At 41.2% G+C, this 69,627-nt stretch overlaps 1 protein-coding gene across 1 annotated transcript; it reads left to right on the forward strand.

Annotated features, from left to right (window-relative positions):
- Window positions 1–23,775: 23,775 nt before the first annotated feature.
- ENPEP (glutamyl aminopeptidase (aminopeptidase A)) lies at window positions 23,776–60,485 on the forward strand. The gene is made up of 20 exons (XM_010586252.1): window positions 23,776–24,628; window positions 29,393–29,534; window positions 32,112–32,243; window positions 36,402–36,522; window positions 38,679–38,833; window positions 39,464–39,577; window positions 41,250–41,384; window positions 45,632–45,697; window positions 47,096–47,161; window positions 48,452–48,603; window positions 52,377–52,456; window positions 54,121–54,248; window positions 54,363–54,418; window positions 55,219–55,369; window positions 56,125–56,198; window positions 56,300–56,401; window positions 56,511–56,681; window positions 58,625–58,765; window positions 59,593–59,671; window positions 59,922–60,485. Exons 1-20 carry the CDS (start codon window positions 24,015–24,017, stop codon window positions 60,069–60,071), a joined length of 2,829 nt encoding a protein of 942 aa, XP_010584554.1. The 5' UTR covers window positions 23,776–24,014; the 3' UTR covers window positions 60,072–60,485.
- Window positions 60,486–69,627: the final 9,142 nt, after the last annotated feature.

A 69,627-nucleotide genomic window follows, 5' to 3' on the forward strand; every position in this document is an offset into this window, starting at 1 on the left:
AATCTCTGCAGGAAACCAGCTGAGATCTAGCATGGCCAGCTCCAAACCAGATGGACCAAATCCATCTGGATTTGTTCTGACTTCTTAAGAGCCCTTAGGGTATAGCTCCATCATGTTCCCCCAGGTTTGAGGTCATGGTCCCTCAAAGCCAGCTTTGGACCAGCGCTGCTTCATTTGATCTCTGTTGAGGCTAAGCCAATAAACCTAACTGGACCTGACCTGCTTTGCACAGTTTGACTGCAGGTTTGTATCCAGTTTATCAGTCAGGAATTTAACAGCTCTAATGGAGAGCTGAGTGTCCTGGTGCTAAATCCTGTCAGGTACTCAGCACCTCCTCTCTCAGACACTGTTTGGCCCCCTTTCTCAGCCCCAAGTGTTTGGCCCTTTAAAGAACAGGACAATGTCCCGTTTATCTTGTTCTTCTAGCTTTAACTCCTGTATTAATGCTGTACTTGTTACTTGGCCAGCCAAATGAGACTGTGACTATTATAAGTCAACAGCTCGGAAGCCTGGGGTTTAATACTTCATATAAATTCTGGCACCACTCAATTTCCTCAACAACATGTTCTCAGAGTTGACTGAAATTCCAGGGGGGAAAGAAGTGTATCCATACATTAATGGGATATGGGAAATGCCAGCTAGCTTTACCTCTGACAAAGTTTCTTTAACCAGATGTATAATTTTTCTCATTAGCAAACTGAAGAGGTATGCGTTTTCTGTTACAGATGCAAATGTAACATTTGTACGGATCAGTAAATACTTTTCCACTGCAATGTAAACAGGCTTGACAGTTTGAATCTGCCACGAATTTCAGTGGTAATTATGCAAATGTCATACAATACCAAAGGAAAGCAGTTTCTTAAATATTCATGTGGGAATACTTCTGTTGCAATAATTATAGCAAGATACATAAGATTCAAAGTGTACTGACCATAAAATGTCTATGACAGCTCTATTCTGCATAAGCAGTAAGGAAAAACTCAGTGCCATTCTTCATAGTTGTGGCCACAATAATTATTACGAATAATTCTTATTAATCTGCCTCCAGGGGTATGGCTGTGTAGTCCATCCACAAGAGCTCCAACAGCTAAGTATGTACTGCCATGTAGTCTGCCAGAATATACCACTATGTCACCACCACCGTACGACATACAAGGTTGCTTGAGGACATGCTTGATCTCATAATCTGAAGGAAAAGGCATAATCTGTGATAACAGCATCTTGCTTTTTCTGGGCCTTTCAGAGTTCTCAGGAAAATTCTCATCTCATTTGTATGGATGCAGATTAACAACACTTACTGTCTGCGAGGGAAATTAGTATCTAAAGGCCCGTTCACTATGGAGAGTGACAAACTCCATACAGTCCGAGTGTTAGAAATGTAACATTTCTGTTATTGTCATAGTAGACCTTTTAGACTCAGTCTTTTAGATGGTCATATCTTACGTGACCACCAGGTGTAGATTGGTATTGGGCACAGCATTAACCACTTCTGCCTCTGCACTGTTGGGAAACCAACTGTCAGACCATCTTCAACTGGCAATATCTGGGGATACATAAGAACTTCGCTCAGGCCCTTGTGACAAAGGACCCTTGGCAGAATGAAGGATTCCTGTCATTTCAATAATTTAAAAAAAATAGCTTCTGGACTGGTCACAATTTTTGTTTTGAGGAAGGCCTGTTTCCAAGTAGTAAAGTATTCCCTGTGTCACAGCAAGAAATCAAACACACAAACAGAGCCATCTCTACTATCCTGAGACGATGGTCTGAGGTAGTGATGAACCCCTTTCTTCTCAAATAACTTGAACTGGGTCATCGTTATTAGCAAGAATGAGAAGAATTGTGGATCTTGCCCCCAGCCTGAAGGCTAACAGAACTCGTTAGGAATACACCAAAGTTAGCTGGCCTATGACTAACACCCACTGAATTTTTCTGATTAGGAGTGTATTAGAAAAGGCCTGTTTGTAAAATTTGTTGCAAGAATGGAATGTTTTGATAATTATTCAAACCTTTGAATCTTTTAAAAGCCTCATTAGACTTTAATAAAGTCTTCTGGTTTATGGGCCAGAGGTTAAGAGATATAATAAGGAAAAGATCTCACTAAGATAAAATTAATTAGAATCACAGAAGAGGAGGAAACAAGGTAAAAAAGGAGGGATGAGGTTAAAACAGTCCCTTCTTCCCAGTTCAGGAAGACTTTATAGAGCCTTAAAGATAAAACACCATTTGTTATCCACATCCTTCTTTGTTCCAGTCCTGTGAGGAGATGTTAAGGCAATATTAGATCTTGCTTCCCAGCACCTCTTTCCACACACAACAGAAGAAAATTCCTTACATTGCATCTGAATTTAAGACTAGTGACGTGAGGAAAAGAATTAAGTCTTTAAATGGTGTTAAAATTCCTCTTTATAAGAGAAACATGTAAGTTTCAGACACACAAGGTGTCCCCAGTTGAAGCAGCTTTAGTATTTGTGATACAAACCTCTCTGAACAAGGGTTTCTCGACTATTTCTCTTAAAGTTAATGTGACTGTTGTCACTGAATTTTTGGCAATCTCAGAAAAAAAACCAGCAACAATATTCCATTAGTTTTTGGTTCCTCTTCAATGTTTAGAGGACTTTGGTTCTTTCCCAGCAAGGTCACAGTACTGCTTGTTTCAATGAGATCCCACTATGAGCCCATTACATCTGGGGTACCTACTAAAGATGTGGAAGCTGAGCAGCCACTAATAACTCCTTTGAAGATAAGGAGAATATTTTTCACCAAGGTCCCTGGAAACACAAACAAGAATATTTACCGGCAATTTGTTCTCTGACCCTTTCATACCCCTGTGATCAGGATTCCAGCTTTTTAGATTAACCCACAACTGATGATAAGAAGCCTTGCCTCTGCACAAGGCCGTTACCACAAGGAAGTGGCTGTATACTATGAGTGATGTGAATGCAGCTCGTACGAGCCCTTAGACTGCAAAATCAGAGATCAGGAAGAAGAAAGTGGATTGACAAAGAAACAGACCCTTGCCTCAGAATACTTCCTGCAGTTCTCCTCTTTTATCTAAATCGGTCTTCACCAGGGAAAGTTGGTTAAAGGTTGTCATGCTAGGGGAAGAGTAAAAAAATGTCACATAGATGGTATAATCTTTACTGCATTAATCCTGTTAATGATTATCTCCCTGCCAACTGATGTCAGCAGGAAATTAAAGAACAGATGAAATCACTAATTTTGATCTGATCTCACCATTCCCTCTGTATTTCTTAGTGTTGCAATAGTAGAGGCTATTCCTGAGCTGAACTTTCTGAACTTAGGTTAAAGTTTTTATGGCTGCCTTTAAGTTTTGTAAGACTAACCTCTATCAGCAATAATACCAATCTTTAATGCAAGGATATCCAAGGAGCAGGACTTACTCTGACTAAATTAAACATTATTACATCCTTTAAACCTAGACTACATCTCTTTAAAGTATGGAAGAAGTAAATGGAATTTTCTGATACAAATCTGTACTATATGAATATTACTTAGTTTAGACAGTACAGAAAAATTGATGCTCTGAGTATATAACTTACTTTGCAACATGTAGGAAATATCCTCTGCATCTGCAAATATCTCTGTATTTATTGTGCTGTAAGAGTGTCTAAAGAATCTAACAATAAGTATCAGAGCTTTAGCATGGCAACAATGGTACAATTTCAAGCTTCTGCCTCCAGAAGATTTTCTTGTACCCTTGCATTTGGATTCAGAGCTAACATGTCCCTCAGCTAGTCGACAGCATAGGAGAGAGGGCAGTGTTCAAGAGGCACATAAAATACAGACACGGGTAAGGGGTGCCCTGATCTCTTGAGGGAGCCCCCCCTTTCACCTTTTACAAAGGAGCACATTCAATGCTAGTCCACAGCAGTACTAATAATCAGCAGCTCTCAGCTTTGTTAGCAGGAAGCAAACAGCCCCTGTACCTCTCTGGCGTTCACCTCTGCTCAGACATCTTCCTCAGCTTTGGACAGTGACCTGCACCAGCAAGGAGTCTGCCCCAGCCCCATATCAGCCACAACAAGCAAACAGTACCCGGTGCTCATCTTCTCCCCAAAATCAGATTGCCAGCTGCAGCACATGAAACCATATCATCCCACCGTAAGTGGGATGTCCTCCAGTTAAGTCCTGCTCCAGCCAAAGGAGACCTGACAGCTGAATGAAAAAGGAAGATTTCTTGTGATTCTGCTGCATCACATTATGACACTTTGGAAATGAAAAGAGGAAGGCACTGCAGTTAAATGAGTAATTAAGAATTTAAATAATAGAGACCATCATATGAAAATAGATATTGTCAATACACAGATATCTAGCTAAGAACTTACTATTCAAAATCCAAGAATTGAAAGGCGAGGGCTATGTAAAGCTAACATAATTTTTCCTTAGATATGGACCAGGAGGCACAGTCTTGCAATAATTTTCCCAGTGACTAAGGCACAAGTGTCATATCCCAGCACAGTTCCAAGGTAGCTGAGCACTAATAACAGTGATCGAGTCTTTGCTGTCAAATGCATCGCAAAGAGAGGACCTGGTAATAAATTAGCAGAGCAGTTTAAATGAAGAGACATGCTCTCGTGCACACAGAAGCTCATGTGTGCAAACGTGGAATAAATAGCATTTTCTTTGTTCAAACAAGCTTGCATACACCATGCAATTAACTGCACTTATTTGCTACCAAAAAAGTGTATAGGAAGAGCAATATCTTAACCAATTGTCAGTCGTATCAGCCTGATTACTGGTATCCAAGCCACAAATCTACAACATGACAAAACATCACATTACTTCAGTCACACTTGTAGGTCCCAGTCCAGTTTCTCCATGTATGTTTATCCATGGAAACTTTAGACATTATTGAAGCCCTGAAAGGTTGAGGTGTTCTGCAATTTGTCCAAGCTCAAAGGAGATCTATGACTGAGCAGCTCATATAACCAAGACCTTTTGTGGGTTCATCTATCACTTTAGCCTTAAGAATGGACAATGCTCTCCATAACCATCGGATTTTCCCAGTCACTGGGACTTTCTGTAAGTTCAGCAATAGAGGGTATCAATTATGTGTTAAGGTGCATAAGGTTGATATCTAAATCTTGAGGCCATCGAGATATTGCCATTTATTAGGTAAAGATTTTGAACATAGGCGTGCCTAATATAGTGGTGCTGTAACACATTTGTTACTGCAGTATCTAAGAGACTAAGATGGCAGTCATTAAGTTTGCATGTTTATATATTATAACTTTCACATAGAAGTCAGAAACCTATAAGCATGCTTTCAGGCAAAGTGGAGCAAACTTGAGGTATACTGGGATGTCAAAGCTGCTGCTTCCAGAGGGTAGGTGGTAAATAGAACTTTCTGCGGGAGGCAGATGAGGATCCCATTAAATCAGAACAGTTTCAGTGAAGAATGTACACCTCTTCTTTTGAAATCAAGTATCTGTGTTAGCTTCTGTTCTCATTGACAGTTCTGCAATTCAACAGGAACTTCAGGCTTAGTGTTTACATCAGTCTTCTACTTCCTTGGTATCTCAAGTGGTGTAACAGGGACAGAATCTGACCTGTCTTTACTGCAGTCATGAGTCTGAGAAAATGCTCACATGTAAATGCCTGTGAAGTAATCATATGCAAGCCATACAGGTGCCTTTTGATCAAAAATAATTGGCATTGGTAGATTTCATAGCATATAACACATTTATCTATTTTGCAGTGCTGCTGTGCTTTAGAAGAAAGGGAATTAGTCTCAGGAAAGATCATTAAAATCTTGCAATCAGATAACTAATTAAATGGAAGCTTCATTTTCTTTCCTGCAAACATCTTCAAGGTTAGAATGAGAGGAAGGCACAGGTAGAAAATGATGGCTTCTGTCCACACTGTAAGAAAAGGACTTTGCCTCCAGGAACATATGGCAGGCATCTCCTGATACCAACACTTTCAGAATAACAAATCCTGCTCCCACTGATGTGACAGAACCCCACTGTTGTTAAAACTTTTTGCTCAGAAGCCCTGAAACCAAAGCAGAGCATCAGCATTTGACTGCCAATACATCCCTGCCCTTTCAGTAGGAGAGGAACAGATGCTGAAACAAAAACATTCATTGCAGACAACGAAACTGGGCCTGATTATTGCAGCTTATAAAATAGTTCTGATGAGGAAAAATAAAAAGTGGGAAAGAAGGGAGAACGAGCACTAAAGACTTTAGAAGGGACTGTATAAACATCTGACTGCATAGATTACGTATAATCCAAAAAACACTTTGGAAGTTTGGAGTCCAGTACTGGAACAAGGGAAATTTTAGTGACATGAATAATAAAATGGGAACAAAGAGTCTGAAGAATGCAAAAAGTGAAGGAAGTCTAGTGTCCTTGGAAACCAGCTATTGCACTTACTTAATTTCTAATAGTGGGAGCGATCTGAGCAGCCAGGCTCCTTTGGAAGAGGAAATGGAAAACACGTCCAATTTTTTTGTTAAGGTTAGAGCTGACCTAGCTTGTATTTGTGCTCGCTGTAAGTACTAGTACTGTCTATTAAGCAGCAGCAGACAGATATCAAAGGCCAAGCTATTCCCAGCTGCCATGTGAGCGAGGAAGTGAGAATGCACAGGAAGACTCTTACCTCCCTTGCCGTTTCTGTTCCAATGTCAATTTAGCTAGTCCCATCACTGAACTCTTTGGAACACCCTTTGGAACATGCAGGATCTGTTTTCTTCCTCTTCCTGCAGCTGCTGCATTTGAGTGTCAGAAACACAGCCCCCACAGAGCTCCTTCGAAAGCAACGATCCATGCAGTCCTTGCTTCCTGCAGGTACCAAGAGCTGAACAATTCCCTCCTCTCCAGGCCATGTTGCTAATACAGTGCATGCCATTTGGATTCCCCCAAAGGTGTGTCCCACATGTGGAATATAACAGGTATACAGTCCAACAGCACCTGTGCATATTTTCTTCCTGTGGCCCTGAAGTCTTAACACACTCTAGAAATTAAGTTTTTTCGTCCCCAGGGCAGGTGTCTTAAGTCACTATTTATGTGGCGCACTCACAGAAGCTCTGTGGTGCCTGTGTCTTCCACATGCTTTCAACATCCTTGCAAATTCCAGGGCTCCCTGACGAGGCATACCCTGCGAGCAGCTATTCTTTTCAGCCAGCTCAGACACTTCTGCAGCCCAAAGAAATTGCAACGTGCATTCACACACTCTTTCAGATCCACTGATAGTCTTGATTTCTCGGCTGTTGTACCTACTTATCCTGCAGTACCAAAGCAAAAGCATACTTTGTGGTCATTTCTAGATATTCAAAGACCGCAAGGCTCCTAAGAAGGAATCCTGAATTCTTATACCCACTCTGACACATCTCTCTCAGCTTCATTGCTGTGCCACACAGGATAATCAAGGTAGTTAATTTGAAACAGGAACAATACAGCACATTAGGTAGGTGACTCTGCCTACCAGGTCATTCAGAACTGGCTTGAGCACCTCTGTTCAGTGCTGTATAGTCCAACCCACCACAAATTATCACTAAAGTGGGAAAGTTAGGTTTCCAATTCACTGTGTCATTACAAAGTTGAATCCTTTTGTAATGCTGTTCCACATATACAGTAGCCATGCAGAAATTACTACGACTATCATATTTTTCAAATAGTTATCAAAGTCATTTGCGCATCATGCCTTTCACTAGCCTTGCTTTTTCTTATCTCTGGTGCGCATCTCATCTGTAACTTAGATCCTGGCAGGTGCTGCCTGGCTAAAGGTACTATGAGTTTCTTAAGGGAGTCTCCTGCTAAGCACTTTCCTACTTGCTGCTAAACAAGCAATTTCTTTTTTTCCTTCCTTATTTTGAAGTCATTGCTGCTGATCGTGGTAATCAACATTTTGGCAAAGCTTCCCTTTTTATTCCTCATCAAAAAAAGTCCTTGTCAAAGTCATTGTTCAAGATCTCTTGGCACTGTTAGAAAGATGGAATCTCACCCCCACTCCCCTACCCCAACACACACTAGCCATTTCAATACTTTACAAGAAACAAAAGCCATTTTTGCACCTCTGTGTCAGGCCTGAGTGCCCTAACAGGCCTTTATGGCCCTGACTAGCCTCACCTGGGACCCACACCCCTACCTATTGAGGCCCTATTTAGGATCAGATTGGGCTTTTACTCCCTTCTTCAAGCTCTGTCACAGCCTGTGCCTGGCCAAGGACTCTCACACTGTAGACTGACTTCCCAACTAGACCCCAGCCTTGCCTCATCACAGTAGTCACCCATGTGGTGACTTAGCACTCTGTCAGAAATCTCACTTTTAAGGGTGGGCACTTTCCTCAAGGGATCCTGAGGTTTTGGTGCTACGATCAGGAAGCCTGAGGCTTTTGCTTGAGGAAAGACAGCTTCTTCCTTGACACCAAAAGCACCCTACTCTGAAGTCCAAAATTTGAGCCAAGGAAATAATTAGTGTTTGAGGAAAAACTGTCACTCCTGAAACATGCCAATTATCTGTTTTGTGGCCATACAAAGTTTTGCAAACCTTCTAGTGGAGATGGAGTAGGGAGGGAGAAAGGATATCAATCTTAAAATCTAAGATGCTTCCGGGTTGAAGAAATATTTTCAGCAATATTTACCTGTAGTCAAAATCCAAGGCTATGCTATTATGTTCCATTTTATGGTATAATGTAACATTTTATTGTTTTGTCTTCAGTTAACACTACTTAAGAATTTGGAGCTGTCATTGGTTTGCTTGTTTTTAAGTACCTTGCATAAAAATATGAAATCTCAGCAGAAGCCTTCATATGCTGAGCTATAAGCTACCAGTAATGGGGGTGACATCTCATGATGCTGCCACACATACGCTGTGGAAAGAAGTATTAATTCAAAAGTTACATCATTGTACCAATTTTACAAGTGGCTCCAAGGATGTTGGCTCCTCTGTTTATAATGTTAATGGGAGCTCTTGTACACTTCTTTCTGACAGAAAGTGAGGCAGTGAAGGGGCTGGGCAGAAGTTAAATACTAATCCAGAAACTTTCTGATCATGGAAACTGAAGTCTTGTAACAGCTGTCTTGTACCTAGACATAGTAATAACAGGAGAATATCTTATAGGACCACTGGGTTTGATTTTTATTAAGAGGTTACTGTATTCAGGTCTCCTGAATTGTGAAAGTTTCTTTGATAACTGTCAACATACTTATGGTAAACTGATTTCTTCTTTTTGCACTGAAACTTCCAGAACATGAAAAGTAAGCACTGTACTAATCATCATTAGCATAACTTGAGAAAAAATGGTATGTCAGGTAACTTCAATATTCTTTAAAGCAGTGCAAGACAAGAGGTCTCATGTTGCTCCTATGAAATGCACATTGCCTTTGTTCACGGCACTTTCCTTCTACTCATTGCTCAGATTATACTCTTATTCAGTTTCATGTCAGTTGGTCAATGTGAACATGAATCTTTCTTCATTAGACATCCTTCTTCCCCCAGTAAAAATTTAATCTACTTATGAAATTTCTGATTTGCTAACCCAGAGTTCCAGCATGCTTTTCCAGCTTGGAGCCCCACATTTCATGCCAGGACAAGCTGTACTACCTGCCGTGTAGTCTGATATGAAAAGCCTGCAGGCTTTTGCTGATAACTCTTCCCTAAAGAATATGAGTTTTACCATTTTACTGTACACCATGCAAGAACTGCCACTAAAGATAGTACTTTAGCCCTGTGCATGCAGAAAGGCTTCTAAGCATCTCCACTAAACACCTCTCTTCTGCAAGCGCTCCCTCCTGAAAGCTCTTTGAGAGAAACGTTAGCGTTGCCTACTGGAAAATACCAAGACAGACAAAATTAAGACCTTGACAAGAAGTACTATACAGGTATATTGTTGACCAGGACTCAAAGATTGAACAAAGACAGTCATGGCATAACAGAGTTGAGGAGGACAACTTCAGAAGAGATGAGAAAGCAACTGAGGCGAGTGTACCTCTCACTGCTTTGAAAAAATGACCACAACAGGAATAGTGTCAGCAAAGTGTGAACTGGGACCTCACAGTCATATTCTAGAAAGTACAGCACTTCTCTTGGATCAGAATAAGCATGAAGGATGTGAACAGCTAAACTTTTGGGTGCCTGTATATTGTCTTGCAAATGAATCCTGTGTATGTCAGTACTTCGGGCATTTTAATAGAGTAGGTTCCTTTTTCGTTCCAGAGAAGTAACTTGGAGCTATCGAGCACAGCCAGTGGCACAGTTTAAGTTATGTAGCAATGAAATGTTGGAGTCTGGCTCTAAAAACAGCTAAGTTGTAAAAAGAAGTAGCACAGTTCACTTCATAAAAAGTACATTTCAGAACCAGAATGACCACGTACACCTTAAGTATTAGCAATATTAAAATTCTAACTTCAGAATGGAATGGCAGGGAAATGTTATCATTTTGCTGTTTACATGAATAAAGAGAGGTCATACAGATGCAGCAAGAGCCTGTCACTTCCTTTTTAACAAAAACAATCACTGAAAGATGCACCTAAAGAACAGAAGTTAGCAGTCATGTGCTGGGTAATCTCCCAAACAAAATAACATTTGAAAGTTAGGGCCTTGTTCATACAAGGTTATTATGCTGAAGGTCACTTTTAAAAATCTTTCTGTGGTAATAAACATTCATATCAGTCTATTTTTTATACTTGTACCACTTTCCATATGTGAGAACACTAATGCTATTTCTGTGTAATTTGACAACCATTAAAGCCACTCCTGATGAAAGAATAAAGTCCAACTACATGTAATAAGACAGAACCATTTCTAGCATTTCAAAATATACTGGTGAATCCTGAGTAAACTATTAACCTGTTTAACTAGAAGACTAATTGCAGTACTATAGTACAAGAATCCCTCTGAAAATGAATACTTGGTTTCCATTTAAGTAACGTGCTGCTCTTAGAGTCAACAGCTGTGGCTCCCTATACTCAAAATACTGCAAATCTATCAGCACAAGTCTAAAACAGGACACTACCTTGACACCATTTGCATAATCAGGCATATCGGTTCAGGTTCCCTCACTGCCACCTTCATACAGATGCAAAAAGTCATCTGTTTCATACTTCTGGGCCTTGAAGAGAACAGGAGTGTTAAATCCAGATGTTCTCAGGGCAGCATGCATGGGAAGGAGCACAGCCTGGCTCTTCCACTCCAGCCTGAGTGGCTGGCCAACAGGGGAGTGGATTATCTTCACAGAGAAGCTAGTGTGAAAAAAGGGAAACAATACTAAATCAGGAGGAAATAATTTTATTCTCCACACCTGTTCTTCATTGGTATGTGAGTGAAACATCTGTTCCTATTTATCAATGAGCAATGAAGTTGCCCCAGAGTAAGACAATGGAAGCTTATCTATATGAGAACAGCCACCTTTTTAAAATAGGCAGCTCAGGAAAACAGCAAGGGTTTCCACTTGCTGGAACAGGAAAATAAATCATAATCTGATACAAAAATCCCTCAGAGTCATATTTCTACCACTGCTGGGTCACTTAGCTCACAACTTTTGGAATTTGATCATCTAAAGAACTGGAGATAATCAGACAGCTTTGGGGACAGGCATAAACACAGGTCTGGTCCTGGCTGCTCTTATGTTGATGGGAGGTGGACATGAGAGGCTGTGTGTGTAAAGTTAGCACAAGGGAATTGAATGTGAAGTGTTATACATCTGTCATTGAATCACATAGGTGCCAAAAATAAACCAACCAAAACCAACCAGGTTGCCTCATTAACTGCCCATCCAGGGAAATATTTTTACATATATCCATTCTCCACAGCAGGTACACAGAAGTCTCACTTGGCCATCAGGCCTCACCTTAGGAAGCAAGTTCCTTTAGCCACGACCTCCTTTGACCACTCTCTTCCCAGCCCTTTTATTCAGAGCAGTTGAGGCAGTTTCCTCTGCTTCCTGGTCATTGCCTGGCTTCACCTCTTGCTTTCTGGGTGAGGTCGTAAATCCCAGCAGATCAAGGGATTTGGAACTGTATTTAAGAGACTAGTTCATGCTGTTCCCAGAGAGGAGGCGGCTTTAGTGATTTGCTGCATAAAAGCACTTTCTTTCCCTTGTTACAATGATTTCTGACACTCCTAAAGCTGCAAACGTGCTGGAAAACACCCGAGAAACTGAGTTTTAGAATTTTCCCCTGGCAAAAGGCATTGATGGGTGAAGGTCTTTACTGACCCCAAAAGAGAAATGCAAAGCATTTGAGGAGACACTGTATTTAGCATTGCAGAAATGAATCAGAGACAGTAGAAATGATGGTCTGTCTGAATTGAGCTAGTTCCCAAGGACTTGGCTAGCAGAGAGTATGAACAGACAGTATCCCTCGTTGGCACAGACAGTATCTCACTTAGCTACCCAGAGGGACTGTGATACAGGGCTGAATGTGGGATCAGCACCGCTCAGGAGAATCGCTCTAATCCCTGCTATGCTGGGTGTTCTGCCCTGGGTGAGGCTGCGGGATTAGTGCTGAATTTTATTTCCTGGTGGAATGACAGAGCCAGATATCAGAGTCCTCCTCTGAGCCCTGCACTTACAGTCATCAGATAAAAAGCACTAACAGCCATAGAGAGAATTGGCTTGGATACCGCTGCTGGTCACATGCATGACCTGAAGCAACGTAACAACTTTCCTCTCTGCAGGACTTTTTCAGTATATCACAGGAGACACAAGGTCCTGAGTCTTACTGTACTGCAGGGAAGGGCTGGCACAACGTGACCACAGACACCCAGCTCAGTGTGGTGATGGCAATAATCCAAATGATCAGACAAGCATAACCAGAACTCATCTTTCTGTTAAAATGAGGCTGTATTTCTGCCTGCAAGTCTAGATACATATATTCAGGGGTATAACACCATTTTTGATAGGATTCCAGGAGCACAAAGCTGCAGCATGTAATACATGTAAGCTTTTGGGATAACCTTGGAAAGCAGGTGCTGACTTTTTTTATTTTTTTAATACTTATCTTCTTTCTTGCTTTTTCTTCACAAAAACATTAAATTAAATTACAATTTGGGGTTTGTTTTTTTGGTTTTGGGGGTTTTTGGGGGTGGTGGGTTTTTTTAAGATTTAGAGTTAAATTAGATGCTTAAGTTCTCTAGGAAGCACTTGAAAAACTGGGCCTCTTGTTTAAATGCTTCATGTGAATCTGGGAGTCTCAGCTGAGTGTGTGCCAAAATATTGCCACAGGACAATAGGGAACAGCTTGTGCAGCATGTTAAACTGTAGTGAGTCTGTCTGAAGGCAAGGCTATGAACTCTGCTTTCTCTCCAGCACCAAATGTGCAGCTACCTCTTAGAGGAAGGTAAGAGTTAAGAAAACCGAACCCCACCTTTGCAAAGAAGAAAAAGGCCTTTCTGTTTCTCTATCTAGAACATTAGGGGTTTTTACCTGGTATTGTTAAACCAGCACTGTTAATATGTTCCACATAGTCAGAAGCATTCCTTTGCAATCTAGGCAAAATATACCCAGAATATCAACAATTCAGGTATCTGTCCTGGTCTGGGATAATGGACAATTAAAATAGTAAGCAGAAAGGACTGGGGGATGGAAATAGGTTTCAATGTCCTTTTATATTAACAACTTTGTAGTTGACTACAAAGACAGCATTGTTGTGAGCCTCTCCATAACCTGTGATTAGCTTCAGCTCCTTTTCCCACTTTTTCCCTCCGATGGACCATGTCTGAAGATTTGAGCATCTCTGCCAATAACAGAGGTATTACAGACCAACTAGATGGAAAGAAGGTGGCATAGCTTTTGGAAAAAAACTGCTGACTCTCCAACTGGAGTGGACAGACTCAGATCTTGTACAGAGATGCGCTTATGTCATAGTCAACTTGAGGCATAAATTTTTATATAAACTTAAGAAAATTATTGAAGTTCTGTCTCTGAGAGAGCTTTTTCTTGCTTTGTATCACTGTAGTAGTGTATCTTTCTCAAAAAAAATGTTATTTCCATTCTAAAAATCACATGGAACTTAAAGGTGTGAGGAGTTAAGCAGATTGCACCTTGCTTTATTGTTACCCCAAGTATATGCTTCAGAAACAACTTTCTTTTCCTGGAAAAGTAAGGTATGATCATTGTAAAACTGTGCTGAACAGTTTGTCCTTTGACTTTTTAATCTTTAGACTCATACATCAGAATTGAAAAACACTGTTGATTGCACCAGAGATATGAGTTCCGATAATTCAGCTGGCGATTGCTTTGTCTGAGAGTCCAGTAAATGCTCTTCTCGGCTAAGCAGATATTTTAATGGAATTATTTGGTTTAAAAGAACTTCGTTTAAAGTCCTGTATCATTACAAGAAACAAACCAACAGAATGAGAGCCTGTCATGTAATATGAATTACACATGTTGGATTACAAATAATCAAGATGAATAGCACATACCTACCTGCCTACATGGCTATGCCGATATAATTGTCCTATCACTTCATTTCATTCTCTCTTTCCATTTTTTAGTGCCCTACTTTTTTCTTGTGTCTAATACCAGCAGATGCACTCTCTGGGCAAGGACCAAGACTCTACTCCATCTAAAACCATTAAGCTGCTCTTGAATGTAAGTATATAAATAGAAAAAAGTTCTGTGAGGAAGCATCAAACATCCTATGTCTAAATATTCCCCTCACATATACTAATAAATGTAGGCCTGCACTTCTCTGCTCTACTTCCTGGTCTCTCTTGCAGTGAATGGAAACATTATTACTGACTTCAGAAGGAACCAGAAATAGCCTGAAAACAGCATATGCAGGTAGTAGTATGTGTTTCTAAAAGACATTAGGACAGAGGCTGAAAAGTTGTCTTTTATACCCATTTTCATTTATTAGGTTTGTTGGTATTTTTTTGTGGCTTCTATTGCCAGAAGGTCTTGGAAGGAAGTTCTTACGGTTTGAGGAAAAGGAAAAGAAAAAAAAGTGAATTAAAGTAAGAAGTGAAAGAAGGCCATGCAGGAAATACCTGGCTGTACAACAATATCCCATCCTGTAGCTTATCCTGTAAAACACCAGTGCTTAAACTTCTCCATGGACAGCAAAGGCAGTGATCCTAAAAACTTCAAAGTGAATTAGTGCATAACATCCAATCTCATTTGAGATCTGATTCTCAGTGGGGAAGGTCTTGGACAAGGGGTTAAAATCTTGACTTGGATCCAGATAACCCAAGACATTATTTGATTATTTCCCAACTCTAAGCTTCTTTGGCTCCATTTGGTATTGGATATAAAGGACGCTATACCTTAGCTGGTTTTAAAAGGAAGAGGAAATATTGCTTTGATCACCAGTAAGATCTGAAATTCCTGGGTTTCTTTGATTTTGCTTGTGCTGCTTTTTCTTCAGTGCAATCTTTACCAAGTGCTAAATTTTTTTGCTGGTCTGTTCATTTATGCTTTTGGCAATGTGTAGTGCTGCATATGAGCTCAAAATAACATGTTATATGCCTGAGTAATAAAGATGTCCTCATCCTTGTGTAGAAACACCTACTATTTTGGTTGCTGCTGCTCATAATAAAAATTAATTTAGATGTGAGGACTTACTGTTGGTCAGTAAAATTCCTCAACTCCCAGATCAGCTTAGGTTTGCTAAAATAGAACAAAATAATTTATAGTATTCTTTCTGTGTGAAAACATTTGACTAATTGTTGCTCTGAAGGACGTGACTCCCAAATAACATCAAATAAACACTAGTTGTGTCAGAGCCCTCCTTCTAATGTGACACCTCCTTTCAGGCAAACTTGCTGACTGGTATGCCAGCGCACATACCTCAGCACCCCTCACATACATGCCTGTTTGTGAAAGAGTGTGCACGGTGAGTGATTTAGGAACTTGCCTGGGAATCAGTCAACTGATCCCTGTCTAGCTCCTGCTCTACCCAATCACTGCAGCAGCTGTTGGCAGTGGCTGTGGGGAGGTAAGGGCTGATGAAAACAGAGCTAGTCTTTGAAAGCGAGAGATATTCCATGCAGGGCAAAACAGATGAAGTAAATGCAGTTGAAGTCCCAACGACATAGCTTGTTCTACTTCCATTTTGCAGGCAAATAGATTTAACTGGGGGGGAGGAAGGGAAGGAAGCCAGATCTATAATTGTCAGCTCTCTCTCATCTCCCAATCTCTTGATTCATTTTCAAATGCCTTAATGTAACTACAATCCTGTTTACAAACGGGGAGGGAGGGAGGATTTTTTTAATATATAATAGTAAATGAAACAGTTTATGCTGCTGCAATTTTTTTCTTTTTTATCAACCCCATCACCCTGGCCAAGAAAATGAAACAGGTAACAGAGTTGGAAGTAACCTAAATAAATGTTGACAGACAATTCCCCTGAGATTACATCTCCAAATGAGCAAAAATGTTTAACTGTTTTCTCCTCTTCTATTAACTTGGCTTCATTTATGAGACTTTTCTGGTACTAAAATCATGCAAGCAATTATTTTTCTGTGACTTGCACCTTCAGCAGCAAAAGACTGCATAAGTTTACATAGCAGAACAGATCAGAAATCTTCTCAGTCCACTGTTGTGCTTCTCAGTGGCTTGCGTCCGATGTTTCATACACAGCACCTATGGCCCCTCACTACGAATGCCACTATGAATGAGATGTATGTGAGATCAACATGAAAGGTTTTCTTCTAGTCTGTGTAAAATTTACTGCCTTTGAAAGCTCTATGAATTTCCTTGCTATTATATTATGGCTTAGGTAAACTATCTTAATCTAAGCTACCCATTATTTTTACAGTGTTGTCATATCCTATCGCTTTTTTTTCAGATTCTCAAGCACTTTGCTATTGACTGTTAGGGAATTGCTCCCAGTGCACACAGTTGCAAGAGAGCAAGATTCAGTGTCTTAATCTCTTTTAGTGATTAAAAGGATGATTGATCCTTCCATTCTGTTTGTCTTGCCAGTTAGTTTGATGCCTTCTTTTTTTTCCACTATATCTTTTCTGGTAAGATGAGAAACCCACAATTTACTGTAAGTGAAAACATGCCTTCAACTGAAAATACTGTTTTCCACCATAATCTCCATTACCTGCAAAATGAAGTTAATATCATACTTGGATTTAGTACTATCACTGCATGCTGAGCAGACATCATTACTGGGCTGACTAATGCTTCGTTTCCATTTATTTGGCCTCTGAACTTCCCCCTGCTTTTAAAGGAGAAAGCAGTACAAATAAACCTGCCCTGAAGCTTAACAGTTTCAGGCTGGGGCCAGTCAAGGTAGGAAGGAAATTTTACACCTCTCCTCCATCAAAATGCTTTTCTTCTCATGCCCTGCTATCTAGACATAGAAACGGATCAATACAACTGCATATTGAATGACACAGCAGTGCTCAAGGGCAGAGGTGGCACCTCAGGGAACTGTAACTCATATCAGACAGATTAAAAGTAGTGCTCTGAATTGCAAGTGGAGAGAGGTGGTCTTCTAAGGTATCACCCTCACTCACAAAAAAAAAGTGAAGAGTGAAAAGCAAGTTTTTCATTCTAAGAGGAGAAAATGCTTCCAGAAGTTCTCAGGGAATTTCCCACTGAATTTCTAAACTGCAGTATTTGGTTTTCCTGTGGGCCTGCTGGTGTCCCAATATGTAGAATCATAGAATCATAGAATCATTTAGGTTGGAAAAGACCTTCAAGATCATCGAGTCCAACCATCATCCATGCCCATTAAACCATGTCCTGAAGTGCCTTCTCTACGCGCTTTTTGAATACCTCCAGAGACCGTGACTCAACCACTTCCCTGGGCAGCCTGTTCCAATGCCTGACAACCCTCTCAGTAAAGAAATTTTTCCTAATATCCATCCTAAACCTCCCTTGCCGCAATTTGAGGCCATTTCCTCTCATCCTATCTCCAGCAACCTGACAGAAGAGACCAGCACCCACCTCACTACAACCTCCTTTCAGGTAGTTGTAGAGAGCAGTAAGGTCTCCCCTCAGCCTCCTCTTCTCCAGACTAAACAGCCCCAGTTCCCTCAACTGCTCCTCACAGGACTTGTGCTCCAGGCCCCTCACCAACTTGGTTGCCCTTCTCTGGACACGCTCCAGCACCTCAATGTCTTTCCTGTAGTGAGGGGCCCAAAACTGAACACAGTACTCGAGGTGCGGCCTCACCAGCGATGAGTACAGGGGGACGATCACCTCCCTGCTCCTGCTGGCCACACTATTTCTGATACAGGCCAGGATGCCGTTGGCCTTCTTGGCCACCTGGGCACACTGCTGGCTCATATTCAGCTGGCTGTCAACCAGCACCCCCAGGTCTTTCTCTGCCGGGCAGCTTTCCAGCTGCTCTTCCCCAAGCCTGTAGCACTGCATGGGGTTGCTGTGACCCAAGTGCAGGACCCGGCACTTGGCCTTGTTGAACTTCATGCAATTGGCCTCAGCCCATCAATCCAGCCTGTCTGGATCTCTCTGTAGAGCCTTCCTACCCTCGAACAGATCAACCGTGCATCCCAACTTGGTGTTGTCTGCGAACCTGCTGAGGGTGTACTTGATCTCCTCATCCAGATCATTGATAAAGATATTAAGCAGAACCAGCCCCAATACTGAGCCCTGGGGAACACCACTTGTGACCTGCCACCAACTGGATTTAACCCCATTCACCACAACCCTTTGGGCTCATCCAGCCAGCCAGTTTTTCACCCAGTGAAGAGTACACTTGTCTAAGCCAGAAGAAGCCAGCTTCTCAAGGAGTATGCTGTGAAAGATGGTGTCAAAGGCCTTGCTGAAGTCGAGGTAGACAACATCCACAGCCTTTCCCTCGTCCACTATGTGGGTCACCTGGTCATAGAAGGAGATCAGGTTGGTCAAGCAGGACCTGACTTTCTTAAACCCATGCTGACTGGGCCTGATCCCCTGGTTGTCCTGCACATGCCATGTGAGCATTCTCAAGACGAACTGTCCCATAATCTTCCCCAGTACTGAGGTCAAGCTGACAGGCCTGTCCTTCCCTGGATCCTCCCTTCGACCCTTCTTCTATCCTAGAGGTTACACTGTAAAAGCTTGTTGCTTTTCTCACTTTTGCTTAGGAAGTTTTTAAACACAATGTATATTGAGCGAGTTTGACAAAATGTCCATATAAGTTAAATTGTATTTTGTTGATGCAGTAGAACTCTCCTCAGGCATGTTTTTAAAGACAAAAAGGAAATTTCATATTGGAAGCTAGACTTTGAAGTGCAGAGCCATAAACTGTAACTATTGTAATGACCAGTGTTGACAAGAAATAGGATACTAAAATGTAAAAATAATAAAATACATTAGAATTGGAAAGTTGGAACTGTATTCACCAGCATCCAGACTATTCTGGTTTTGTATCAAACGTTAATAATTAGAATGATGGAACCCAAGCAAGCTCATCTTGGTAGCAATGCAGCGGCAGATTAAATGATAAGATAAGATAAGATATGACTTGATACAGTATAGCAAAGCAAATGGACTTGCTTTGTTTGCACAAATAGTATGAGATTACATTCACATTTTGAGGCACGGAATCTACATCCAGGAATTTGAAACAGGAAAAAAAAGAAAGGAAGGAAATAAAGTCTCTGCTAAGGGTAACTCAGAGTACTTCCTTGTGAAGAAGCTTTGAGGTAACTACCTTCAGCCTTGACGCTAGTGATGAACAAAACATCCAGCACTGACCTGCTGGGGGAGCACAGCAGAACCCAGAATAAGTGGTGGGACTGCACTGCACTTCAACCAGCATGTTATATACAGAGCTCATCAGTCTGCCGCAGGAAATAACGCAGTCCTCCCAGGGCACAGCAGCCAACAGTGCCCCACAGCTGGGGCCAGATTTCAAAGATCTAAATGGGGAAACAATTATGACTGAAGAAATCCTGACTGTCTCTCTCAAATCAGTCTAATACATTTGCATTTCCAAACAACACAAACCCAAAAGGACTTGGTTTGTAGTTAAAAACTGTCAAAGAAAAGATTGTGAGTGGAACAAGGACCAGTGCAAGCCAGTAATTAGTGAGACTCGTGAACTCTAGGGGATTAATGATTGCTAGAGGGTGTTCAAAGCCAAAGATAGAGACAAAATCAGTCATTACAGACATAGGAAAACACTGGACAAAGGAATTAGTTCTGACACAGTTCATTTGTGACCTGGTGGAACACCACAATCAGTTTCACATTTCTCAAATTAATGTCCTAAACTTTTTTTTGGTAGAGGGCCACAGGGAGAAGTCTTCAATTGCAGTTCTGCCAGAAAGCAGTCACTAAAGCAGATTGCTTCATGCCTTCTTTTTTTTTTTTTTTGCAACAACAAATCTAACAAGGAGTGTTAGTTTAGCATAAAAAGAGCCAAATTCCTCCTGATGGAGGCCGAGAGGCTCAATTTATTATCCCTAAATCTCATAGTAGGGGCAGCTCAGAGAACAGAAGGAAATCAGAGGTCCTTAGACCCTGCTGCCCTCATGTTGCCTTAATGTCCCTGGACACAGGGAGCCAAAGACCACGTTGGCATAGGCCCAGTAAGTGTTTCATGTTATTCCAAGGATGGACTTGGCTCAGAGGAATTTCATTTGTTGAATTGCATGGAGGGTTTTTTTTTTCTTTTTTTTTTTAATAGACTTCATTTATTTCCATGTCTTTGATGCTTTCCAGAGCAGCTCTTTATTAATTGTCAGCTTCAGTTAAGGATTTCCTGGGACTATGTGACTTCTCCCCAAATGCCTACAGCAGGTCTGTGCTAGCACTGATCCTGGCTGTCACTTGCAGAAATTTTATTCCATTTTCTGAACTTAAAATTGGAAATTATATGGGAAATGAATGGCTGGCAGTTCAGGGATAAAAATTAGGATTCATTATATTCCTTGTAGTTGTCTGAAAAGATATCTGGATATTACTCCTACAGGCACATGCATGTCCCCACCAGCAATGTCATAACAGAACAGGGTGACTTCATATGCCCCTCCATTTTAGGTAGCCAAAGGGGCAGGGTTAAGCTAGTGTGGTAATTCTGGTGCAGACAGAACTAAATCCTAACTTAAGGTGAAATTGCTTCAATTAAAAATCAACACCAAACAAATGATAGCAGGTGTTAGCATTGTCCAGGTGACTGATAAGATTGTTTTAATCTCTTTTCAGTTTTCTAGAAACTAAACTAAAGCAATTTAAACCCCTCCAAGCTTGGTCAGCACTTGCCTGCAGTCATGCTTGTGGTTTATGCTAGAGCAGGTTGGGGTGAGCTTTCTTCCACTTTCCGTATGGGGATTCATCATCTTATGCCCATGGGGAGAGGGTAGACAAAGCATATATACCTTGTTGATGAAAGCCATAGTGCTTTCCTCTCTGGGGAGGCAGACCGTGTTCCCTGCCCCTTTCTACCTGCATACAGCCAAGCAGGGAGAGTACTGGCATTGCCTTTGGGAGCTCTGCCCTCCTTTATTGCTCCTGTGTAGAGGAATTAACAATTTGAGCCCTGTCTTGTCCTTGGACATGTATATTGGGTCACTGGCAGCTAGGGACCTTCTTAGTGCTGCTAGCTGACCCCAGTGGTGTCAGCTAGGAACAATGCATATTTCTGATATGGGAGGGATAAGTCTGCTCATAACTACCACTATCAGAAATATATTATAGCTATTTTTGGCAGCAACTAGGCTTGAAACTCAGTTTTTATAAAGAGAAGATCCATGCTAGAGCTTGCATATAACTGCACTACTGCTCTTGACTAGCAGAAGACACCAATAATCTCTGCTACTTGTTGAGCTGATTCATTTGTTGCTCCTCATTAGCTTGTAATGGCTTTTACTGCTAGTGTTGTTTTTAAGGCTTAGGATAAGAAATACATATATTTTTGCTGTTTAGGACCACCTCATCCACATATGTTTTCTAGTTCTTCCTGAAGGATGTAGTTGTTACCAGTAAAGAAATCTGCAAGTCTCTTCATAATTAGAGTAAATAATCTGCTCTGAAGTCTATAAGCTCAAAGACCATTTTTCACCTTCAGATTAAAAATGTAACAGAAAAACCTCATCGCTAAGGAGAATGAAAATGGGAGTGATGTAAAAAGCATGCCTGAAATCAAGATATATTTACTATCTCATCACTTATGGCCTGCTCTGGCTTCAGATGTCTTATTTAAAATCTACTCTCGCTCTTTTTCCTTGTCCTGTTCAATAAAAACAAAAGAGCTGAAATGATTTTAAATGTTAAGACCATGATCTTCAATGCTGGCTCTGTTGCTAGAAGTTAAATTCTTATCCAATCCATTAAAAGGCACTGGTTTTCCATGTCATATCTAGTTTTGATCACAGCAGAGAAATGGGAAACAATAAAAAGAGACATAATGTGAAACAGATTTTTAGCTTTCTGCTTAATTTTTTTTCTACATTGGTTTTTCACTTTGAAAATATCTGAGTAAGAGTTAACTTGATGCTCTGCGAAAAAGAACTTTTCTTTTCTCAATTCCTGTTGGAAAACCTTGCCGTTAAAACAAGATGCTATATAAATAGTAGTGTGCTGTAAAGATGCTGATGCAGACTGGGTGGCTAAAGTTCCCCGTGGTGGCTGGCGATATTTCAAAGGGAGACGTACAAACCTTGTGAGCAGATCCATTTCTAAATAGACTGTCCTGGAAAAGCTCCCTCTTTGATTCAGTGCATCTCACTCAGAACATGTGTTAACTGATTCTAGGGCATAAGTCAACCCATCCAGGTGAAACTTCATCCACCACAAGAAAAAAAAAAAAAAAAAAAAAAAAAAAAAAGAAGAGGCTAAGTCATCAGAGAGTTGTAACTGATGTGAAGAGTGATGTTAATCTGTCACCTGATAAACTAAAACAGGAGGCATGAAGCCAAACTGATGTGCCTGATTAAAAATCCAATCCACTCAAGTGGGATCCGTAAGTAGAGAAAAAGGGTTAAGAGATACAGGGACTGAGGTTTCTGTTCTACAGTGTTCCTTCAGTTCAGCATCAAACAAGGTCAAGACTACTGCTGTACTCAGTTTCATACTGCATTAGCAACATCTCGCTTGCAGGCTAGCAAGGTCTTACTTACACCAAGCTCCCCCAAGCAGAATCAGACTCTATTAAATTAATTTGTTTTGATGAAGTGCCACATCGTGATGACATACAGTAAATGCTAAATTAGATCTTTAGTACATAAATCATATAACTGCATATTTAGAAGTGTCCCTTGCAGCAAGGGTTCACAGGCAGTGCTGTAACTGTGCTGACCAACACGGCAATGTTATCCCAGGCTACCAGCTTGCATGCATGGTTATGAGCAATCTCCTGGAAAACTGGCCTTATGAGGGGGAGAGGAATTGGACATGGTTTAAAGTTCGAAGTCAGTCATCAAAATTTATTGCTCCATTGTGCATTCTTCTGCCCGTGACTGCCTCAAATTACTCAGCAAAGGTAAATGAGCCTGGAAAAGAGGGGAAAGAGTTGAAAAGGCCTTGAAAGATGTATATGATTTTTGCTGGATTTTTGAGACTTTGGAGATGTCATTTCACAAACTATAGGGTGGAAGTTCAAGGAAACCTTTGCTAGTAAGAGGAAAAAGTAAAAAAACCCCAAACCTCAAAAACCTAAACAAGACACAGCAGGGGAAGAAAAGGAAGAGGTAGTGGCAAAGGTTGAGGGTTTGGAGCAGTTACATCTCTATCTGCAAACTCTTTCTGACCACTGCTGACAGGGCTTTGGCATCTGATCATCTCCTAACTGCTGATTAACATAGCACTGTTTTATATTTAACTCAGGCTAGAGCAGGAGGGGCTGGGGGTGGGGTTGCGCTGCTTATAAGGGGAGCACGGCAGGAACAATGTTCTTCTGTGTCAGTTCCCTCCGTCTCCCAGCCCAGCTGCACTCCTTTTGATCATTCACATTTCCTCCAAATGCATGTTGTCTTTAATTAATTGACTGTCTCGTGGAAAGCGAGGTGGGGGAGACGGGCAGAGAACAGCTATAGCTGCACAATTAAAATACAAACCGTCTGCTGAGTTTACTGAATGCAAGTGCTGAAGTGACTAACAAGCTTTTTTACAGTTAATGTTTTGCTCTGAGAACAGACCCAGGAGCAGAGATGGAGGGCATGGATTTTGAGGATGAGAAGTCCAAGAGGTACTGCATGAAGACAAAGCACGTGGCTGTCATCTGTGGTGTTGTGGTCATTGTAGGTCTTGCAGTGGGGCTTGGCGTGGGATTGAGCAGACCTAAATCTCAGCAACCTTCAGGGGGAACAGATCAGCCAACAAACCCTCCTCCCCCAGTGGATTTGGGTCCCTGTCCTCCTAAAAATGATGGGACTGGAGACTGGAGACATTTTAGGCTACCCACTTATATCAAGCCTGTGCACTATGATCTGGAAATGAAGCCTGAAATGGAGACAGACATTTACACTGGGACAGTCAGTATTTCTATTGCTTTGGAAAAATCTACCAGCTACCTATGGCTCCACCTGCGAGAGACCAAGATTACAGAAATGCCTACACTCCGGAAATCCTCAGGACAGCAGATTGCTCTGAACGACTGCTTTGGGTACAAGCCACAAGAGTACATAGTGATGAAGGCAGAAGCAGAACTCTCTGTCACTGATGAAAGTGATCCCTATATACTCACTCTGAAGTTTCAAGGCTGGCTGAATGGTTCCCTGGTTGGGTTTTATAGGACCACCTACACTGAGAATGGACAGATCAAGTAAAGCAGTTTTTCTTTTATTTATTAAACCTTCTTCTCTATTTCTACTTGCTCAGGCCTGCTTTATTTCTGTTTCAGGTTCTCAGTCTTGTTTCTCACCAACTTGCTGACATTCTGGGCTGTTCTTTAATTTTCTCATTCCCCTAAGGAAGATGCTGTATTCAAAATCCTTTGGCTGTTGACAAGTGAATGTGGGCAGGAGAGATGAGGGGTTTGTTATTATTATTCTGAAAAACTTTTTCAAATTCTACTGATCCCAGGTTATCTTTGAGCTTTATGAATGGCTCCCTCAGAGAGCTGAAGGGATCGAGGCCTGTTTTTATCTCTGTAGTACAATAAATAGCATACAGCTCTCACCACTCTCTTCTGTCACTCCCCAAGGTAACAGTTTTGGTGTAAAATGCTCTTATGATAGTTTTCCTGACATGATGCCTCCTTGATGTTGTAAGCCTGAGGAATATCCAAACCAGCACTTCCCTGTCCCTCCTGCAGCTGGTTTAAATTATGGGTAGGAAGTCCAAACAATGAAGTTATCTTTGACTTGGGTTTTTTGTGCTACAGCTCTTCCTTTTTAATATATCACTAGTTATTGAAAGATTACAAAGCCTCTGCCAGTTCAATTAACCCATTCCACTTCCCAGGTTTGCACTACTTCAAGGTGGAAGCTTTTGAAAAAGCCATTGCCCACTGCTCAGAAGCATTTCTTTGCAGTTAACCTATGGAGAGGACACTCATCTGTTTTCCAATATTTACATTTCTGAAGTGACTCATTCCAGCCTTTACAGCTAGAAGATAAACTTGGCTAGACTTTTCCAAGGCCCTGTAGCAGGAGCATGGAGACAAACACTAGTATGTTTTCACGGCACTTGTTTGCCCTCCTGGGACAATGGTGTCATGAATGAGAGTCGTATCAGCTCCATTCAACTGCTGACAGGCAATGCCAGGAGTAGCAGCAGTGACAGGCACCAGCAGCAGCAAATCTAAGAGGCAGAGGAAAAAGCAAGCATTGATTTTTCATACTTAAACATAGTTACCTGATCTGGGAAGAAGCCATGTAGAGAACAGCTTTAACCCCAGCCAGCTCTTTCCCTCTTGTTTTCCTCCATCTACCATCTCAGTATTGCTCTGACTTGGAAGGTGCTTTGGTTTGACACTTTGAGCATCTGACATCCCCACAGCAGTTTTAAAGTGTAACCTGTTAACATGTCTCTAAGTTGAGGTGTGTTACTTCCTTTTTATTGGCGAAGGCTACCTAGATATTAAATTAACAGATCTGTCACAACACCAGAACAGCAGGACCAGAATGCAGGTCTCCTGAGTCACAGAGCAGGAAAGGTGAGTGCCCATCCCTCAGATCCAGACAAGGACCAAGCATCTGACATCAGGAAAGAAGGAGAACTTCATAAGCTAAAGAAAGCATAAAATGTGAGCTCACTTTAAGAAGGTTCTTACTTCTTGATTTGGATGCTGGAAGGTATAATTGCAAGGATGGTCCCAGCCAGCAGTCTGAAAACACTCAATACAGAGAGGAACTTGAGTGTGTAAATTTGTTTGTTAGGCTTGAGAAGGGCTCTAATAAGAATGAGTGAATGGTGATTTCTGAAATGCTTTTCATGTGTTTAGGTCTGGGCAGATTGTTTGTGGGGGTGGAAGAGGCGATGTACATGATAGTGATACGTACAGCTTTGACATGAAAACCACCACCAGCCAAGTGGTGCTGCAACCGCCAGCCAAGTTGCTGCTATGTGGCATGAGGGTAGATGATAGGATGGGGTGAGGAAGGATGACAAGGGAAGGGTTTTATTCCTTATTAAAACTGCATTTTGCCCTGGCTTTCTACTCAAAAACAATGCTGACCAGAATTATCTTTTTTATTTCACCTTTGCCTGAGGCAGACATCACCCTTGGAAAATTTCAACCCAAATAGTTCCTTTTTTTGTCATGTTGTAAGTAAGTACAAATCGGATCAGGAAATAGCAAAAGTCAAGCAAGTCAATTAATAGCAGAAGAAGGGGGCTGAGGTGAAAATGAGAGCCAACATGTAATTAACCTACTCCCCCATCCCTTCTGGGCAGTGTTAGAAGCAGTGGGACTTTTTGAGAAAATTAGTAACGCTGGAAAGTCAGCTTCCAGGGCTGAGCTTCTCCCCAGCTGTCTATCTGTGAAGGCAAAGGTTTGCCAAAGCATTGCTATAATGCCTTTTGTTTACAAACTGGGCACATGTCCAGGGTCTGCTGTTGCTTAGATTGAAATCTCCCACTACATTTTGTAGAAAACAGGTAGACACGTGCTGAACATGCCTGCAAGTCTGGGATCCATGGGAGGCTTAGGGAGAAGAACACCTCATTTGCATGTGAGGGTGTGGAGCAGGAAAGCAGGAACTTTGAGAACGCAGATTTTATACATAGACCTGCCTAGATCCTCCTGTGGGTGCCTGAATCCAGCTGTAAGCACCGAGGTACTTTGGTAAAGCTATTTCTCTGTCTGTGCATTTCATTTCCCCATTTATGAAAGGGGAATAGCAGTCCTTCCCTACTTTGCATGATGCAGTGAGCATAAATATGTTACAACTGTGTTATTTTCAGGTATTAGGGAAAGGAGCACAACAAGAGTCCTTGCGTGCTGTAATGGGTTCTTTTAACTCATTAGTGCCTCTCAAGGAGTGTGCTAAAACCCACTTTTATTTTCTCCTTAATATTACAGATGATAAAAACATGTCACAGCAGCTGTTTTTGATTTTGCTGATTACTGTTAGTGACAAGGTATAGCTTCCCTTTTATAGGAATTCTCTCTGTCCTCTGTAAGAGGAGAACAAGAAGCTTATAAAAGATACTTGGCTGGGCACATCTCTAACAGGGAAACTGGCATTTAGGATTTTATTGATTTGGGAAAGGCAAAAATATTCTTTAGTGTACAGAAGTAGCACTGCTGGATTTCTTCCTCAAGGAGAAAATTTTCTCAGAAGAAGCAATGGATCTGAATTTAGGGAAAGACTAGGAGAAAAATGCTTTAATTAGCTCAAGGGGAGGGGTTTTTCCACTAACCCCCTGTGCTTTGGGAAAAAATAAAAGGGAGGGCGGGAAATTCATCATGGTTCTAAATGCAGTGCTGTTTTATTTTGGGAACAACAGCTGGATGCAGCTCCAGCCAGATCTTCAATTCGATGATATTTACAATTGTCACCTCTAGTTCATATTTAAAGATCTGGACATTAACAGCAAAGAGAAGGGCAGAAGCCACCACGCAGTGAAGAAAATCTTATCTAAAAACTACATTATACAGTTTGAAAGGAAATTACAACATTTCATGTTTCTAGTGCCACTTCTATGCATGCCATAGCCTGGAGCTCTCATCATCTACCCCATAGGAATGGTAGTGCTAAAGTTTTGCACTGCTGATGTCTATATGCATCCACAAATATATGAGGATAGATGGATTATCACCTTATAAAACAACAGAAATATCACAGTGTTATCAGTCTGTAGGAACAAGATACAAATGTGTCAAAATATATAGCCATTTTTTTAAGCAATAGCTGTGAAGCATTGCCCTGGGGACTTGAAGTTAACTTAATTGTGAAATAGCTTTCAAATCCTACAAAAAGTAAAGAGCAACATCAAACAATTTACCAAGCAAAAGAAACTCTGTTGAGCCTGAAGTTATGTTAAGGTGAGTGTTCATTATGCTGTCTACCCATGAACTTTTGAGTTACTATTCCAATGAACATGAATGGTAAGAACCCAGACATATTACCTCCAATCAGGCTTGTAAATGACCCTTGCTGCTACAAGTTCCTAATGACCAGTTTAGTATTTAACCGTCACAGGGAAATGCCAAGGGCAAGAGAAACATTGAAAAATTGGTTGTCAAGTGAGCTTGTAGGATTGCTGCAGATCTGTAATTTATGATGTACAGTCTTAATTACTTTTTGGAAAGAAAAACTAGCTTAATATAGTTGGAGCAGAAGCAAGCACGATATGAACGTTCACAACCTTCACCTTATTTTTTTACATGACCCCTATTGTCTAGCTCCTCCAGCTGTTTTTGCATAACTCACATGACTTTCTAAATCCTCCAACACAGCTACCATAGCATCAGTTACGTACTAGGATATTCACCTGAACTTCCCATGCTTTCTCCAGCAGTTTCATTAATGGAGTCAGGAGAGCATAACAGCACCAGCAGAAAACTGTACATGGTAACTGCACAAAAAGAAACACACAAGCAGGATGAGATTTTACGGGCACTTACAAAATTCCGAGGTGTCTTCTCAGGAGATGTTGAAGACTCCAATCCCAAGATATGCTCTAGTGGGTAAACAACACATGGAGTGACTTAAGTAAGCGTCCCCATATCAGGATCTTAATTTCCTTTCAGATGATACCATCAGTAGTTTATTTTAGGCACATAAATCAATGGGAAAGCTCATCAGGAAGGTGAGCAAAACTTTTGCCATCCATTAGGGGTCATTCCTATCATATTGGCTGTCTCCTAAAAATGTTTGATGATAAGCAATTTGCTTTAGCTTTTGCTGTGAAACCTAGAGGATGCTGATGGCAAACTTGGAGGTATATGTGTTAAAAATACCTGTATGATGTCAGCCTGTGCATTTCTGATGTCACCTACTTTTGTAAATGGACAAGTACACACAAATATTTGTAGTTGACTTTAGTTTGTGAAACTGCTAAAAAGTTATGCTTAGAAATTGCAGACAAGGTTTAAAAGATATATAATGAAGGCTTGCCAATGTGTTGTTTGTTTAAGGAGCATTGCAGCTACTGATCATGAGCCAACAGATGCACGGAAATCATTTCCTTGCTTTGACGAGCCCAACAAAAAGGCGACTTACAACATATCTATTGTACATCAAGATGCGTACCAAGCACTTTCAAACATGCCAGTACAGGTATGTACTTCCCAACTCTGCTGCCTAAGTGGAATGGCTCTGTAAAGCCACTGGAAGGGTAGCATGGATCGCAAGTTCCCTGTACGTTCACAGACTCTACCACACAGACACTGTAAAGTTAATGGTTAATAAGTATTCCATAAAACAGGACTGGTTGGCTGGTTAGGACTCCCAGTGGTCCACCAGCACAAAACATGGCAATAGAGAGCCAAATCCAAAGCAGAAATGAAACATCTCTTCTGTCTTTAGGTAGCTGGTCCTCTATTCAAATATTCTAGATGAGCATCCCCTACTAACTATAAATAGGTATATGCAGGTTCTTCAGCGAAACCAGGTAGACTCTGAGAAGAAATTCTCTGGAAGACAACTGCTTCCCAGATGGGAAGTCTAAAATAATCACTGAAACTACATAATGGTCCAAAGCAAGGGTCTGCTGATCACAATCTAATGGCAAAGGATCCTGCTAGCAAGAAAGCCTAGGATTATTATTTTTAATAATACAGGATCTGAAAACCCATCTGTCAGCTCATGGGTGTGGACACTTGTCAGTTCACCATGAGTGTAATTTCCTAAATAATCTATTTCTGGATCTGGTGGGTCAAATTCCAAGTTTTGTACAAAATTCAATAGCATCAATTAACTACCTCTGGGCCCTCTGGAAGAAGATTGAATGGCTTTCAGCTGAGAGAGATTCTAATGAATAGTTTAACTGAATATGTAGTCCAATGTATAATTTCTAATGAATATGTTCTGAAGGGGGAGATAAAGTGCCAAGTTTAAAAAAAAAAAATAAAAAAGAAAAAAAGAGCTTCCAGCCTCCAGGCTGTTGACATTTGCATCTTCCCAATCACTCCCCCACCCAGAAAACAAAGGTCTGCTTTACTGTGTACTGTTTTATTTAAAGAGTCCCCCAAACCTTAACTATCCCCTAGCAATGCATCTGAAAGAACTATTACCAATCCAATACAGCTGCCTCCCAGACTCTTTGCAAATTTAAAGCTCTAACCCATTGTTATTAAAAATACTTCTATGATACCTAAAAGAGCACCAGGCAGTTTGATGAAAAACACGGGAAAGGAGAGTGTTTGCCATACCTTTCTTCACAGACCTCAAATAAGAGAGGGTACTGGCAAGAAAGATGAGGGGATGAGACTAGATCTTGCCAAGATTTAGTGGGTTTGGGGATTTACTTTACACCTTTACATGTGGACCTTGCCTCTAGTATGAACAGACAAAAATAAGCTTTCAAAGAGCTAGCTACTGCTTGTTAATTAATTTGCTAAAATCCAAGTACAGTCAGGGAAATGTAGGTTATACTGGGTTCATACTCAGGTTTGACTAATGGATGATAGCAGGGCACTTTTTCATCTGGTGCACTCACAAGGTCAGTAGCTCTGTTCTTAGTAGTGAAAGATCTTTGGGAAATCTTTTCAACAGATGGAAATGTAATAGTTTGTAAATGCAAAGCACGTTGTGTGTTACATTTACATGTCCTGTAGTAGTTTTGGTGGTGTGGAACTTTATAATCTACACAGCAAAATCAGAATCTTGTACATTTCGTTTGCATTTTTCACTGGAGTGAATTTTTTTAAACTTTTTTTCCACTGAAGTCCTGACTTTGTTGAAAGAAAAAGATATCAAAATAGAGTCAAAATGAGTCAAATAATGGAAAAGTAGTTTGCAATTATCTCTATGAAAAAGGGTTTGTGAATATCCATGAAAAGTGTTTTTTGCTCATGGAATCATATTACCTGTAAGATTCATTTTTTGTGCTTTATTTATATTGTATTTATAACAAACAAATCTTATGAAGTATTATATCTCTAGAAGAAGGTTAATGTCTTTTACATGCTGTTTGCTTTTGTCCTATTTAAGTTAGTCATCCAGTCAGAAGCACAAAATAATTATCAGACAGGCAATAGCAGATAATAGCAGAAATAAGTATTTAGAGGATGAATCACACACAACAGGTTGCAGGTCTGGTCATATAGTTCAGCTGAGAGTTAAGGACATTTGGGAAAATCAGGAATGGTTTTTAACTGATTTACAAAATAAAAACTATAAGCAGTACTAAACCTTATGTAGGATTAAACAATCCACGAATTAGCAATGCTAATTTGTATCTGAATGAGTTCAGGACAGATTCATTAGACTGGTTCTAAGTAGCATCCCAGCAATCTCTGGCTCCTACATGACACATGTACTTAAGAGAGGAGAGAATCCAGTCTCTTCTCTGATCTGTCCAAAGTGATGTTATTTAGTGCAACTATTTCAAGAACAAAACACACTAGCATACACTGGAAAACTCCTGTTGGCAAAATTCCTGTGCATGTGAATGATTTCAAATCCTTGATTAAAATTAGAACCAGGTAGACTTATTTAGTGCAGAAAAACAAAGTCCCATTTTGTGTATTGCAGAAAAAACGTGTTGTCTGTTCTCATGCCATTGGCAATGGGTTGCCAAAAAAGGTGATTTATCATTCCTATGTAGTTGCAGCCTTCATAGAAATATTGTACTCTGTTCTGCATATGTTTGCAATTCCAAAAATCAAATTAATTATTTTTCCATTTCTGCAGAAAACTGTACAGCTGGGCAGTGGCTGGACTCGGACAACTTTTGAGAAGTCAGTTCCCATGAGCACTTACTTGGTATGCTTTGCAGTGCACCAGTTCCAGTGGACAGAGAGAATATCCGCTAGTGGAAAACCTGTAAGTTCTGTTGCAGCCTGAACATGGTTCAGATGACAGATGTACTGTGATTTGCATTTAAAAAAAAAAGAAACATCTCTTTTTATAATACAAACAGGAACATAATTTTCCTTTTCCTATAGCCTATTTGATGCAGCCTGTTTTATCAGATTGGGTGTTCACAGTGGTCCCTCTGACCTTGGCTACATACAGTGTTCTGCAGTCCTTCCCTGTCTCCCATCTTGGTGAGATCCCAGTCAGTACCTCCCATACAGGCACATGGGTGAGGAAGGAGCACTATTTCTCCAACCTCATCCCTGAGTTGAAGCCCAGAGTCTGAGGGAATGTACAAATCCAGGAGTACAAGAGATTCACAGGCCATGGATACAACTACTTTACAGTTTTCTGTGGGTTAAAAGGTGTGAATCTATGCACTTGATGTCTTCCTATTTATAGTCATGGAGACATAGGACTACAATGCTACGTGCCATTATGTATTGGCTCTAATATTATTTATTTTACAACAGTGGCTAAAGGGAACTGCCCAGTGTAAGTTCTTTACAAATAAGTATAGAAGTGATAGTGCCTGCCTAAACAGCTGAATATTTGGTAGATGCCCTAATGAAGTACATATGTTTGAATCTGAATCCATAAAATTAAAATAGCTCCTTTATTTAGATGCAACAGGCAGTCCAATCCAGTTCTCACTTAGATTCAAATCTCCTGAAGGTGCAGCTGATCAGGCATAAAGACATCACAAGACATTATGTTGAATCACAACCTGAAAGCTTAAATACAATTTGCCCCTCAATATATACTCCCCATTTATCCTAAACCTAGTCTGGGATGCTCAACCCACTGTTAATTATTTATTTCATGCAAGACAAAGGGTGATTCCAGGGCTGTATGCTCTTGCTGCTTCCCCTTCTTTTCCTCTTAGGGGTGTAACACATGGTCTTGAGGTTCAGCCGAGCTGGCAGCCCTTTTCTACTCTTCTGGAGGCAGTGATGCCAATGGACAGGGAATCTAGAGCAAAGCCCCAGCCAGACCACTGTTCCCCTAGCAAGTAAGCTCTTCCTGAGTTTCTCTATCCGAAAAAGCTCAGCAAATCCTTCCCTACTTAAGGCTGTCCACTGATGTGAAAATCTGCCTCGTATAAATATCCAAAGTGCTGATCCAGTTCTTAGCAAAGACTTCCTGGCACAGTGCTGCGCTAAGGCATCCCTCCTCTACACCCTCTCTAGCATCATGCTGTACACATATATTACTTCTTGACAGATAACTAAGGCTAAATTACACTTACCCAAGCAATTGGAGCCTGGTTTAAGATAGTGATGCAATATTCTTAGATCCCTATTGTTTGGCTAAGTAATTTGCAAAACAGGAGAATGTTTTAAGCCAGCCAGCCACACAATTTTGTTAACCAGATGCTCTTCAGTGCAGCTGTCCCATTCACTACCAGGGACAGGACTTTGGTTATTCGGCCTTGATAGATATTCTGTAAAGTTTAGTTATTTTAAGAATCAGAATTTGTGCAGCTTTTGTAGAACATAGTGCGGTAGGCAAAAATAAGTGCTGAAGACATATGTAAAACTCTTTATTTTCTAGATGCAAAAGTTAACATTCTCTGCTTATCCATGCCATGCTCCAGAATATGGCTCTGACGTCAATATTTGGGTTATTTCCGCAAGCAAAACAGTAAAGCCCACAATGTTCCTGACTGGTTGTAGCTTTTCTAAATAGAAGGGAGTGTTCACTGAAACATGGTAATTAAAGTGTGTGTGTGTGTAGAAGCAGAGGTATTCATGTCAGTACAGAGGTTGCCTGAAGAAACATCTTCTAATTCAGGCCTTGGTTACTACATATTTTATTAATGCTATTCACTAAACAATGTCTGAGGACTTGCCTGCACTAGAAAACTTGGGTTTTAAGTGAAGTTAAAATCCTAACCGTTTCCTTTCTCTTAGCGTGGATATGTATGTAAAATATATGTGTAAGATTGTTTTTTAATTAAGGGAGCCACATAAACTCCATCACTAAAAATTACCTTTTCCCCAGGAAAACCAGGCTATCTTTAGAGTTTTCAGTCAGATATTTAGAAAGTCCTTCTCCTAATCAAACAGCTCATTTCCAAAAACTTTGCAGCACAGCTGAGCAATGAGGTATTTAGATTCACTGACTGCTGAAAAGAACATTCTATAGTTTGCTGTATAAATTGCTAGCAATAAATCCCTCATCCAACACAAAGTATACATGTGATCCATATATTGCTTTCATAAACAGCAACAGCGTACAGCTCACATGACACAGAAAATTATTTTAAAACTCTGTTGTTTGCTCTGCAAGCTGCTGCCTTAACAAAGACATTAATGGAATCAATGGTGGGAAATGTGCCTACAGCTGGAAACGATGCTCCTGAGCTGATTACCTGTCAGGTGCCAAATGCCTGGTTTGGAAAATCACAGAGGAGATTATACAAATGAAACCCAAAGTCAGTTCTAGTGCATGCTGAAGGTTTTGGAAACCATTAATATGGATCAGCTAGGGGACCAAAGACTGCTAAATTGGGTAAAGAGCTTACTGAAGTGGAAATTGCAGATAGTAATTGCAAACTGATCCTGAGGGAAATCCCCTGGCTGGAATGGATTCCTGATTGAATTTCATAAGCTTTTTTTGGTTTTGTTTTTTTCATTCCAGCTTTATTTCTGTCCACTTTCCCATCCTCCCCTCTTGTTGGAGGAAGTGTAATTTTATGGTATTGAAATCAATGTGTTGTCAGGCTCCAAGAGGGCTCCTAGAGTAGGCCAGCTTCATTGCTCAGTTTGGACCCTAAACTCCTGGCTGTAAGACAGCATTGAGGAGTAAACAAGCCACACCAGCTCAGCCAGAAGAATGTGGCCCATTCATAAGAGATGCAGAGCCTGCAAAATGAGATGGATCGGTTTTCCTAAAGTCAGAAACTTCACTCCATATAAAGATCTCTTACTTTCCACACTGGAGATTTTGGGCAACAGTGAAGAGAAGAGCCTACAGCTCTTGCCAGTGGACACTCCAGTGCTATGGCTCTGCTCTGGCGCAGAGATTTGTATGAGCTTTGGGACAAAGAGATTAAGGGAAAGACCCCCAAAAGACTCCATAAATTCTGAAGTCAAACTTTGTCTTCATGATGTGGAGATAACATCCCAAAAAGCTTTTTCAAGCTGTAGGCCTCCTCATCATGGTTATGGGTGCCATAAAGACACTAGTCGTCCAGGGCTTGAGGTTTCCTACTGCTTGACAGTAATAGCCAAAGCAGTCCCAGGCACCAAGCCTCAGGAATGGAAAGATCAGCACTCAACACACCATTAATTGCGTTCAGGAAAAAAAGCATGCACAGATATGCCAGAGGAGCAGAGAAATGGTCACTCATCACACACAGGGCTACCAAACATGCCAGTTTTCCTGGACCTACCTAGTGGGAAGAGAGAGCTGATTTTTGTCTGGGATTTCCAGAGGCACAACCCCCCAGCAGGCACCATAGCTGTGACTGGGTGGCTGTATGACCTGAGGTCCTGGGCAAACAGCCATTTGGACCTCCATGGGCCAGCATGTCTGGGAATAGTTACAGATCTGGTAGACACACTGTCTTCAAAGGGTCTGAGATCTTCAAACATACAAGGACAAGAGGAAATTATGATGATAGTAGGTAGGAAGAAATTGAAGAAAAGGTGTTATGGGCTTCAGACACATTTCAGGACAGATGTGCTCCTAAAGATTGGTCTGATGGGATTAGTCCAGATCAATGAACTGCTCAGAACAAGTGGATTCCCTTCGATTGTGCTCGTGCAGGCTTCCTTCTTGAGAAAACCAGGCCTTGGGGAAGGAGAGACTGGTATGCACCCAGGCCCTGCTCCAAGCTTGGCCACTGTGAGCTTCTGGACATGGGTATTGCCAGTTTTACTGTTTAGGCATACTGTGGAAAGCATGCACAGGTTATGTTGACCTGGTTTCTTTTATGTACAACATTTGAAAAACTTTATTGAATAAAAGTGTTAGGGAACAGAATTCAGTGTTCAGGCCAGTCTCTTAGAGAAAACCTGCAGTGTTACAGCTGTGTATGTTAAACAACTTTTCAATGCTTGCCACCTTCTAATTTATTTCAACTGAAGATTGCTCTAATTGTCTCTCTGTATTTTACAGCTGAGAGTTTACGCCCAGCCACTGCAAATACACACAGCAGAATATGCAGCAAATGTAACAAAAATTGTATTCGACTTCTTTGAAGAGTACTTTAATTTGAGCTATTCTCTTCCAAAACTAGGTAATTATTCATACTTTTATTTTTCATACTGTTAATTCACTGTCATGGTCATGTTTCTCCTACAGGTCTCTGTGCTTTGGTGGAAAACAGCATGAAAGCATTTGGTTGCTAACTGCTGATATGATGTCAGGATGTTTTAAAACTGTACCCATGTAGTTCAAGATGTTCTTAAATGTCATGATGGCAGGGTTGGTCTCAGTAACAGTTTAGTTACCAGTTCTCACAGTACAGTTTGCTGAACTGAAGCACTGGTCCTGGCATGGTTATTTTAAAGTGTCCTGTGGAAAATCAGGGGAAGCATTCGTGTCATCAGCAAAGGAACATCATGAGCTAAAATAGAGCCAGAAGAAGTTTGAGAAAAATATATACCACTTCCATGGGAACTTCTGGACAAAAGTCAGCAGTGAGATAAGTGAAGATGTAAACTGCCAAAGAGTATGTCACACTATTTATTAACCTTAGTGCAAAGTGGGTGTGCATCCACTTCTTAGAAAGATGAACGTGGTCCAGCATATAATTTGTAGTTTCTACTGCTGGTCTAAATAAAGACCCAGAGCTAAACAAGAGTGGGCACACTATCAAATTTTACCCATGGTTACAAAACAAGCAAAGAAAAAGTAATGCAGTTGGGCATCCTTTAACTTGGGCTATCTGGACTCTGGATCTGATTTGTGCAGTTTGAACTAACAAAGTTGGGAATGTAAACAGAGTTTTGGAAATGCCCCCTCCTATGACCTCCAAAGAGGTAATTCAGTTAGGTTCATGAACTTAAAAGGATGGAAAAATACTAACTACAAACAAGTTAAGGCAATGTAATGGGGAAAAAAAAAAAACCCAAAACTTTGAAGAAGATTAACAATTCTATGCAGACCTTTTATTGTCTATTCATACATGTACCTATTAGGCTAACCTGTATTACAGATTTTTACCTCCTCCTTTCAAAACATCATCTGAGTTTACTGTAAATATCTGTTTGCATTCAATGACAACTGAATTAGGGAAACCAGTACAATATGTTGTTCTTTTGCACACTGGTCCCCAGTAATAACTAGGACTATATCTCAGCTATGCTTCATATTCAAACTTTCATTTCCATAAAAGCCTGATGACTTTGCCATGTCTGTGTATGGATAGGGGCCTGTCTGCACTACAGGGTAGACTGGTAACCACCAGGTCAGCAGTATCAGAGGATAGATGCTCTTGTAGATTTTACACTGTTTTTCTCAGAATGTTGATTTGTTGGATCACAAATCTTGACTTACTATGTTGTTTCTTCAGTATTAGAAGTCATCTAGATCAAACCTGATGAATCAAATACATCTCTGCATAATGTTTTATTTAAATATTGTATTTCACATTGATTTACGGCTTCTGGCATTGCCATTCTCCTTGTGATCCTCCTTTTGACTGTCAGTGAAGCCCTTGCCAGACTATCAGCTTTGATTCTGTAATCAAGTTGTTTAAATTAAAATAAGTAATTCCTATCTTCTCTTAGGGTGGAGAGAAGGTTGTTTGTTCTACTCAGTTTTAAATCCATCTGTACTTTTTCACTAACCCACATAGAACCGCTGTGGTCATTATTTGCAGAAGAAAATGCCAGTCCAATTGAGTCCGCAATTCTCATTTAAACCTGTATTGATTACTGACCATAAATGAGTGACCCCCACAAATTGCCAGGACTAGAAGCAGATGTTGTTCACTGCATGGAGGATTTACTTCAGTTAACATGTCAATAAATATTTTTAATACAACAGTATGACAAACAATGACATGCCTCATTATGCTACAGATAGTTTCAGGAGGTTTACTGCCTACAGCACATCCCCAGACAATACTATTAATTTCTGGAGCCAAAATTAAGTAATGTGTGATACGCACACTCCCAGGAGGTGACATAGCATCACCTCGCAGGACAGATCCTCAGCTAGTGCAACGGATCCTAGCTCTATTAATCCCAGCAGAGCCAGCATGCTTGCTATCAGCTGCTGCAGGCCAGTTCCCTGCTTCTTAAAGACAGGTTATAGACTGCAGTCCACAGCAATTGTGGTCCACAACCACAAATGGCAAGCAAAACAGGCTGTGAATACACAGAATGAGAACAAGCTAAGTGGCTTAAAGGATACAGTGGTAATTATATTCTCTTTCTTTCAATGTAGACAAAATAGCTATTCCAGATTTCGGGACAGGTGCTATGGAGAACTGGGGGCTGATCACATACAGAGAAACAAACCTACTGTATGATCCCAATGAGTCAGCCACTTCCAACAAACAGAGAGTAGCTGCTGTGATAGCCCATGAGCTCGTTCATCAGGTATGTTTTAGGACACGATTAATTTTTACAGTGCTTCAAATGTGTAGTCACAACATTTTAATCTTGAAAATACTGTCATTAACTCCATCTCAGGATCTTCTCCATGTGCTCACAATTTGATTGCAAAATACTATGCTAAACCAATTCCCCATTAGAGCTTTAAAGTACCATAACTACTGCCTTTGAATATTTCTCAGGAAGCTAGATGCCTGGGTCCAGACTGTGAGCCAGCTTATGAAAATCTGTCTGAAATGTCTTAAAGGAACTAATTTGCATGTGCAGATGTCTCTTTTGGACAAGCAAATAAGGACAACTATATACCGTGGAGGCTGTCTGAAAACATATCCTTACAAGCACAAATCATCAAAGCAAGAGGAAGAAACTAAAAATATTTTCAGTGGCACATGAATCATTAGCAATCTCCCCAGTAATATGTAATTTTATAATAAAACTGATGTTTTAACACAAGGCGAGGCCTAAATTCCTATTTAAACCCCAGAATTATGATAATTTTCATCTGGCAACAGGAAGAAAAGTGAACAAATGAATGTTCTATGTGGAGATGTGAGATACTGAAACATACATTTACCATTTAGCTAATACTGTATCTTTCAATGTTTATAATTGTAGTGGTTTGGAAATATTGTGACCATGGACTGGTGGGATGACTTGTGGTTAAATGAAGGATTTGCCAGTTATTTTGAGTTCCTGGGAGTAAATGCTGCAGAACCAGATTGGCAAATGGTAATTATTTCTGTCTTGGGGAGGGTTGGTGGGGCTGGGGGGAGCATTTTGAAAGGCAGTAAAAATTGGACAAGGACAATGAAGACTTAAAGTATGTTTATAGAAAAATAACATAGTGCAGTGCAACATAAAGAAAAAGTTGCTTTAAGCTTTTCCACCTACCTATGTTATGGTCTGAAACTACTCAAAGTAAACTTTGTGAAGTTTTAGTCTGCAGGGAAGAGTAATTTTTTTTAACAAGTCAGTCAAGTGTTTTTTATTATTATGGCAAATAATACGTAGCTGGATTCTGGAAAGAGGCTGGAAGATGGAGATTCCCTCTTATTTATTTAGTTGGGCTGCAGTGTCTTATCAAGGGCTGTAGTGTCTTATCAACGACTTGTCAGGTTCGTTATCTGACCTGGTGAGGGTTGGGAACCTGGGCCTGTCTTCTCCACAGTTTGGGCTATTTGTCAAGGAAAATATCAGATCCGCTATTCAGCTGCTGCCAGCATTTTAAGTGTCATTTCAAATGCTCCAACTCAGACAACCTCTACTCTGCACAGCACAAAAATAAGTAGTGATAGTGGATGGCCCACAGCACTAACTGTGCAGCAAAACCAACTCACAGCCACTTTAAGGGAGTTGCAGACAAAGAGAGTAGCCTTAAATATGCATTTTACTCTAAGGAATGATAACAGTCTGTGAATAAAGGGGGGTTTCTTGCTCTCTTCTTCCTCTCCTCCCAAACAGATGTGATGGTGTATAGTATGCATATTTTCCCCAGCTGTCCAGGTGTAATGAGATTCTGGCTACTAGAAAATATATAACATATGCCAGTGGAAGGAAGCAGGGTAGGCTTTGCATAGGTTGAGCCCATTGTCAAAATCTACTAGCCCCTGAGCCTAGTGACTTTAGAAGCAGACAGTGCCTACTTGGTGCTTCCCCTGCCTCCCTCCCTGCTCCCCATAAATATCTCTTCTCATCCGTGTTACGTGAGGCTGAGAACAAAATCATTCCTGGGTCACTTGTTTTACACTTTGAAGTAGAGGATCTGTTGTGCTAGCTATGTAAGAAAAATTTTAATTCTGAGCCTAAAATTTAAAAGACCTTTTGGTATCTAGACACCATGTTCATTTAAGATCTAGAGCCATTTCCATGTTGCCATTCTAGTGAGTATTAGAAGAGGAAAACTAAATAGAAATTTAGTCTTTTTGGTCAATATTGATTAGGAAGTAACGGGATTTTGACTGCAGGCCACTTAATCTTTTAAAAAAATTATAATTACTTTAAAAAAATTATAAACCTTGGTGAACCTGCCTCCTTCCTCCCTCCTTCCCTTCCTCCCCAGCTCCTCTTTTTGCAAGAGGAGCCCATAATGCTTTGCAGATATTGTCAGCTGTTGAAATTGGTAATACAGGCCTCTTTTTTTGCCTACTGTGGGGGGTTGTGTTATCATACACACAGGAAAGCAGGATTTGCAAAAGGCAATTTATCTTAGTTAAGGAAAAAATATGTCCCTCCCCTCTCAGACATAAAGTAAGAGTTTGAAAGTCCTTCTTTAGAGGAGGTGAAATTTCATTCCATTTCCAACTGCCTCCCCCTAGAGAAGCTGCAGTTCAAGCTACTTATTTTGTGAAATTAGGCATATAGTCCTGCCTTTGTTTCTATTCTAACATCTTCTCTTTCGCAGCTCGAACAGGTTTTAATTGATGATGTGCTTCCTGTCATGAAGGATGACTCTTTGCTCTCTTCCCACCCAATTGTGGTCAATGTGTCATCTCCAGCTGAAATCACCTCTGTGTTTGACGGGATATCCTACAGTAAGGTAGGATATCCTCCTGTTGTGACTTTGGATGCAAAGAAAGTGGAGGCTTGGGAGAGGAGATAAAAGTCAGGGGAGCTCGTAATCATAACTCCTAACCCACTTGGGCTGTGTCTGTGCAGACCTTTTTTCTGGGACATTCCCGACTGTTGTCTGTTATGATTCAGTCAAAAGCAACTGTGAGAGGAGCAGTGCAGCCAGGGTCTCAGTCTGCCACTGTGCACCACGCAAACCTGGTCACAGCATGCAGAGGTGCAGGGAAATCACAGTGTCAGCAGCTTCTGCCACTAAAGTTGTTGGTTTTAAAATTATCCTAACCCAAATACTAAGCACATCTCTCTCCCATCACCTCATGTGCTGATGCAGCCCAGTTATGTCAAGCATCATAATCTAAATCAAGGCCAGATGATGCAAGGGCAGATGTCTAGGTGTCCTCTCTCACTTCCCCATCACACCTTTGGGGCAGTACAACTTCTATTTTGAGAGAGCAAGGCAGGGAACCAATCAGTGAAAACAGGAAAGTAACTTTCTGTCTCAAGTTGCTCACAGTATCCCAGCCACCCAAGAAGCCATAGCAAAGATGGTCTACACCAGTCTCTAGGGCATTGGCCTTAAACTGGGAGATAAGTTAGCTCCACATTTCACTGAGAGTTGTGGAGCTCAGGACTGACTTGGAGTACAGTAGTCTGTAGCCCAGGAAGTGGTAAAGGACACACCATTAGGTATTTGACAAGTTTTTGCCCATCCTGGGACTGTCCCTGTCAGTGGTGGTGGGGACCTGTGCCTATAAAGGCTCTCTCAGAAGCCAGCTGGAACTGACTGGAAGAATACCCTGGGTCTTTCTGAGCAGCAAGACATGAGGATGCTGGTGCCGTCCAACTGCTGTTGCGACCAGGGTGCACAGAGGCCTCCCTGAGCCCACAGCCTCTGGTAGCTGTGTGGGGCAGCAGCCAGGAGCTCAGCCCTTGTGGAAAAGTGCTTTGAGGTCCAGAGCACTGGAGAGGCCAGCAGCCATGCTGAGGGTCAACACTTTGATGTGGTCAGCAGGATCCAGGCTAGGAAGCTGAAGCTGGCTTGTCTCCCTCCATATCAGATATAGCCAAAGCCATTTTGTCCTTAGAGAACCCTTAGACACGGAACAAAGCAGGTCTCCCCCAGACTCCCTGGTATCTAACCAGGGAGTCCCTTGACTCAAGCGCTGCCCTGACAACACTGTTGCTTCTAGTTATTTTTTTCAGTGCATTAACAGACAAATCTGAAGAAGCACAGGAGGAAACACCCCTGTCCCTCTTCCCTCTCACCACCACATATGCCACCAAGGTGAGGAAGGAGCTGGGACTCTGCTCACTCTCTCCTCAACCAGCCATCTCCCGTGACCCTGTGTTGACAGCTTCTTGTATGACTCTGTCAGTGTTTCCTCTCTGATGCCATAACAAGTTTCCACTGAGCACACAAAATCCACCATTATTAAATCCTGTTTGTTGCTTTCCCTCCAAGCTCCCATTATCAGCTAAACATAAAGTATGTATTGCATTGACTTTAGCTTTAGCTGTGCAAGAGTCTGTAGCTGTAGATATTACTTTTATTAGCTAGACTTGATCCATCCATTTCCATCAGTTTTCTGTTTTCAATTGTTAAATCCTCTATCCAACAATACAACCAGTATTTATTGCATCATAAATGCCTCACAGTCAAATCATAAACCATGTGAAAACCTGCATTGTGTAACACCGTTCTTAAATCAAACTAACAAAAGTCAAGAAACATACAGAGCTAAATGAAATACTCTGCACCAAAATGCATTTTAGTGGTGAGCTAAGCAAGAGACATACTTCTGCATGGTCTGAAAAAACAATGGAGAAAAAAAATCCTAGCTTTTAGTCATCTCTTTGTGCCTACATAATTGCTACATGGACTTATTTTTTTTTAAGTGAAAACACTTGAGGACTCATGCATTGTTTGGGAACAGTCTGCTTGGGATATAATTTGGCTTGGGATATAATTTGGATTGAATGAGAAAGTCTTCACGTAGATTTAGCTCAAATTACTGTTGATATTTATATATAAATGCGTGACAAAATTAACTTGTTTCTTTTTGGCTTTATTTTGGCTTCTCTTTTGCATTTTTCTTATAAAAACAATCTCCTCATGATAATATTCATCACTAAACAAATAAAGCATAATTTGGAATGTTCTCTGTTAGTTTTACCAAAGCAATTACAGGGTTTCTGCAATCCTAAAACTCTAATGGTTAGGTCTAAAGCCTAAGGGTCTGTGGAGTCATTGCATTGTATTCTGTAAGGGAAACTCTAACTGCTGTATGATTGGCATGGCATTATGCACCTAGGAGAGCTGTATTAGAGTAGAGCTGGTGACTGCACAATTAATGTATATAATTCTTTTAATCTGCTCTTAAAAAGTAATTGCATCTCACCTCTTTTCCAGTTTAATCTTCTCTCCTAGTTTGAAAGATTCTATTAAAGTAACAATGAGATTTTTTTGTCTTTGGAGTTCAAATATTGATTACCTTTTCAGAAAACAGATACTTAAATAATTTCTGCTAGAAGTTTGGTCTTGGACCCCCACATTTTTGGAACCTCCCAGCTAAAGAAGTTTGGGATTAAACATTCCATATTTCTGCCACATACAGTCTTGTCATATACTTGGCAATTACTACACCTCCCTAGGAGAAGTTATGTGGGTGTTGTTAAAAGGCTCCCCCTCACATCCCCATCAGACAAGGTCAGCTATTCAAATCAAGGTCACTTTCCTGAACTTCCCCAACAGCTGAAAGAAAGGAAAGTTATTAAAACACTTGAGTTCCTATAACCAGTTATAACCAGTTGTTAGGATGAGTTTTTCTCAAACACACTCCATCACAGACTATAGAGGAATGACAAGACTAGGGGGAAGAGACTGAAAAGCAGTAGTAGAAGATGCAAGGGGCTAACTGTACATTGCAATTTAAAGCAAAAGAAATCGCTGCTGTTCCCAAATGCATGCACAAGTGCATATTTCTACTCTGGCTTTTAATATAAATGGGAGGGGATGGTCTATGAGAGGTGATATCAGATAAGAAGTGGCTGATAGACAAAGTTGAGGAGCTGAGGTACCCTAGTACATACACGTGGCCTTACAATTACCATTAATCATAAGCAGCCTTATGATTGCCACTAATGGAAATCTGTTCTAAATTTTACTGAATTGCTTTTGAACATATTTCACTGTAAACACATTAAATTACTGTATCAGAAAAGAGTTATCTGCTGACTATCTCAACTCTGCAACAATAGTCTGGAAAGCAGTTTGAGGCATATCTGTTCAAACAGTCCCTCTGCTGTGACTCGTGCAGTCAAGTTGTTATTCTCAGACACGTAAATAGGGGAGACAGGATTTACTGAGAATTCAGATAACATTCTTGTTTTCATGGGACAACTGGATTTTTAAACCATTCATAGCATTAGGCTCTCAGCTGCCCTTTGATTTAGTTCAGAAAATGAAAACATGCTAATCCTAGAACTGTATTTTGCATTTTAGATTGGGTTTGCACTGCTTTTGTTTTTCATCATTTTGTGCCCACTCTGTTCTTTGTTCCACATGACTCTTCTACTTCTCTCTCCTGTCTTCCCTTTGTTTCTTTCCTCTTTCAAGATCCTAATTGTTTTTTTCTGTGACACCCAAGTAAGTAACTTCTCTGATCCCAATTCTACCCTGCTTCAGAGGCCAAAGTTCTCACACCAGTCCTCAGCAAAGCTCATTCTGAACCTTGAGATGGCTTCCCCAACACATAAAGTCCCAGACTTGCAGCATTTTTAGAGTTCCCTACCTGTTGAGTGTTCAGCCAAAATCACTTCCTCTGTCAGGCTGTGCTGCTGGACAGGGCTAGTTCCCCAGCTGCCCTCACCCCTGTGCTGTTCAAAGTGAAACAGGGACCCCCGGTCACACAAATTGGTAGAGTAGCAGGACAGTAACCCCCAGCAGCGGGGCTTGGGCGCCCTTCCACTGGCACAGCTGAACTTGGAAACGGGCATCTGGTCACAGCCAAAAACCAACTGTCACATCTAGAATTAAGCTCTGGCAGGCAGGCATGCTGTGACATGAAGGAATTAGAAAAACCACTTCCTTAGTCAGATGGATGGTTTCTATTTTTGCCTAATAAAATATTCATTCTCATGTTGCTTTTTAGATTAATGGAAATCCAGTGTTAGAGCAGTGTAGAATGACCTTCTCCCCTTTCCCTTTGTCCTCAGGGTGCATCGATCCTCAGAATGCTTCGAGACTGGATTACACCAGACCTCTTCCAGAAAGGCTGTCAGGTAAGCGTGGCACCGAACAGGTGAGAAATGCAGCCCATCCTTGTGTTACAGTAGCAAAGCCATTGTTCAAAAAGTGAATATCAGAGATCCTGGTACTAGTACCAAAAGTATTTAGTGCATTTCAGTACTGAGTGGACAACATCATGGGGAAGAAGTTCCACGCTCCCACAGAATCAGGAATGTGAACTGCACTAAGATTTGATAGCCTGCCAGTGAGGACCTAAATTCATGACAGCGTTTAGCCAAGAAACCTCTTCTACCCCACTGTTATCCTATTGTCAGCTAGGTTCCCCTCATTCAGCTGTAAAGTATGTCTGCAGCTTCATACAGCCACGATCCTCCAACCCACCCAAGCCTGCTATGCAGGGACACTCTTGCAGGCATAAGCTCATCTGTACCCTGATGCAGGGGCACCCAGCCCTAGAGAGCTGAGGTAATAGGGAGCAGAAAAGGGAGATATTGCACACTTCATAGTCCTTTCTCATGGAGGAAAAAATGTGATGCTACAAAATTATGGGAGAAAGGACCCCTCCCAGAAAGAGGAAGGTTATCTGCCCTTTCCTCTGAACCAACGTCTGTCGTCTCTGAAGAGTTACAGCCCAGGTTTACCACATTTGTTCTCACCTCCCTCCCTCCTGGAGAGCACATTTATGGGCTGCTACAAGACAGTTGTGTTTTCCTTTATTTTTCCTTTCATATATTCAATCAGGACAGTTCCACAAGATGGGAAAATACAGCCACCTTGTCCACAAGAGACTAATACTTTCCCTCTACTCAAAGCCTTCAAGAACATTAAAGTAGGTAGTGGTGGCTAACGGTGAAACAAACAGCACCATCTACCGACTAAACATCACGAGGATCCGGATAGCAGGGTAGGAAAGCACTCGCTAAGCAGCCAGGTAAAATAAAGGATGGGAATAGTGTTTAGGGGGTGCAAACACTTAGCTGAATACCATTATTCCTTGTAATAATCATTTTGATCACAACTTAGAGGTGACTAGACTTCCCTGCTTCCACCCCGAGTCCACAGCTAGTGAAATCTCCTGAAACAGCTTCCTCCTTCTAAGCAAGCTCTTACATTAAACATAAATTTGCAACAGGGTATGCTGGTGTCCATTCAAACAAAATCCAAAAACTCTTCAAGTACAAATTTATTTCGTACTAACAAGTCACAGTGGAAAATGCTGACTTTTAATGTTACAGGATACGTTGGAAAGCAAAGGAACTTCATCAGCTGAATATTGATCCATTTAACCTCCTACTCATAATACTACCATCCACGCATAGATACTTTGTACAACTAATCTGTACTCTCTGTACAACTGAATATGTGTATTGTTTTCATAGGCAAAGAAGAAAGACCTGGTAGTATTTTCACAGTCTTCTACCTCTCTCTAGGCATATTTGAAGAAACACCATTTCCAGAATGCCAAGACACAACAATTTTGGGAAGCTCTGGAAGCGGTATGTTTTGCAGCAACCCAAACCCTTGCTAATAAATGTTCCATATCTTACCCACTGATTTCAGTTTCCCAAACTTTTTATAGTCTGTAGCTCTTCTGTCAATCAGAGATCACAAGCTAAGCAGCCTCCCAGTATATTCCAACACATATTATTTCTAGCAAATATATATTATTTCCTCATTTTTTGGCATAAGACTGTGGGAGTGGAATAAGAAGCAAGAAAGGAGGCCTTGCTAACAAACAGCCTGCTACTGAAACATTCCCCCCGCAACTCAAACTCATTTCATGGGTGAAAACACCCCTCATCCACCACATACATACACCTCATACTCTCCCTTATCTCTAACCAGATTTAGCTGTTTGAAAGTTCTCAACAGTATCCATTCCCAAGTAATTTTGGTGTTTATCTCTGTCTCTGTCTTCTGAGTCCCAGTTGGGTCATTGTCTGTGCCACGGTTTTCTGATCTTTCCTTTTGCTTGAGACTGGGTTGTTTCTCTCCACCTATCTCATTACCCCCAAAAGCCCACCTGCATACTACCAGGTTCTTCCCCTGATGGTATTTCCTTTCCTTCCACCTCTGTGGACACCCACACAGCCCAAGTTGCACTTTTGTGTCTCCTTCAAAGTTCCTGTCTTCTCCTTGGTCCCAGACTTCTTCCTGCTCAACAGGATTTCTTCCTGCTTTGTCTCTCTGGTGCCCTGCATCTTCACATCATCTACCTCATCTGAAGAAGGAAACAATGACCCCAGCTCCCTTCCCTCACAAGTGGCATCCTGGGGAGGCAGTGGCAGCTTTCTCCAGCTCCAGTCACTAGGACAGAGGTTCACAGTCCACAGAATGGATCAAATTTTACATTAGTGCAGCTGCTGGTGGTTAATACTGGCTCCTCCTTCACTCTCAAAACAGGGCATACTGCAAAGAGACTTCTGGCTTTGAAAAGTTTCTTTATGTCCCTCTGTCCTGTTCAGTTATTTCCTCAAAAAAAATGGAGAGATCTTAGAGCATGCAAGGGGCCTCAAAGGTTCCTCAGTATTTCTTGTCCATGCTACTGGTCAGTCTCCTGCCCATATACTTCTAATTTCCTCTGTCCGTGCTCAAGTTTCCAGCTCATACTTTCTTTCAATGACAGGCACCATAAAAGGATTTAACGGAGTACTTTTTGCACTGAACCTGCTCTTTCCTCTGCCACTTTCTGCTCTTCTTTCTCTCAATATCAGAGATACTTTTTTTTTTTTAACTCTTTGGACTGAATTTGCTTTTTCACTGCAACCTTCTCCCATCATCCATAGGCAAGTAATAAACCTGTGAAGGAAGTCATGGACACATGGACTAGGCAGATGGGCTACCCTGTTTTGGAGATGGGAGATAATTCAGTGTTCACACAGAAACGTTTTCTCTTGGATCCCAATGCAAATGCTTCTCATCCTCCTTCTGATCTTGGGTAAGTTCCTGCTGTGAATGTCTATCCAAAGTAGGTAGAAATACTGTACAGGTACTCTCTTCAGCTGACATACAGTAGGCAGTGTTATACCCATTCTTGCTAAACTTAATCTCAGGATTTGTTTTTAAAAAGAAACCAGCAGGAAGTTGGATACAAATATTTCAAATTTAGGCCAGCATCAGCCCTTTGTCTCAGAGTTTCTTTCTCCAACACAGCAGAGTAGAATTTGACAAGGTCTCTCAGAAAATCTTATGTCCACACACAGACAGCTCAAATGATTGCAAGTCACCTGTTGAACCACTGCAAATTATAGTCTGCCAGACTAAGGAAAACTGACACAAAATTGTCTCTGTCCAGAAATCAGATACCATGAACTAGGTATTGTATACCACAATATTTTATTCCTTTTCCCACATGGTATAGGATCTATAATACAACACAGGGTCTTCACATACAATACAGGGTCTTCTCTACATGTCTTAAAAACATGAGTTACTGTGAAATAACTAGTCATGTATAAATGTTATTAATCCTCATCAAGAGCTATTTTTTCCCTATTTAACTCAGGATGGTATTGCTTAATTTTACCTATCTAAAACGCAGTTATCTAGTCAAAGTTAGACATTTCAGGCTCTTACGTGACCAGACAGACAGCTGCATTCATCTACCCTATTCAAGATGGGGGGGTTTAATCTATAGGAGCATATTTGTTAATTAATAGATGACTGACCTGGGAGGAGATGAACCCTACATGTGGGTTGGTGAACCTGCACAGAAAAATGTCTCAGGTGCGCCATGGCATTAACCAGCTGAATAACTGTTCAGAACTGGCATTGTGTATATTCTTAGCCAGCCCCAATTTTGAGGCAAAATACAACTTTGCTACCATTTCAGTGAGAGAGATTCAAATCAACCCATATTAGGAAGCTTTCGTTCCCCGAACTAGCCCAATCAATTAAACCAGTAAAACTTGCCTGTACGAACCAGAACTAAATCTACCCAAATGCAATTTTCCATTAGCTTCTACTAGTTATTTTAATACAAAAAGCAAGAACAAGGAGAAAATGAAGAAACAGTTGTGGCCACTTTATTTCATTCTGATTAAAAAGAAAAAACTTGACCAATGAGAAGACCCATGGTATTGGCAGTTTAGGACAGGTATCAAAAGAGTTTGGATAATTACCTTTGTCTTTGAAACGTTGTATTTCTCCCAACATAAGCAGAAAAGTTTGCAGGCTTTTGAAGTAACGCTAGCCGCAAACAGCAGCACTGTGCCATCTGAAGGCTGGTATTACAGACTATTCAGGCAAAAATACTTCTTAGTGTTAAAAATTTTGACTTACTGCACTATGCTATGAGGTAGCAGAATCAGGAATCCTACTTTTGCTTGACTTCAAGACTTACGGTACATTGCCATTTGTCATTACTTGAGCAGAAATCCCAGCACTGCTCCTACTCTAACCTGTCAAGAAGTTGAGCTGTGCACTGCCCCTACTATTCCCAAAGTGAGAGGGGAATTTGTTTCTGAATATGTAGTTTTTATAAATTACTTCAAAATAAAATGCAGTAATGTAATGCTGACATTATCTATCCTGGGACAGACTTACTCTTTTATCTAGAAGTCAGTCCACTGAAACTCAATACCTCCTCCTTCCACCCTCACAGATGGGGTTGAGGAAGCTCCTGAAGAGATCCTACCCCAGATGGGACTGGCCTATTTCATGTCCAGGTGCGGGATTTTGATTTAAGCAGTGAAAACTCCAGGCCTTGTGTATGCTTTATTCTCTGAACACTGTAGGGATAGTCTCCTCAGCTGCCTGCTTGTTTCAAGCTTGTTTGGCTTGAAAGAGTCCTCTCCTGCATGCTGACACTCAAAAGAAATGGAAGTTCAAAAACCTGTGCTCTTAAAATAGCACTGCTGGGCAAATATGTAGCTACAGCATAGCATATCAGGAACACGTCCTCAATATGCACAGTTAACAGGACACAGCTCTTGTACCTTATGCTCAGGAAAAGTATTTATGTATGTAAGCTCAGGAACATATAAAGAAAACTAAATAAAATCCCCCCCCATTAAATGCATTTACAAAACCAGAGGGTTTTTTTTTTTAAAATCATCTTTTATGGGCTTTCTCTTGGGGAACCACAATACTGGGGCTTCTAGCCAAACAATAACCTCTCTAAATTCCCATGGCAGTAAGCTCCATAAGAGAACTAGTAAAATCTAGAAGTATATAAATCTGTTAAGATATTTTTGTTTAGATGATACAAAACAGTAACTGGTCTTTCTTCCTGGAAGCAGCAGGAGATACCGTAGCCTTCATTTTGGTATTTTCTGGAAGTTAATGACCATCCACTTAATCCAGGGTTGTAAAGATGGCTCAGGTTTTCCTGTGGCGCTTGTCACCAGGGCATTTAAGACAGAAGAAAAATCTCCCTGGGATGGACTGTAATATGCTAACATGGAACAGCTGTTGACTGCTCAAAAGGGCTTAATAATTTTAGCAGCCCTATGCAGGTGGCTGTGCAGGTATGCTCAAGGCAGGCTCTGCCATCCTACTTCCCTGACTGCCTGGTCACAGTCTTGATCAGGCTGTGCCATGGCTCCCTCCCAGCCCAAATGTCTCGGCTTCATCCTGGGCATGCCCCAGACTGAGGAGCCTGCACGTACCCAATGAAGGTATTCAAGGAATTGAAAAGCAAGAGAAAAGGTCACATTTGGCTCCCAGTGCTTTATAATTGAGGAATTAGGGTTGTCTTGGAGAAGGAAAATAGGCTGGAAAAGGCAAAAGGTCCTACTGACTGCATCGCAATGGTTGCTTAAGCTCTTTCAGTTTTCACATCTGTAAAAAAGATTTCATAATACTTAACCACTTATTTCAAGTCAGCGTTGCAAAGATTAAGTGGTGTCTGCACAAAGACCTAGACACATCAATATTACCACTGATACCAACCATACACATATAATCATTTTTTACTAAATTAATTGTTTTGTACCCTGCTAGGTTATTATCTGACATGACATGAAGATACTGCTTAGCAGCTGCATGTTCCAGAGCTGTGGTAATAAGCTACACAGGATAGCACAATGGAAATTCATTTATGTGATCTCTGTATGATTATGGGTAATTTTTACCCTTTCCAGCATACAGAGTCATCAAGCGGTGAAAATTGCATTCAGAAAATCACTGATTTAAAAAAAAAAAAAACCACCACCAAAAAAACCCAAACCAAAACCAGATAAATTGTGCTGCTTTCAGACTTAACTTTGGGCACATCATTAACAGAGTATCGTATTAACTATTAACTTGACTAATACATCAACGTCGGAAGCTGGACAAAATCTTACTTCGCTCCCTTGCTCAGTCCACCAGATGCATTTTGAGAACTATTGATAAATACAAAGTATTAAGAATAGCTACTGCTATTCCCCATCTCTACAGCATGAACATGCTCAGATATTTCACACTTTTTATTTTGTTTTTCAGGGAATATAACTGCCCCAATCACACCACATCAATATCTTACATTTTGTTGCCTGAATAGAGTATCATAGCACAGAAACATCTGTACTACATAAACAACAGCTATTGGTAAAACACTGTGTTTTGGTACAAGGGATATTTGGTAAACGTATATGTACATAAGCACACAATTGGCTTCATAAAACAATATGTAAGCATTAAAACAAATAAAAAAGATACATTGGAGTTTTATTTTTAACATTTGGTTTCAAATGTCATTTGATTCTCTTTCCCTTTAAATAATTTCAGTTACAAATGGAATATACCAGTGAAATGGAGACTTGGGAGTTCAACAAATTATACTTTCTATAACACATCAGATCCTGCAGGTAAACTTCCCCTTCTCTTTTAAGAGTAATGAACAGATAAAGCTTTTCAATGTCCTTAACAAGAAATAAAATACAGAATTAACTTTCATGCGTTTCAGTTTTCAGATCCAGGAACCAGCACACAGCTTGGTTGTGGTGAAGTTAGTAGTCATTTCTACAATAAGATGATTATTTCCCCTATACACACATTATGTCAGTTTAGGCTCAATTCAGTAAAGTGCTTAAGCATGTGTTTAAATCCAGTCCTATTCAAGGAAGCATCTAAGCAAACTCTTAATTAGGATGCACTAAAATCAATGGGACTTAGATATGCCCCTTGTCGAGTCTAAGAAAAGAGGTGAAGTGAGAGGCTGATGAACGCATCTGCGGCATGGTAAACTGGCAATCTAAGTTCAATCAAAGAAAAAGAGCTATGAATGATTACACATGTTTTCTGATGCTGATTTCAGGAATAAGGAAAAACCTACACAGGTATTTTTTGTGATTGTTCTATTATGCGGTCAAATCTGGATTTCTCCTTCTATAACTGTAGTGGCCAAAAATGGGGAAAAAATGGGGGAAAAAAGAAAAAAAGTACTGACTTCTGAAGTTTTAAAATTTCATCATGTTGGAATTTCAGAACTGTCACAATCAGCTCTTCTCTTGTACTTGTTTGAATGTTACGCCTTTTGTTCTGCTTTTTTTTTTTACCTGGTTGCTTCTAGTATCCATGCAAAAGCAAACAAAAAAGTCTTATGTCATGCTACAAGTCAAAGATTAAGACAAAGAAATTTTCCTTCTCTAACTTCCATATGACATTATGGTGAGCTGCAAGGGGCTATTAACTTGACAAAGTCTCCAAAGGCGTGATTAGGTGCTTACTTCTACACCCATAAAAATTTTGGCTAGTAGGGTAAAACAGCAACTGTAGGGAAAAAATGCCTTTTGAAATACTTTGTATGGATAAAGCAAAGAGAAAATTGCTTTTAACTCCAGCCACCCTCAAACTGCAGATTGAAGACCACTGCTTTCAATGGGCAATAGAAAAACTTTCATAACTAGCAGCACCAACTGGACCAGGCCAAGCTTCTGAGAAAGGAACATTTTTCAAGGATTCATTTTAAATGGGAAATTCCTTAAACATGAATGCTTAAGTAAAGTCAGCTGATTTTGTGGTTCCTTTATTTCGAGCTACAAAAATTGAATCAGGGAGGAGTACAGGGAAGAAAGCCCTTGAAAAGTTAGTTGAAATAAACTGAAAAATGAAACGAATGGAGGAAAAAATATGAGAACTTTTAAACTAATAGTAATCATGAGGGTGAAAAACCTTTTAAAAGAGATATTTGCAAGTACCGTTTCTTTGCAATTTTTTACTTTTTTTACAATGACACTAATTTTCACCATCCTAACCCTAATCACAATGATCTCCATTTTAAATTTAACAAACTAGCTGGCCTAAGTAATTACCACAATTCACTATTGTAAGACAAGTGCTGGCACTCATTAAAGTCTATAATAACTCGTCTTTACTCATGGCCCTTTAAAAAATAAATAAATAAAATTAAGGTTTGGATCTTATTTTGAAATTCATTAAAACCACATATTACTTTTGGAGTCAAGGAATCTCCAGTGAGTTCTGTGTCATATAAAATGCACAAACTGATCACTGTTTGTTTGTTTTGCAGGAATTGTAATAGCATCACCTCCTAATACTTTTGCGAACATTAATCCAGACCACATTGGATTCTATCGGGTGAATTATGATAGTCAAAGCTGGGCCAGATTAAGCATTCTTCTGGTCAGCAACCACAAAGTGAGTGTCATAACATTAACCTGTCTGATGGGTCTCTTATAGAGGTTTGTAGAGGCTGTTTTTTCTGCAAATAATCTATATATTCTTGATCACTCTTTTCCTCTTTTCGCATAGGATTTTTCAGCTGCTGACCGTGCAGGGATTTTGGATGATGCCTTTTCTTTAGCAAGGTAAACTAATTCCCTGCAGAGGTTTCAACACAAGTTTTTCACTTTCCATTGCCTGTTAATAAGAATTAACTCAACTCAGGTGGTTGAAAGAAAATTTCTGAATTTGTTACAAGTCTTAATTGTTTATTGGCTTATATTGTCCTCCAAAAGGGTCAAATTCAAGTATGCATTGGCAACTTGCAGTACCAATGCAGTCAAGAGAGACGCTCCCCTTCAGTTCAGTGGCAGGAAAAAAGAGGGCTTTAATTGCACAGGTCTTAGAAAGGGGTAAGTAACTAAGTAACATCTAAGTAACATTAATAGAAGCACTCCAGAAGAAGTTAGGTGTCCAGAAAATCAGAGACATGCCCACAATGCATAGCATGGCATTAGGAAGTTACCACCTCAGCTATCTTGTTTAGAAACTTACTTGGAAACTTCTAGCTCTTGTACCCAGCCATGCTGACACAGATAAACTTTAGGCAACCTCCTGTGACAGCCTGTAAGTCTAAATCACCCTAGCCTTTCAGGATGTCTCCGGGAATTAATGCAGTCAGTTGAGGGCTACCCACTTTGGGGCACACTGGGCTGCTGCACAAGCCTCCTCACGACAGTGAGAGCTCCTGTGGTTAGACATTGATCAACAGTGATCTTCAGTGGGCTCTTTGAAAACACCTCCCAAGTTACATTCCAGACTATTTTCACCCTCTCAAAATTTATTATTTCAGACCTTCTAAAGTAAATAGTGTTCTAATCTCTTTAAAGAAGTAAGTTCTTCAAATTCATTAAAATAACAGAAGTTATGTTTTCTCCTTCCACAGACCTGGACTCGTGAATTACACTGTTCCCCTGGAGCTCACAAAATACCTAACAAATGAAACAGACTATTTACCTTGGCATCGAGTTATATCATCTGTAACTTACCTCGCAAACATGCTTGAAGATGACACAAATCTCTATCCTCGGTTTCAGGTGATGAAGCAAAAAAAGCATTCCTGCACGGGACCACTGGATCTGACAGCTCAGGACCTGTAACAGCAATAATATTGAAGTTCAAGTGATTTTCAATGTTGCTGAGCTATTAGTATTTACTTTTTGTTACAGTACTCTTAAAAAAAAGTGCTGAAAACTGCTTAGTACTGATCTCTGAATTACCTGGATTCTCAGTTCAGGACTATGCACTTCGAGGAAAGAAATTGTGCCTAATTATTCTTATAATCCATCACCATAAGTCACAGTACAGACATTTGTTAGTCAAGGCTGCCCTGCATCCAGTAAAGCATGTATAGGGCAGCAAAATCTCTGACACCTGTCCTCAGCATGAAGGATGGCTATATCTCAATGTGGCAGGGAGCAGGTGTGTTAGTTGACCTACCATGCTGAACATGATTTAATGGTCACTGAAATAAGTATGTCCTGAACTCAGCATTATCTCTGGAAAACAGTTGTGGCAGTGTGTCCTTGCTGTACCCCAACCTTCATTCAGGAGCACAGACAAGGCTGGAGAGAAGCAGATTGCCTTTGTCCTATCTGCGCATCAGTATTGCAAGCATTCAGACTTAGCATGCTGTGGTGATCTGGAAAGATTGTGCATGTGCGTGTTGGTGTTCCTTGTTGTTTAAGAGATGCTAATTCTGGGAAAAATGAAGGAGAACAAACTATGAACACAAATATTTTGTTATTTAAAGAAATCTACCAAAGTAACCAACCCTCTTTTTCTACCTCAGGAATATTTCCGCTACCTGGTAAAACCCATTGTGGTTCAACTGCACTGGAATGATGCTGGAAGCCATCTGGAGAGGTTGAACAATGTTTTTTTTCCTTCTCATATTACTGATAAATTCCAAGAACACTAAGCAGTAGGAAAATATCCCTCTCTCCATCTCTCTTTCTCTTTTAAAGGCTTCTTCGTGCATCTGTTCTAGACTTTGCCTGCAGTATGGATTACACAGACTCTCTGAACAATGCTTCTCAACTATTCGAGCAATGGCTACAAGGAAAAACGTGAGTGCTCATGGCTTTTGTGGCTGGTGAAGAACATGGCATGTGACTTGGCCATAGATCTCAAGCAGGAAAGGGGAAAGAACATTCAAGTACTGTTTCTTTATTTTAGCATTCCTGCAAATCTCCGACTCCTAGTATATCGCTATGGGATGCAGAACTCAGGCAATGAGTCATCATGGAATTACATGTTCAAGAAATACCAAGAAACTTCATTAGCACAAGAAAAAGAAAAGCTCCTGTATGGCCTGGCATCAGTGAAGAACATCACCCTTTTGGACAGGTGATTTAAACACACAAAGATTTTTCTTTCGCTACGGAAGCAACCGGTCACCATTTGCTCATTCCCTTCTCCTTTCTCCTGTGCTGTCATTTTTGTCAGATTACAGCATGTGGAATGCAACACATTTTTCAAGACCAGTTATCTAACACCCCCCCTCTGAGATTGTACTATAGTAGAAAAAAAGCCTTGCTCCTTTAGTGGAAAGATATTGAACACATGGTAGCTTCTGCACACAATCAACAGCCTTCAGCTCTTCCAACAGTGCTTCACCCTGTGTAATTTTAGCTGCCTAATAGTTAAGCATCAGGAGAAAATTAGTCATCTATGTTTCCTCTATAATCAGTGAAGGGAGGCAGGACCTCCAGAGCACTGTTTATCCCACACCAGGAAAGAAACTTAAAATCAATGGGAAGAATTGCTTTTGGGTGTTGCCAGTCACCCTCCGTTGGCTGCAGAGGGAGTTTGCCTAGACTAGATGTCTGCCTTCCAAGTACCCAAAATTAGGCAACCAACCTTGAGCAATCATTACTAAGAGTCCTATGAAGGCATCCGTGTGAAGACACAATGCTCCCTGAAGTGCTGTGCAGAGGTACTTGGGCAGGAATCAGAAATGATGTATTCATGCCACCATGGCAGTGATGGGGAATCTGGATACTGCCCCAGGCTGGTCCAGCTGTCAGACTGGGCAAGCATCTTTCCAGGCTGCCGCCCTGCATAGACACACCAGCTCCTTTAAGCTTATCTGATAACTTTGCATGCAATTATATCATGTAGAGGAGATGCAGGCAATTATCTTCACCAGGGCCATTCACCACTTTGTCAGAACCCTATCTAAATATCATAAGATGGAGCAGTCTCTGCCTGGAAGAGTTCCAAGTTGAAACAAGATGAAACAACGAAGTATAGGAGATTCAGGAAGAGTAAACATAAGAGTTAGAGTAATTAAATTAGTGGCAGGAGGCAGCTGTATTCCTAAATTCTTGTGACCACAACAGCCATAATCTAAAGCCATTCAATGACTAATTGCTGACACGATTAAGACATGAATTAAATAGCTAGATCAGCCTATATTTACAGAAAATAAAATATTCCCCCTAAAGCAGGGAGAACTTGCCTCTTAATTTACTATTAAAATGACAAGGAAGAGGAAAAGAGCAAACAGATTGAGAAAATCATCTGCTACATATAGGAAAAAAGAATACAATCCTTAATCGCAGCACACAACAGCTTAAGGGTGTTCTTCTGCAGCTGCTGCTGTGAAGCCATGACCACACTACTCATATCCCTGAGAACATGCATGCTGAGGGATCCTCCACTCTGTGAGTCAAAACCATTTGTGCTGTAACTGGAGTTATAACTGCAGCACTTACAGGCATGCTATGCCCAAATGAATTTTAATTTTGTATGGATAAGAGTTCCAGAGCAAACAGCACAGATTTCAGTGTGAGAAAGCCACCTGCATGTGTAGTCATGGTCCCTATAAGATCTTTATAGCCTGGACTACTACTTTTTTGGCACTTGGCTACCCAAACAGGCTGGACTACTGACCCAGTCTTTTTTTCACTACTTGATTAAAATATAGGAATAATAATGGGTTTTGGCCATTTTCAAGTAACTCAGAGACATAAACCCTACTTACTTTCTAAAGAGATGCCTAACTGCTTAGATTTCTTTCAATACAATTATCTCTTGACACAGTTATCAAGAGATACTTATGTTTTAGATCAGTGTGCTCCACCTTTAAAATGCTGTAGACAAAAATAATATTCTGCTTGGAAATGGGCTGTAGACTGTGGTGGTAAATACTTGAGAAATATAGACATTAGCATTGCATTATTTCTCATCATCATCAGTTAAGTCTACACTGAAAGTGTTAACTTATTATTTGCTTTTCATGGTCTTTCATGAAAGTCTCTCACTGGTTCTTATGGCATTTCCCTTAGGTATCTGAAATATATTTACAACACCAGCCTCATCAAAAGCCAAGACGTGTTCACAGTCCTTAAATACATCTCGTATAACACCTATGGGAAAACAATGGCCTGGGACTGGATACGACTTAACTGGCAGTACTTAGTTGACAGGTACGCTAATGAACTCATTGGAAACTTTAGGTCTACATATATTTGTATATCTTGTTATATGCCATGCTCTTCTGTATTTTCACTATACAGCTATAATCACTGGACTTTGCATAATGAAAACTGAAAGTGTATTCAACGCAATTATATCCAGCTACTGTGAAAAAGTACTTTGCTGCTGACTTGAAAATCATTCTTTCCCTAAATGATCACTACCAATAAACGGTGGCTAAAAAGTATAGAAAGTTCTACCAAGGCTATAGAAATTTGGTTATTGCATGGAAATTAGTCAGTCATGTATCCACTCTTTCTATTGATTTCATAACAAGAAGACAGCGTATAGAATTTTTTTCATTCCTTCTAGTGGTAACAGCAAGCAGCAGATGTACAGACAAGCAGTGGAAGTAATAGCAAACCTTTTAGGTTTGCTCCTCCCTATTTGAGTGACTTCTCTCTCCTTCCTTCTCCTTTCTAAACGCTTGGTGAGGGCACAGAAGCAGAGCATACCTGCAAGCCTTGAGCTGCGAACTGGACAGCATTTGTATTGCTGAGCAGCAATACACCCAATTTCCAGCATGAGACAATAAGTCACTAATTAAAAAAACCCCAACCCTCGCCCAGAAGAGATCACTCCATTAGTAAACATATTTGAGAACAGCACAGATATTGTATAGGAATATTATTTTTCAAGTATTTCTAAAAATGCTGAAATCCGAGTGCATATGTTTTATTGTAGCACAGTTAGAAGTTCAAGCTTCAGATAATTACTTGTGCCTTTTCTTTTTTTAACAGTATTGCATCAAACATAATTTATTAAATTGTTTTTCTAGATACACTATCAATGACAGAAACCTTGGTCGATTAGTAACTATCACCCAAACATTCAACACCGAGCTCCAGCTTTGGCAGGTATGGTGACAGCACTTCTCCTGGTTTTAAGTCAATATATTTAACAATCTACTGGCCAGGAAACTTGACTTTTTATCCTCTAAATGTGTAAAGCAGTATGAGTGACTGTAGAACTATCCCAGTGCTACCAGCCTGAGCTTAAATATCACTCCCAGCCAAAACTGCCCTTGACCAGGTCCCTGTAAAAAGCCACTTGCCCAATAGCAGCCTTATTTGCTTCATGTCAATTCTTTTTCTCTCTCTTTTCCAGATGGAAAATTTCTTTGAGAAGTATCCTAATGCTGGGGCAGGAGAATTGCCCAGGAGTCAGTCAATTGAGCAGGTGAAGAACAACATTGAATGGCTAAAAGTAAACAAGGAGGAAATACGAACATGGCTAGAAGCACAGCAAGGCCCTTGAAGTCTTACTTTGTTAAAAATACCAGGCACTCATTCTAGGCACTCAGAACCTCAGAGATATTTAGCAATGTGGATTTCTTACCTAGGTACCTTAGAGGACCAAGGCCTAATATTTTTTCTACAAACATTCAGGAGACCACTGCCAGAGCAATGTTTGTGTAGTTGCTGATCCCAGATCCTGCCAGCACTTATGTGCAGGAATAGCTTTATATTTTGAGGGATGAATTTGCCTGAACAAACAGGACAAATGTTTCAAGTTACTCAAGGCATAAGTGATGGCAGAACTGGGGTCCTTGCTGATCAAGCTGGTCTCACTTCTTCCACATACCACTCTGAAAAGCTACTTCTTGGTTCGCACAGAAGTGTATCTAGTACAGTCAGGGATTTCTTTCCAAGTGCACCTCATAGGAGCTTTCTCCTGAAGGAAAGAGAATTAAGCAGTAATTTTAACATTGTCTGAAAATTGTCCCCTATATTTACAGCTGTAAAAATTCTACATTTGGGGTTTAGCTTTGCATTCTGACACTACAGAAAGGCCAGTTAAGCTTCCCTCTCCATTGATTTTTGAAATTTAACTACCAGTACACAAGGGATCAATATTACCAGCTTCTTTTTCAATGTTATTAGTTGGGATTCTGTAGCTTGGGTTAGGGGTTGTCTTGGTTATTTTTGTCTTATTTCTAAATCTTCTCAAAAGAAGAACATGTGGCAGCCGTTACTGTAAACAAGACATACAGTACTTACTGTCTCTTTTCTTAGGAAAAAATAAAATTTAAAAAACCTACCTGGAAATCTCAGTCTCTTTCTAATAAAGTGGCAAGACTGCCTGGCATGTAGAAATACACCTGTTACATAGCCCAGCTATGCCATATATATAGCTTCAGTGAGTTCTGAGGGGGAAAAATCTATTATCTCCTCTGAAAAGATACAAAAATAAAGGCAAATTCAGGCAGAGGGGGCAGATGAGTCCCACTGCTGCAATTCAGTCTACTGCAGGAGTACAGGCAGCACAAAAACAACTCTTGGTCCCAAGTCCCTCTGCCACTATGCTGCTGGAGAAAGGACTGGGGCCGCTCTGCCTGCCCCTCCCAAGCTGGGAGCTGGGTGACTTGGAGCTCCCAGGTTTCCACGTGCTGTGTCTTGACACCGTACGGGCAACAGACATGGGCATCAGCCCCATCCTCCTTGCCTCCTCCCTCGTCTCCTGAGTGGAAAGGCACAGTAGAAGGGAACCAGACAGAGCCAGTCCCTGTCTGGATGCCCTGGGAACAGGACCACAGAGCATCTCACAGTAGGTAGCCCTGGGAGAGATTAGGCACAGCTGTCGAGAAACTCAGCAATGGGATGGGAGGACAGAAACATGGAAAAACACTTCTCCCTTCATCCTGCAGTGCTATTGAAAGAGAAAGCTAGAGATGTTGAGGAGATGGCTCTAATGTACAGAAATCCTGGGGTACAGGCTCTGCCTGCCTCTACGCCTTGGTATGGCACAGAGAGCTCCAGAGAAGCTTATACAGTCCTGGATGGAAACACTTTACCCTGCTCCCCCAGGAGATTCAGGACTGGTATGGTTTTGGACCTCTCCCTAGATACCCAAATAGCTGCAACAAGCCCAGACAAATCTGGTGACCAAGTCAGTTGTTCTGTCAAAGGAAAATGTCAGTCATTTGCCTCCTGCAAACAAAACATGACAGGATTTTGACTAACAGTGGTTACAACTTGCTACAGATAGCAGCTGCTCTTTAAGGTAAAGAGGTGGCAAAAGGCGAGGCAATTTCTTCCAGTTTTTCTTCTTGCTCAGATTCACACACAGAGGACAGTGAAAGTGAAACAGCTGCCCACACCTAAACTACCAGCAGCTCAGCACACAGGCAGCAGGTTGTCCTTGGGCAGCTGCCTGCTTAGTAGGACACATGCCAACTTGCCTTCACAATTTTACAGTTTCGATGAGTGCATTGAAGGAGCAGTAGCCAAACAACGACTCTCTTGGTTTCAAGGTCACAAACTGGTTCAGTAGCACTACGCTGTAATACTATCAGTATGTTGTATCACTGTGACTATACAACAGTATGATCAGCTCAGAAAAATTTTCTGTGCACTGCCAGTGCTGTATATTTTAACTGAAAGATTTTAACTCCAGCTGGCCATGATGTGCAACAATGCAAAACAGGTATGAAGATGTTCAAGCACATAGCTCAGTTGTTTTCCCTTTCAGAGAAGATTGAATGAAATTTGGCAGAAAGAACCGATTCTCTAACTATTCATATGCTTCTGCCACAATTTGCTGTAGAAAGAAAGCCATGAGTACTATGGGGACGATAGAAGATAAAGTAGTTACTTTAAGAGATTTCTATCCTCTGTTTTATGTAGCCCCTACTACCACTGAGTGGGATCAGGCTGGCCAACTTTGTCAGCTACAGTAGTAGGCTTTCATCAAGGAAAACACGACAAGTAATGAAGATTTTCTATGGTGCTGTAAAGCTATAGCATAAGCAGCCTACATCCAAATCACACAGACATATCGGTATTCAAGACAGGGCACATATTGGTAGGGTTGTATATCGCTGTAGTAGAAAAAAATTTAAAAGGCCAGAGAGACACAACAGACAAATACCACTGAGGCAGAGAGCAAGAAGCCAAGGACAAGCCTGAACAACTACTGGGCTCATGACCCTGACTGAATGGAAGAGAGAAGGGGATTTAAATAGTGATCCAAGCAATTGCTGCCTGTCATTTGATTCTCGCTCTGTTCAGGAAGATGAGACCATGTGCAGCTTTTGTGCCTGAACCACACTGGATCAGAGAGACGTTTAACTAGTGCTTGGATACTTTTGATGTTACAGAAAGGTTGGCTGGATTTCTACACTGACCTTAGGTGGGTAGATGAAGAGGGAAGTAAATCCAAATGCCCTAGAAGAAGGCTGCTTTTATGGTAGGGTAAAGGTTCTGTCAATTTTAAATAATGTTCTCTAGATTATGCAGTGATCTTGCTACCTTTAAATGGCTCATGGAGAATGTACTGTATGGCATGTGCCTCTTTCAGGCTGTTTGTCCTAAACGGATAACAAATCTGGTACATGCTAAATCTTTCGGTCAGGAACTAGTCATTTACAAATGGTCTGTGATAAGCTTAAGAATGCCAATTTGAAACTGAATCCCAAGAAATGTGAACTGTTTTAAAAAGAGATAATTTTCCCCCCGTCATTCGATCAGCGAGGAAGGAATTTCCACTGATAAAGCCAAGTGAGGGAGTGCAGAACCGGCTGGCCCCTTAGATCCACACAGCTTTTTGTGGCTCTGCTGTTCCTGTTGTACCACAGCAAAAGCTATCACATGCAGTGAGGTAGAGAAACACTTTGAGTAGAAGTGCGATGTGGTGGAGTTAAAGAGGGGCCACTTGTGATTGCTGCAGTGTTGCCTTACGCTAGCTGTGCAAATCCTTCTCATATCAGCCACAGCTGTGCGTCCTATGGAGCATGAGCCCATGGGCCCCAGGAGGCTGTAAGCCTGATAGGCACATGAAAATGCTTTATCTTGATGATTCAGGTAAAGAAACAACTGAAAATATTGTATTACTGCACAGAAAAATTGAATAGCACCAATGCAAATGTCAAGGCGTCTACAACTCCCCAACTGAGTCAGTTTCTAAAACAGCAGTTAAGATTGCTACAAAGTATGCAGACACAAAAAAAATACTATATACATATGGTATGTCTCACTGTTGAAATAGGACATGACTAGGAAGTAACCCTCCAGTCTTCCCACAATGACCAGTGCCATTTCTTGGTTACCATCATTTGGGGTGATGGCATCTTCCAGCAACTTTTGGGACTCAAGGTGAGAGGGAAAAACCTAGCTTATAATGGGCACAGGAGAGACTAGCTAAACAGGGTCAGAAGGATAGGACCTTATCCGGTTGCTAGCAGCAGCAATACCATATGGCCAGATTAAAACTTCATCTTGTGTTATATGTATCCAATTATGAAAGTTAGTCAAACAAGATTGTGTTTGCTTTCCCAATTATTTCGGCAGAAGGCATCTGACCTGGAGGCATTCCAACTTCACATCCACACCTATGGCAGCTGAATGTATGCCTTTATGTGGAAAACTGGTACAGAAAGATACAGCTATATGAGACTAAGGAAGTGTTCTCCAGCTGACAGGTACTACAGTGGTTCATATCACTGTCCAGATATCTGAACTTCTGCAAGATGCACTTCTGAAAAAATTACAAATCTATTTATAAAAGCATCTGAAATGTATTTGGTTCAGATAAGTCTGAGACTTTCTGACTTCCCAGTGTGTATTCTAAAGAGTTGTGAGGGAAGAGCAAAACCTGAAAAATATGACCGTGACATAGTATCTGAGAGACACCGTTCTCAAGTAGCACTTACTAGTTGTTTCAGTAATCCCTCACCCACAGAAAACCTTTCCATATCAACCCTTTCTTCTTCACAAACTCATGTCCAGAGACTGCTATCAAGCTGACATCTGCTTGCTGGTAGTTTAATGATGCTGAAACAGTGTGTATGGATGGTCTCAAGAACCAGGCAGTCAGGGAAAGGAAGAGATCGAAGCATGAGAGAGGACTGGAGCCTAACTCTTCAAAAGGCAGGCTGGGGATACAGGGTCATTATTCTTAGTAAGAATCAAAAGTTAATTTGAAATAGGTGTTGCAGTTTTATATATGATATCCACCATACAAACTTCACCCTAGCTTAAACCATCAATGTTAGTTTTCCTTCGGAGATGGATGAAATGGCCAGGTGACTGCTAAATATCCTTTCCAGCACTTTTGAATTTTTTAAATTCTTTGCAGTGAACAAGAGACTGGTCACTGATATGGTTTCTTCCAAGAAGTGCAAGGCCAAGCACAGACCATGAGGTTCTGCCATTCCAGAGTTCTCATTCTGTATTGCCTGCTGTCAAATGCATTCACACACCACAGGTCAGTGAAGAAGCCTCTCCAACCAGGAACTGCATACCACAGAGCTACAGAGCTCCTACCTGTAGCAGCTCTGCAACTCAGGGGTATTTTTTACGTCTTTTGCAAAGAGGGAGCCTGAAACCGAACAACTGCAGGATGCTCTCTGGAGGGTAGTTAACGTAGCTATTAGCCAGAGCAAAAGTTGCACAAAGTTATGGCAAAAAAGGTGTTGAGCTGTAGGTCAAGTACTTATGAGCCAAAAGAGTTGCTGTGGCAGCCTAAGAAGCAGATTTTTCCAGGTGTCTGGTGGGCAGCCAATAAATGATTTGATTCATTTATTTTAGCAAATAGTCACTTTCAGCAAACTGAAATTATGGCCCACCCAGGTTCGTTAAGCAACTTCAGCTGGAGAAAACACTATGGACCTGAAGTTATAAAATCACTGATGAAAGGTCATCATCCCCCCTTTTTCTTGGGCAGGAGCACTTGCAAAGAAAGCAAGCAGATCAAGGCTCAGTTCTGCCTCCTCCACAGAAATGCACGTGAACTCTTCCACATGACTATACTGGGCCTGGTCTTCCAAATTCTCCCGTGGTACTTAAATAATAGCCAGGATCAAAAGCAAATTAGTAACTTTCTAGTATGGTGCTTCGCATGAGCACCTGAGAACACAGGATAGACAGACCCTTATATTTTATTATCACTTTAAGTAAAGATGGATTTCTTCAGCAGAGGCTGCTAATAAGCTCAGTTCTGCATTAATAGGCCCTAAGTAATTAGAAATGTAGAAGAGCATCGTTCCATAGTACAGTGGTTTGAGCAATAGCCTGAAAGGGCAGACATGGTTTAAAATTCTGTCCAGCAGAAACAAGAATTCACCAAGTCTTCCACATCCCGCACAAGGTCTCCAATCACTGCATGTAAGGGGTGTTCCTCTCTTCCAGTGCTCTTGTAAATGCAGCCCTTCTTTTACTTTACCACCCCAAGGACTCCAAACTAAAAGTCTCAGTCCTGTGAAAGGGAACATTTCTGTATCAGGCGAGACAAGATTTCAGCTTTTCATTTCCTCAGCAGAAAACAAAGCTTCATTCAAGCTACACAGACTCACTCACCTCCTCCCTAGTTCAGGAGAAAAACAAACAAACAAAAATGTGCTCCCCCAGAGAATGCCCCGAAATAACACGACTGTTGGCTTCACGAAAGGGCTGCTGAGCTCCCCAGCCAGACTGCAACAGAGGAAAGACAAGCTCGAGGCACGAAAGTGAACCAGCGCAAACTAGGAGGTGAACCAGAGCAAACTACACCCTCAGGTATCGCCCTAGCCACAAAACAGAAGCACACATTTGTGCAATTTGAGAAAGGCTGATGCAAGCAGGGACTGGTTTTAATGAACTTTGAGTCAGTCACCATGTATTACAAAAAGGGAACAGCCAGCTGAGCCAACAATGCGTAATAGCATTGAAACAACACAACCGAGGGGAAGGTCAGCTATGGCTAAGATGGGATTGCAGGAGGGGGAAATCAGGTACAATGCCAAACCGCGTATCTTAGTTGGCACTAGAGTGGCCCAGTCAGAAAAGTCAGGGCTAAGACAAAGGTTGTTATTCATGCAAGCATGATGCTATGCTAACACGCTGATACGGCACCTTCTGCTCTGCTCTGCACCCCAGCCAGACCACTCCCCATGTCCCCTACTCATGTCTGCAGATGCTAGAAGAGAACAGAGTGGGGCAAGAAATGTTTGGTCCTCTTTGCATTTTGAAAGAACAGAGAACACCTCATTTGGCCAAAAACCCCTGCTCATTCTGATCTAATGGATGAGTGGGTTTACCCAGGAAAAAGACATTTTTGGTGTACTGGGCTGTGCAAATCAACAATGTGCAGGACAGGGCAACAGGGAGCAGTTAAGTTGCCAAAGCAGGTTGACGTGCATGTCCTAGTACACAAACGGCCTGTGTTTTGTTTATTTAAACAGATCTGCACAAAATGTTTAAGAGTTCCTTGCAGAATATTTAAGGGATTTTTATTATTTTAGCTAGGACTCCTTACATAGGAGATGAATGCAACCTGTCAAAGACAAATCAGATAGTGAAAATTAAGGACAGAAAACAGCAAGCATCAGAAAACTTATTAGTGAAGTATCATTAAGTTTTTACTATGGAAAATGTATTACTCCAAAAACATATGTTAAAGTAAAACATAAATTTTCTACTATAATTAGGAGCTATTGTTCAAATACTTCTTAAAGTGCAACTCAAAAATTTTGATCTATTTTCTGTGTGCACTAGAAAAAAAATAAATATTGGTGGTCTGGGAAATGTGGTTTGTCCATGTGTTGCCTAATCTCACAGGTAATAGCTGTAATAGCTAGAACGATTTTATAGTTAAACAAATGGTTTAGCAATGGAAATAAATAGGATAACCATGCAGATACATCATGGCGATGAACTTTTTTTCATCTCGTAAAAGAAAGGGAAAAATATCTCGTTTACGGGAGGTGGAGGACGTGCAGTGAAGTTTTTCCCCGTTTTTATTTCTCCACAGTGTATTAAGAGCAGCCTCTAGTGACAGTTGGTAGCCATTACATTTAATTATACCGGTTTTAACACAGCGTGAATGCTTACAGAAACACTTATTTGACTATTTGTAATACATCTTTAAAAAAACCCAAAAGTTGCCTTAGAACCAGCCATTAAGCACACAGGTGCTTCTAAGTAACATCACATAAGACAACTTAACCTAGAATAAATGGCAATCACTAAGGTTAAAATTTGTAGTGTGGGGGGGAGGGGGAGGAAACAAACCAACACAAAATAAGCTTCTATGTCACTTTTGAAGATTGCATTTAACCATTTGAGTCATCAGAAAATGCTGAAAATGCAAGTTATGTTTCTAAAAGCAGTGGACACTGCTACGAAGGACCAAGAAGCCAAACACTCAGAACTCGAGACAGCTGCGATGAGTTTGCATACGCACCTGTAAGCAGCAGGGGCACTGGACTCTGGCATGATGGCTATTTTACTCAAGCAGTTGTCTGCAACTTAAAAAAAAAGCTTCCTAGTAAAAACTGGCATGTGTAATTTGCAGCAATCATAAATGCCCGTAAACTCCCTTACACCATCCTGAGCCAGGTATTTGTTCGCTTTTTTCACCTATAGCAACTGAGGCATTAAAAAGATATTACCTTTCCTTGCAAACTCGACTTTCTTTACAAACACACACGCACTGGTGCTTCATGGGGTTGTGGAAACAAGTGTCTGCCCGTGATCATGCCAGAGAACTTGCTGCGCTCAGCAAAATGCTAAGGGGCCATGGCAGGACCCATGCAGCAGTCGGGAACAAGCTCTCGCTGCCGGAGGTGTGGCAGGGAATGGCAGGACCGGTGCTGTAGAGCCGCTTCCCCGCAGAGGCGGTCTCCCCCTCAGGCCTGCCAGTAGCCCGCAACAAAGCCCTCAACATTTCCAAAATGGGCTTGTGTTTGTTTTTTTTAATCCATTGCTTTTGGGAGTCATATATTCTTTTATTCCTCGCTGAAAAGAAGTTAGGAAATATTTGTTTAAGAAATCTTACCACCTGCCTTTAAGTCATTACTTCATTCAGAGAAGAACGAATCATCCACTGCTGCCTGTGGCAGCTGCTCCTCCTGCAGACATGGGTCTGCTCAGACCTCTGGAGAACCGCTCCGGCCAGTCAAGCTTTGCTTACGGAAAATGGACCCAGGCTCACGGTCATGACTGTGTCTGCAGCCTCAGTGACTCAGTGACACATTCATGGCACTAAAAAGGGAGGCTGGAGAGCAAGAGCGAGGCTGGGAAATGGTGTCCCAGGCAGGACAGCAGCCAGGCGTCAGGCTCCTGTCCCCTCAGCACTGGAAAGGGAGCATGCAGCCCCTCTCCCTCAGGCAGCCGGGCGGGCAGGCCGGCAGGAGAAGCCACTGGAGGGAAGAGCGTCCCTTGAGCAGCTGACTTTCCACAGGCTACAGTGAACAAAGCCTTGCGCCCAGCGGTGGGGAGGGTTCACCCTGACCGAAACCAGGGTTTGGAGCAGGACGTGCCTGTATTCAGGCATGTCTCCTGCCTCCCCTCACACCTACCTCCTCCAGCAGGGTGGCCTTGCTCTTACACAGCCTGAGGGGGCCGAGATGTCTCTTCTAGACATTCATCTCACACCAGTCGAGCCACCGTTTTTGTCTTGTAAAGTAAAAAGCCTCTCCCTGAGAGCACGGGTGCGGGCTCGGCCCTGCTGCTGGGGTCTGGACGACAGCCGAGTTGGGCCCCTGCAGCATGGCAGCCTCCTGCAGCTGCACCCCTGCGAGCACCCCGGGGCGGCTCTGGCTTCACCTCACGCCAGCCGTTGGGCAGTGAGGTCCCTCCGCAACCTCCAAAGATGTCACTGCCTCAGGTCCCCTCATGGGCTCTCCCCAGCAGGATCACCCACGGCCCGCTCTGCCTCCTCACCGCGGTGGGAGATGGCGGCAGTGTTCGGGGATGAGCTCAGCCCTAGGGATGACACATCCCGAGGCCACCATCATGAGCCTGGCAAGTGTTTGTGTCTCCACGTAGCAGGCAGGGCCACAACAGGGAGAAAGAAAGGCCCTGCCGCCATACTGTGTGGTCTGCGCCCCCCCCCC

Source organism: Haliaeetus leucocephalus, unplaced genomic scaffold, assembly GCF_000737465.1.
Source record: "Haliaeetus leucocephalus isolate CR32 unplaced genomic scaffold, Haliaeetus_leucocephalus-4.0 Scaffold140, whole genome shotgun sequence".
Lineage (NCBI taxonomy): Eukaryota > Metazoa > Chordata > Aves > Accipitriformes > Accipitridae > Haliaeetus > Haliaeetus leucocephalus.

Coding starts and splice junctions, on each gene's coding strand:
- ENPEP (XM_010586252.1), top strand. CDS start 24,015: ATGGAGGGCATGGATTTTGAGGATGAGAAGTCCAAGAGGTACTGCATG. Junction 24,629..29,392: donor ACTGAGAATGGACAGATCAA/GTAAAGCAGTTT, acceptor TGTTTGTTTAAG/GAGCATTGCAGCTACTGATC. Junction 56,402..56,510: donor CAATGGCTACAAGGAAAAAC/GTGAGTGCTCAT, acceptor TCTTTATTTTAG/CATTCCTGCAAATCTCCGAC.